This window comes from Anguilla anguilla, chromosome 5 (assembly GCF_013347855.1).
Source record: "Anguilla anguilla isolate fAngAng1 chromosome 5, fAngAng1.pri, whole genome shotgun sequence".
NCBI lineage: Eukaryota > Metazoa > Chordata > Actinopteri > Anguilliformes > Anguillidae > Anguilla > Anguilla anguilla.
Window position 1 is genome coordinate 56823663 of NC_049205.1, and position 71367 is coordinate 56895029.

General features: G+C 43.6%; 3 protein-coding genes, 1 non-coding gene and 1 pseudogene across 8 annotated transcripts in view; 3 read left to right on the forward strand and 2 right to left on the reverse strand.

Annotated features, from left to right (window-relative positions):
- The first annotated feature begins 8269 nt into the window (after nucleotides 1-8269).
- On the forward strand, nucleotides 8270-11784 carry LOC118228073 (annotated as a pseudogene).
- Nucleotides 11785-14598: 2814 nt separating this feature from the next.
- trnam-cau lies at nucleotides 14599-14670 on the reverse strand. Its single transcript has one exon. It is a non-coding gene; the product is annotated as a tRNA-Met (tRNA).
- A 753-nt stretch (nucleotides 14671-15423) lies between these two features.
- ist1 (IST1 factor associated with ESCRT-III) lies at nucleotides 15424-40219 on the forward strand. 3 transcript variants are annotated; one of them, XM_035419401.1, is made up of 10 exons: nucleotides 15424-15502; nucleotides 34901-35001; nucleotides 35354-35534; nucleotides 35961-36048; nucleotides 36596-36679; nucleotides 36790-36900; nucleotides 37357-37524; nucleotides 37915-38025; nucleotides 38355-38397; nucleotides 39165-40219. In XM_035419401.1, the coding sequence occupies exons 2-10, from the start codon at nucleotides 34914-34916 to the stop codon at nucleotides 39323-39325; spliced, it is 1035 nt and encodes a 344-aa protein (XP_035275292.1). In that variant the 5' UTR covers nucleotides 15424-15502; nucleotides 34901-34913; the 3' UTR covers nucleotides 39326-40219. The 3 variants fall into 3 exon arrangements, with proteins under 3 accessions (XP_035275292.1, XP_035275291.1, XP_035275293.1); XM_035419400.1 differs by lacking the exon at nucleotides 15424-15502 and adding an exon at nucleotides 33248-33351; XM_035419402.1 differs by lacking the exon at nucleotides 15424-15502 and adding an exon at nucleotides 33248-33351 and having other exon boundaries at nucleotides 38391-38397.
- Nucleotides 31075-34478, reverse strand: LOC118228184 (vicilin-like seed storage protein At2g18540). Its single transcript, XM_035419521.1, has 3 exons — nucleotides 34392-34478; nucleotides 32352-32508; nucleotides 31075-31794 (listed from the first exon to the last, which is right to left on the reverse strand). The coding sequence occupies exons 2-3, from the start codon at nucleotides 32493-32495 to the stop codon at nucleotides 31075-31077; spliced, it is 864 nt and encodes a 287-aa protein (XP_035275412.1). The 5' UTR covers nucleotides 32496-32508; nucleotides 34392-34478.
- A 25223-nt stretch (nucleotides 40220-65442) lies between the features above and the next one.
- The window catches only part of dhodh (dihydroorotate dehydrogenase), a 10339-nt gene continuing 4414 nt past the window's right edge, over nucleotides 65443-71367 (forward strand). The window contains exons 1-4 of one of the 3 annotated variants that reach the window (XM_035419858.1): nucleotides 65443-65498; nucleotides 66224-66436; nucleotides 67296-67495; nucleotides 70623-70705. In XM_035419858.1, coding sequence (XP_035275749.1) covers nucleotides 65481-65498; nucleotides 66224-66436; nucleotides 67296-67495; nucleotides 70623-70705 — 514 coding nt within the window. In that variant the 5' untranslated portion in view covers nucleotides 65443-65480. Of the gene's footprint in view, nucleotides 65499-65802; nucleotides 66121-66223; nucleotides 66437-67295; nucleotides 67496-70622; nucleotides 70706-71367 lie in introns of those variants that run through there. The other 2 variants (XM_035419859.1, XM_035419857.1) reach the window with 2 other exon arrangements.

Sequence of the window (71367 nt, forward strand, 5' to 3'; positions counted from 1 at the left end):
TTTTGTGTCTATTGTCAGGCGCCATGTTTGAAAATATGCAGGCGCAAACCAATTTATTTTCATAATAACTTCAAATCAAACTTGTATGTTATGCGGCGCAGTAGCCTACTTTTGGTTATAGCCTGCCAACGTCTTGGAATTATAACGTGTGCTCTTCTGTTCTTTTCTTGCTTTAGTATTCGTTTTATAAAATGCTAAGCATTCGTGCTGGGACAGCATATTACGTACCAAAACATTCAAACGGATTAATTTGGTTGCTGAATATTTTCTTCCGGATTTTCTTTGTTAGCCCGTTGTAATTGACTCAAAACGTTTGATACAGTTATGTGAGGTATGCGGTAGTTCTGCGTAATTCACATTGGTGATAGCCTACAGTAAAAGCAAATTGGAAATCACCTTCCGCACTTTTTGTCAGGGTAAAATAACAGGTTAATTCTAGTAATCGTCCCTTTAGCTTTTTCAGACTGCCGTAATTTTACCATTCTTCAATTCCACAAAAAGACCAGGAAGACTATGGACTAATTTATGGTGCATGGTTCGCATCTGGAGGGCACACTTTGCTGCTCGGCTAGCAGTAACTTCGAAGGAAAGCAAACGGTGGCTGTACCACCGGGAAGTGAGGTCCAAAAACACACCTGCAGTTACTGCTTCTCGCCATTGGTACCGCCAAAGAGAACGAAACGGAAATCTTTGAGATTGTAACTTTAAAACACCCTCTTATCCAACAACATCCAATATAAAATACATTTATTTCATTTGGTAATTATTATCAAAGATATCAATTAAATCACCTTTTATCCAAAGCGCTTTACAATTGATGCCTCTCATTCGCCAGAGCAGTTAGGAGTTAGGTGTCTTGCTCAAGGACACTTCGACATGCCCAGGGCGGGGTTTGAACCAGCAACCCTCCGACTGCCAGACAATCGGTCTTACCTCCTGAGCTATGTCGCCCGATGAGAATTAAAATGAGAATTAAAACGAATATTCATGCCTACTCGCAGTGTAGTATAGTGGGTAAGGAACTGGCCTTGTAACCGAAAGGTCATCAGTTCGATTGATGTTGTACCTTTGAGCAAGATACTTAACCTGCATTGCTTCAGAATATATTCAGCTGTATAAAATGGATGTAATATAAATGTAAAAGAGGTGAGTAAGTCACTCTGGATAAGAGCATCTGCTAAATGCTTGTAATATAATATAATACTCTAAAGATGAGGTTAAACAATCTTAAAACAATTAACAAAGGTTACAGACATGGGCAGTCACACAAGAAATGAATTAAAGTAGACACCAACCCACAGCTTTTGTCCCAAAGTAATCCAAGGATGTGCAATAGACCAAAATTCAAAAACCAAAAGACTGCAGAATACTCCAAGAGAATAAGGAGGAAATGTAAAATGGCAGACCTGGATTCAGGACTCAGATGGCCACTTGCAACTAACTGTTACAAACTTCTTCAAGGTTGCCCAAAACTGACTGACAAACTAAAAGGAAGTTGCATATTTTATGTAGACACACACACACATACACACATGCAGACCTACACTCACATTCAGACACACATTCACATCCCCTGCTCTGTCTTATCTCCAGGCTATGCTGGCCGAGCACTTTTTGAAGCTCCCTGTGCCTCAGAATGGCCAAATAGTGAATTGAGTGTCTGACATTCCCTCTCTGCGAAGGATTGATTGCCACCCCTGTAGGTGATAAACCCTTCACAGCAATATGCATCTAAAAGGAAGCTTCCATTTTCAGAAAACTAAGAAAGACAAGGGAAGGGGCGGGGGCTACCTGACATGACACAGACAAGGCATTGGCATTTACAAAGTGCATGCTTCAATTATACCAATCAAAGTTCACCTTTGATTACTGTCCTGAAACTATAGTCCATCTTTTTGGAAGAGAGTCCAGCGGTCTGTACTGGATTTCTCCTTTTCACAGGGTGGCGGGGCAAGTCCATTGTTCTGCCCCAGGTTTTCTCCATGCTGTGTGGCAACAGTAAGAGGGCTTTCACGACTTGGGGAACTGTTTGTGGTATCGGGTCCTTTGTCCTCGATGTGTTGGTAATGGCCCTCAGGACTTGTCCCCGTCTCCAGGGGTGAGCAGGTCTCCTGTCCTGCCAAGGGGGGAAGGGGTGGGGGGGGTTTGGGGGGTAGTCAAACGAAAATAAAGTTTGCCCAACTAAAAAAAAAAAAAAATGTACATATTATCTAGTGAATGAGAGGAGGGGGGATGGACACCCCTCTGACATACAAACACAAACGTAGACCCACATTCACACTCAGACACACAGATTCACACCTTCCGTGGCCATTCCCGCAGTTCCTGATCTGTCTTATCTCCATGGCTATGCTGGGCGTGCGCTTTGAAGCTTCCTATGGCTGAGAATGGCCGAACAGTGAATTACAGGTCTGCCACAGAAAAGGCCTTATCTCAGTCTCAGTCTTATCTAATGGGTGGGGTGCAATGTGCGGCAATCTTGATAAAGGGAAAAACAGCTGGGCTCTATGCCTCTTGCTGCCGAGAAAGTCTTTTCTTCTGTCAAATTCATAAAATGTTGTTTATTTTCAGTATATCATGACTGAATATACTTTTATGTGGGACAATGACACCTTTACAGTGCAAACAGGTTTTATCATATGAATTTAACATAATTGCATGTAACTAATTAATTGATTGCTTATTTATATGTAACAGATAATCATTGTTCTCTGTCTCCCATCCCCACTCCCAAGCACTCCTGTCTTATGTATGAATTTGAGTTATTAAGCTCTTAACAGCTGCTTATGGAAGTAATCAGCAAGTATTCAGGATTTGTACTTTGGTTCTTGGTCAGCATGATTAACCTTTAATTAATGCTTTAGTGATGCTACATTAGCAATCACTACTTTGGGAATGTTATTGAACAGGTCTGACACTCTTGCTTGTATTGATCAGCTGAATGCACTTCTGTTCTCTTATGGATTACTCTGGGTAGGAGTATCTGCAAAACGACTGCAATGGAAAATGGCCTCCAGGTCTCTGATTGGCTGAGCAGTTGTTGCCCAACCAAGCTTCAGCACGTACAATTGGGGTTGTCGGGCATTGACCAAATGGTTTCAAAGGCAGAATAGGCTTTTTGTGCCAAGCGTGTGGTCACAATAACCACAATAACCAAAACATTTGGATTTATATCTTAACCTGAATGAGCAGGCAACATAATATCTAAAAACACAATTCCATAATGACTATACTGCCCTACAAAGCCTAACTGCAGTAACTACGCAAAGGGTAAAACTGAGAAAAATGGCTTTAACTTAGTGTAGCTCAATGTGGTTGATAACAGAAATGTGGTATTTCGGGAGGGCACCGTTCAGCTTACCCTTGAAAACTCAAAGCAAAGCGGACCTTTTCCGTCGCAGAGACCTTTCCTATTTCAAAAACTGACACATTATGCTCACGTGCTTATCCAAATGCATCTGTGAGAACATGTGTTTATACACAATGCTATGAGCTAGAGGAAAGCGTCTCCAACCATTTCCTGAGATAGTGAAACAAACAAACCAAAAAGAAAAATGCAAAATAACGTTTTCTGGTAGAGTTGACCTGTAAACTTTTTTTGTAATTTCTGTCTGTTTGCTCTAGTCACACCGACAAACATTATGCCCCACTTCTGCCTTCATCACATTGTGTGGAATTACCCCTGCAGTAAGCGATAGATCTATAGTACCTGTGGGTTGTGTGATCAGTGTGTGTGTGTGTGTGTGTGTGTGTCTATCACACTGTACTCACATCAACATTATCTGCAGTGAGGTGCATCACACACACATTCACTCTCTCGCTCACTCGTTCAACATTACAGTGCTCGTGATCACACACGATCGTCCAGCTTTTCATGACCGGCTGTTGAGCTCCAAAATGGGTGGAGACTTATTCACCTCTCATCTGAGCACAGACAGAGAGGTACTGTAGACACAAATATAAGCTGCCTATTCTTGTTTCAAGTTGCTGATGTGGCGTCTCACACCTATTAAATACACTGGCATTTAATCTATGGCGTCAGAGATAAAGCAGATGAGAAGATAACCGGGAAATTGAAGGGTGTCGAATGACATTCTTGTGAATTCATGCTCTGTCCACAATTTGACTTCCCGTCTAGCTCAAGGTCTGGCCTGTGGGTTGATTGATAGTGGTTTTTATTTCAGACAGGCGCTTGAGATAATTTTAAGTTCAGATAGGTTCTCAAACAGAAAAGTAATAATAAATGATTCCTTTTTATATATTGTTATATATGTGCATTTCACGGTGGTGCAGTGGGTAGCACTGTCACCTCACAGCAAGGAGGTTCTGGGTTAAAATCTCGGCGTGGGTTTCCTCCCACTGTCCAAAGACATGCAGACAGGCTATTTGGAGACTCTAAATTGCCCATAGGTGTGAATGGTGTGTGTGCCCTGTGACAGGTGACCTGTCCAGAGTGTATTCCTGCCTCTCCCCCAATGCACGCTGGGATAGGCTCCAGCACCCCCCATGACCCTGCTCAGGATAAGCGGATATAGATAATAGATGGATGGATGGATGAATAACATATAACAATGACTTGCATACGTATATGAAAATGTTCCAATATTTCATACATTTCATATACAGGGACTCTATATGGATTTAATATGTGGCATTTTCTCTTTTGTCCATATATGTCATTTAAGGAAATTCCCTACATTTCCACGTCTTGGATTTCCATTTGGGTTTGGAGACGCTCCGCTCTCCCTCCTGTATCAGAGTGCACACTTCAGCTGCGTGAGCACTGGGTTTTACGTTCTCTTTGGCTAAATCTAGAATCCTGGAAATGAACTTCACAGCCGCAACATCTGACTGCCACCCGGCAACAGCAGCTGACGTTATTCTCCTGAGTGCTGCATTCACTGGCCAAACGTGTTCTCCTGATGAGGTCTTGATAAGTTCGTGATGAAGCTGTACTTCAAGAGGCACAGGCTTGATTTATTTATGATGTTGGAGGGCCTCACCAGCTCTCTGGCCAGGATCTTGTACAGGCGCTTTTTGTGTGCGACAAAAATACTTTCTATGTGGCATTATTTGGACTGAAGCAAAAAGTGTCTTTTGTCAACACAGGTTTGAATCCAGAGTGGGAGAAGAAACCTTTTGTCATGGACCTTGACATGACTCACCCTGCTGAGCGAGCATCTTATGTGGAAACGTAAATTGTAGCTGTCTAAGTCAGAAACCAGCCAGGACAGGAACTCAAAACATGTTGACATCATGTCAAACAAATAATTAGGGTAAACGTCCCTATTAAGCCCACGTACCATATAAGCCCGCTTGCAACTTCTGAGTCAAATTTAAAAAAACTACATCATAATTTTTTGCTGTGTGATGTTTTTTCAAATGAAGCTGCTTGTTACATAAATGACACTTTTTATTGTAAGTCAATCACATTTGTCGATATTGAGTTATCGAAGCACATGTGCGGCATGTGCCTGCTGATCCCAGAAGAAGTTGCAAAAAAACTTAGGTGATTTTGGTACCCTCAGAAAATAACATTTGTATATTTCTACTCCTGTTTTTGGAAAGTACTCACTTGTTATCAAAATTTAAGTGATTAGTGTTTTGAATGAGACATATGTTAGAATATTACCTGAATTAGAAATATTGTGTCTTTTGAAATCAAAATATGAGTTTTAGCACGTTAGCAAACAGACCACATGCTGCATCAATACAGTAGCTACATAGTATTGTTCATTGCAATGACATAAAGCATGATAAGCATGTATAGTTTATATTTTTGTATGCAGTTTATATTATTATACTGTTAAATAGACAATAAATGTGTATGTTTATCTTTATTTATTTTTTAATTAACATTTTTACCTGGTGGGCTTAAAGGGGACTCTAGCAAAAAAATCACACTGTCTGAGGTGGATGTAAATGAGTATAGCTAATTACTTCTCTACATGATCAATTTATACTTTTCATATTATGTTAGTGCACCATATATAGATTTATTTCATATAGTTGTATTTTTAATGTCATGTGAGTAGAATAAAATATTCTGTCTTTAACCATAAATTCACTGATGTTCCCTTTAAGCCCACCTGTTCCCATTAAGCCCACTTTACTGTGTTTCAATGGGGATTTTCTCCCTTTTGACCTTTGAACCATTTTCCTCCCTAATTTTGACCTCACCTGATGAATCAGCTCCATAATTCAGATAATTAATACCCATATTTAAATATCAGTGATATTGCATACGTCAATTCATTCTGGATAGGCCTGTGTTCTATCTTAACATTAGCAATAATTTTTATCTTTACTTTTCAGATGAGTTTTAGTTTAAGATGACTATAACACAAAAGAACTACAGTTTATGCCCACGCATGATAGAAGCGCAAGTTCATCCTCTGCAAAGCAGGGCTGTAGGGACCTGGACCATTCTATTTGCGCAATCATGAGGTCATTGAAAATCTACAAAAACAAGATGAAAGCCATGAAAGACTTGTTAGCGTAAAACAAAGACAACCACAACGTGGGCTAAAGATTGAAACAAACAAATAAAATAAAGCTTAGACCACCCTATAACCTATGTTATGTTACACTACTAAGATGGAGCATGGAGCAAATGATAGCCTTACTAAAACGATACAATCACCTCAAAGAGCATAGGCCTACGTTTAGTCTAGGAGAAAGTAGAAATAGCAGAAATGTTCACATCTTTCTTGTTTATTTTGTTTAAGTTATAGGCTACATTCCAAAGAAGACTTGTTGTAAGTTTAGCTTTTTCTGTGTTGACAACACAGCAAAAAGTCTGGTCATGCCTATTTCAAATGCCATTTACAGGCCATAGGATAGGAGTGGAGACAAAATGAAAATAGCTATTGAGAGCTAAGAGATTACAGATTTGAATAGTTTGTATTGTTAAGATTTTTTAAATATATATTTATTTATCAACAAATCATGAAGTGGGCTTATTTGGAACACCCATGGGCTTAAAGGGTACATTAGGTACACATATTTTGACAAATTAAACAATAAAAACATTAGAAATTGGTATAAATGAATTATTGACACTTCAAATGAGAGATTAGACTTTCATTTTAACTAAAATGTTCTCACTTAAATTGGGGCAGTATACATTAAAAATGTCTGAAAAGCGGATTTGGTGGGCTTAATAGGGACGTTTACCCTAAGTCCTGGGTGTGTACATGGAAGATGTAAAATCTCTGCTGATGGGTAGGCACAGCCTTAGGATGATAGCATGCTTTTTAATGGTGTTATGACTGCGAGGGGTAGCCACAACATAAGTGGGAGACACAGAAAGCAGTTGCAATGAAGAATATTTATTAACAAAAGAACACAAAAATACTTACAAAAATACCTGAGGTGTGTAGGGTGTGTGACGTAGGTCAGTAGTGTGGGTGGTGATGGTTCAATGAGTAGGAGTCAGTAAAGGATGTTGTATTTAGCAGGAAAAACCATATTGAGTCGTCCTTCGTAGAGGAAGGAAGGAGAGTGCAGACAGCAGAGGGTCGCCACAATGGCCATATTTTTAACTTTTATACTTCCTATAAATCGACACGTAGCCATTGTAAAATTAGCCATGAACTCATCCCTTTCTAAATGTCCCGCGATTTCAATCCCTTCAGACAGACTGAACTCCAGTTTTATTGTCATTGGAATAATAATTATGCAGAGACCCTATGCAAGCATACATATAGAAATGATAAAAGTGTCAAATAAAAATGAAGCGTTGTATAGCATCCTCTGTAGGGATAAAATGCACAAAAGAAACCTGATCTTTCATCACAATACAATGGTTCACAATTTCTATGCCGACATTTTTTATATTTCATGGGACTATTGATAATGCTAACAGACTGTTGGAAACTATTGTAAAGTATGCTATTTGTTAAACTGAAGTATGCTAAAGGCTTTCCGTTGTTGGGGAGACAAATAACTTTGTAAGAATGGCTTAGTGATGACTGGGTGGATAATGTCACTCCAAGGTCAAAAATATGTTTATTTGTGTAAAATGAGCCGTGTTGTGCCCTTACTGTAAAAGTGAATTCCCACTGAATTCTACTGAAAGGAAACAATGAAAATTATTTTAGGGGAATTACTGTCAGAGACTGAATACTTTATTGTATTTATGAGAAAAATTTGCCTGTGGAGGCGTGCACACACACACGCACACACACACAAACACATACACACACACACACGTGCATCTTACTCTAAAGGGCACGGGGTGGCCCCATGAAAACTCCCACATCCTCTTCATCTTATTTAAACCTTAGGCCATTCCTCTTTTAACCACAGTTTCCTCCCCCTGCGAGCTTGCAGCGCCATGAGCCATGGCCAGACTGGATGTCACCGAGACCTTCCGCCAGATCACCTTTCCTGGGCACCTGCACACCCAAGAGTCCCTGCGCTATGCCACGGACTTCCAGTTCCAGGACACAGACACACTCATCGTCACCTACCCCAAATCCGGTAAGTCACGGGTGGTAAACAAAAAAAAAAAAAGAAAAAAAGAGGGAGCCGGTTGAGACCCTTCTCAAGTCGTCGGGTGCTCTGCCCTTTCCTTTCCAGAATTTTCAAAAGAGTCAGATTATTTTATGTCGGTCAGCACTTGATCTTCCCAGAGACTGTTCAGCAGGGAGCTGGCTGTGTGTGAGTCGTGACCTGCAGGTCCCGTCCTATTTCTCGCGCAGTCAAGATGACAAATAACCAGAGGTTGCCTTTACAGACCAGCTAAATAGAGAATGACCTGGAAGAAACATAAATAATTCTTAAACAGCGCAAAAGGTAATGACATCACATTGGATGCTGATGAGTAAGAGAGGGATCGGCTGCTGAATGTGATAAAAAGTGTCATTTTGGTTGTTTTTCCCATGTGAAAAAGTCATAAATGTGTATAGATTTCACCTGTGCGGTTAAAAAAAAACTGCCTTTTGAAGTGAAGTCAGGTCCTCTCTCTCTTTCATACTCTCTGATGTCTCTCTTCACAGAGTGCCCCGAAATTACATCTTCGTGCTTTCAAGTCTCTTTCTGTGATGAAAAAGCGAATATGAAGATGCGTCTTAAAATGATCTCCCTCTGTGCAAAAAATACGTTTTTTTTTCTTCACACTGTGTTGTGTACACGAATAGGTTGACATGCTGTGTCACAGAAGAGGCAGAGACGGTTGAGGTTAATTGGTACTATTATTTAATATAAGGTTGAATGCGTTCAGTACTGTAGGGCATAATGGACAATTATTGTCACCAGGAAGGATATAAGTGAAACTGTGTCTCTTAAATAAGTCATACAACACAGTTACCATGGCTGCGTACCAAAGTATGCAGAAGGAAAATAAGGACTTGCAATCCACTTCACATAAGAGTTAGACATCCCCAAAAAGGAAAGAATGCTGGTATAAAAACATACACATCCCTTTATTCATCCAGTAGAGGGATGAAATAAATAATATTGTACCACTTGGTGTTGTGCCAACATTGTGCTAATGTGCAAAGATAAAAACGTTTCCATCATATATTACCTTTTTTGGTACTTTTCAAAAATTGAAAATGTGAATGCGTGCTATTTCATAATAAAGGCAGCTAGTTACTTCAAAATCAATAAGAGGTTATTAGATTCTGGTCATCAAACGTTTCTCTCTCGCCCTCTGTGTGTGTGTGTGTGTGTGTGTGTGTGTGTGTGTACAGGGACAACCTGGATGCAGCAGGCCCTTACATTGCTGATGAGCCGGGGGGATGCTACCCTGGCTCAGACTGTACCCAACTGGGCCCGTGCCCCCTGGCTGGAACAGTACTACTGCCCCGAGGTGCTGAAGGGCTCCCAGGGCCCCCGAATCATCACCACCCACCTGCCTTACCACCTGCTGGCCCCCGCCCTCCAGGGCTCCAAGGCCAAGGTAAGACCACGGAAAAGGACAGGAGATGGATGAGGATGAGCACAACTCATCTGAATCATATTCTCCTCCGTGCCCCTGCTAGGCTCAAAGGGTCTGAATATGCTTGCATTTATACATTTCATTCCTTGCATACTTTGGAGATTAAAAAAAGAAGTGGTGACTGGTTTACACATGCTTGGCAATACTGTGATCCCTGCAATTATGTGGTAGTTATACAGTAAATTGCCACATCTTGCGTGGATCAGTCATGCAATGATGGCATGACAATGTAAGTAGAGCAGTACAGCTGTATAGCCTTGCAGTGCTTGGTATATTTTGGGTGAAAGAGTCAGAGTCATAAAAAGACTCGTAAAACCTTAGGAATGCCCTTTTATTTTATTTATTTATGTATTTATTTATTTATTTTGTGTGTTCAACACTATTTCTCCTTTCTTAGATAATCTACGTGGCCAGGAGGAGGTCGCTGTGTCGTTTGACCACTTTCACAAAATGGCCAACTTCCTTCCCCAACCCGGCACCTTTGGCGAGTTTCTCAATAACTTCCTGGATGGAACGCGTAGGTGGACTCATTTCTAAATGTTTTGTGTGACATAGTTTTTGATTCCTGGTGATTCACTCTGTGCTGAGATAAAACCCAAGGAATTTGAGCTTAACACTCACGTCTCTTCTACAGTGCATTATGGGTCTTGGTTTGATCATGTGAGAGGCTGGACCAGTCAAGCAGAAGACAATTTGAACTTTTTTTACATTACCTATGAGGACATGTGGCAGGTGAGACATTTCAGTAGTACACACTTACAGTTTCTATATGGGTCTTCTTTCAGAACAGGTAGCCTTGGGAGACGGATTTTAGCTTTGACTGTGGAACATATCCTTCACTTGAGATGTATTTATATAACACGGGACAGTGTAAAATGCTTTTTGTTTTTTTGTTGTTGTTTTTTCCTGCAAAGGACCTGAGAGGCTCGCTGGAGAGGATCAGTGCTTTCCTACAGTGCCCCCTGCAGGCGGAAGAGTTAAACAGCACCCAGAGGCACTGCAGTTTCAGCAGGATGAAGGAGAATGCCATGGTCAACTACATTCAGATTCCAGATGAGATCATGGACCACAGCAAGGGCCAGTTCATGAGAAAAGGTGAGGCAGCGCTCTGTTTGCCTTGGGGAGAAGTGCTCAGGTAACTGGGTCTGTGACCAGAAGGCTTCAGGTGCAAATTCTGGGTGGTACAGTGTTTCTTGTCTTTAAAGGGTTTTTTTTTAGCTTGTGTAAAGATGAAGATGTTCTTGTTTTTCTTCTAAAAAGAAGCCCCACAGAACCTGTCCAACTCATGAACATCTCTGTGTGTGTGAATGTCAGGTAAAATTGGGGACTGGAAGAACATGTTCACGGAGGAGCAAAGCCAGCGTTTTGACCAAGTCTTTGAGTCCGAGATGCAGAGTTCACAGCTGAGGTTTGTGTGGGAGTGTCTGGGGGACTTTGTGCTCGCTGAGCCCCTGAAAACAAGGACAACCGTGGAGAAATTCGTCCTCTCAGTAGCCTGATCCTCCTGCTGCATCTCACTTTCCACCATTTTGTTTCTGTTTGCACATCATGTGCTTACCTGAGAACTACCAACTGAGAGCCATTCATTCATTTCTCCTTTGAAGTTTTTTTCATTATATTTTTTGTAAAATACCTTCTATAATACTTGTATAATTTTGTATGCCATGGTTTATTCTCTGTTGAAATATGATCCAGTAAATGTTTTAGATAAAACACACCTATTTGTAATTTTAATTTTACATTTTGTCACATATGGACTATTTATGACTGTTTGACTGTAAGTATGTATGGAAATAAGATTAAAAAAAGATAATTAAAAACACGTTGAATTTAATAAATATGAAATTTTTAACTGTGAAATTAATATACAGCTATCAGAGGAGGCGGGGGTTAGGTCACAGGAGTGTAAAACACAGGAAACTCAAAAGGAAAGTTCAAACAAAGACTCCAAAACAGGGAGCAAAAACCAGGAAACCAAAAACGAGGCCACACAGGGCAACTCTCAAAAATACGAAAATACCTGAGAACAGAAAACAGAAGAAAATCCAAAAATCCTAAAACAGGGCAGGGCAGAACTCACAGAACAGAACACGGGCAGAAACACACAGGCAGATATTCACAGGAGGAAACACTCAGGCAGAAACACAGAGGCAGATATTCACGGGGGAAACACACAGGAAGAAACACAAGCAGAAACACACAGGCGGAAACACAAGGAACCAGCACCCGAGTCAGGGAAACAAAGAACTCAAATAGACACGAAGGTAACATGACACTACTCAAACCAGAGAAGGAAGGGAAAACAAGACACAAACAAAAACACTGATTGAATAATTGAAAACAATAATGCAATTAAACACCAAAGAGGGAGAAAGAACTGAAACTAATATCAATTACACCCGTGAAAACACAATACAATGCAGTTTTCCTCCAAACTATCCAAAATCTAACTAACTCCTAATTAAAACCTGATTCAAACTGCTCAGGTGGTTGAAGTCAGTAATGAATGTTCTGTGGTGCCTGTATGTTGCCAGATGAGCGTTAGTGGAAGCAGTGTGCTGTGGAGCAATTCTGCCCTCTGCTGGCCGTTCAGACAAAAGAATGATTTATCTGCATAGAACTGCATTATATTAATGAACTCAATGAAGTGCAATGTCCCTTCCTATATTATGCTGTGTGTATATGAGGACAGTTGAGTAGGTGTATTGGTTACTACAGTCGAAAAGTACCTACGTACAGAATGCATAGTCACACCTAAAGCTATAGCATGAAGCAGTTTGTGATCTTTAACTCCATATGATTTTGCCTCATGCATGTTTCATTTGCAAGTAGTTGCTTTTGATTTGAGAAATTTCACATATGCAACCAGTTCCGTTGTGTTTGTTTTAATTAAAACAGCTTAGCAGAGGATGGTTTCAATCCATCGACCTCTGGGTTATGGGCCCAGCACGCTTCCGCTGCGCCACTCTGCTGAATGAGGGTGGCCTTGGGATGCTGCAGTGTTGACTCTAAGATGGGGGTTTGGGGGATTGAGTAGTTTGCATTACAATAATGAGCTCAACGGCTCCCAGTGGGCCATTTCTTGCGCTGTTAATAGGCCTCTTAAGTCTGCATGCTTGGTGGCTTGAGAATAACCTGGAAGGCAACTTTAACTTCTGCAGAACAAGGAATCAGCCAAATCTGATTCAGACTGCTCAGGCTGCTACAGTAGTGTATGTTTTGTACTTGTGAATTGGCAGCAAGAGGAGTGGAGCAGTTTGCTGCAATACTGCCCTCTGCTGACCATTCAGGAAAAATAATGATTTTTCTGGATAGAACTGCTCAATGAATAGCATTGTCCCTTGTCAGTGGAAATGAGGAGCAAAAATTAGTTTCTGAACTTAGGTGGTGGGTCTACATGACACTGCATTACTGCATTACAGTGTTTTGTGTTTGTGTAAAAAATAGTAGAATTTACATTTGTGTGTGTTTATATCTGTTCATTTAAGTACTTATATGGGCTACATGAGTGCAAGTACAAATACAAATTATTTTGTTAGTTGATCAAATACAGATACGAATACAAATAGTGACAACTTCCAGCACCCCTCGTAAATAATCTTAGGAGGTGTGTCTAAAGGACACGGTGTTACAGCAGTTTCTGTTTCAAGAACATGAGTTTTGCAGGTATAACATTCCCTTGTCTTTGCTAAAACAGGAAAGGGCTTAGCAGAGGATGGTTTCGAGCCATCGACCTCTGGGTTATGGGCCCAGCACGCTTCCGCTGCGCCACTCTGCTCTGTGTGAGTGGCATGCAGATGTGACTCTGTGTGGATGGGGTGGTACGGGCTCCCTGTAGGGGGCGACAGAGAACACTGTTGCCCCTTGCTGTATCACAGCCCTGCTCTCTTGGTCTTTCATTAAGTACGAATGGGCTCATTATTGTGATGCAGACTACTCTATCTCACAAACCCCCAGCCTAGAGACAACACAGCAAAATCCCGAGTCAATCCTCATTCAGCAGAGTGGCGCAGCGGAAGCGTGCTGGGCCCATAACCCAGAGGTCGATGGATCGAAACCATCCTCTGCTAAGCTCTTGTTGGCTTTAATAATGACCAAGGAATGTTGCCCCTGACAAGCTCATGTTCCGGAAGCATGAAACACTGGAACACAATGTCCTGTAGACACACCTCCAAAGTTTAGATACTCTCTCCTCATTAGTACACATTTCTGCTGGTAAGCACAGAACTGGCCAATTCCTTGGTTTCCAGAAGTCAACGTTGCTTTCCCGATTATTCTCAAGCCATTAAGTTTGTTGGTTGACACATTTACTTTGTTTTACTAAATTTACTTTTACTAAATTTACATATTAAAGTGGCCTTATGTTGTTGGACGCAGGGCTAAACACAATGATATTATTCAATCAATGTCACAGTGTGCAAAACCGAAGCCTGCTAGTCTGGAGTGCTGACATTTGGATTCAGCCTTTGACTCAAGTGTAGAACAAGGAATCGGCCACTTCTGAACTTCTCTGTAGAAATGAGGACCATGAGGTTTTAGTATCTTATCTTAAGCGGTGTGTCTAAAGGACACTGTTATAGTAGTCTGTGCTTCAGGAACGTGAGTACTACAGGTGCAACGTACCCTTGTCTTTGCTAAAACAGGAAAGGGCTTAGCAGAGGATGGTTTCGATCCATCGACCTCTGGGTTATGGGCCCAGCACGCTTCCACTGCGCCACTCTGCTCTGTGGGAGTAACATGCAGATATGACTCTGGAGGGGGGTCTTAGAAACACTTTACAATAATGATCTCAGTTACTTCCTGTAGGGGGCGACAGAGAACAGTGTTGTCCATCTTGCCCTGCCTATAATGTGGGTCTGAAAAGCAACTGAAATATCAGTTACACCCTTGCAAACACAGTACAATGCAGTTCTCCTCAAAACTTTCCAAACTCTGACAAACTAGCCTACTATATAAAATCTGATCTAGACTGCTCAGGTGGCTACAGTCAGTAATGAATTTTTTTATGTCAATATCTTGTCAGTATGAGGAGCTTTAATGGGAGCAGTTTGCTGGGGAGCAATATTGCCCTCTGCTGGTCGTTCAGACCATTTCGTATATGTGCAAACAGTTCCATTGTCTTTTTTTGTTGTTGTTGTTGGTGTTAAAACGGCTTAGCAGAGGATGGTTTCGATCCATCGACCTCTGGGTTATGGGCCCAGCACGCTTCCGCTGCGCCACTCTGCTGAATGAAAGTTATCAGGGGGACCCAATGGGTCATTACCTGTGTTTCGAGATGCCTCTTATTATTTGTAAATTAGCACACCCTTATTTTTGGCCTGATATACTCGGCAATCCAGTACCTTCATGTTTATTTTTTCTCTGTTAGTTTCCACATAAGGGCGTTTTCGTATTAGACACCTTATTTTAGTTGTATTAATTGGGCCTTTAATTTGAAATTAACATCCCGGTAATCGAAAAAAAAAGTTGAGACTTGAAACAGGGTGGAAAAACTTCCAAACAAAGCGAAATGTTGGATCTTTTGATTGTTTAGTTCCTGATTGATAAAGGTACAAGGTTCGTAATTTTTGTCGTTTCATATTGTGATTAATATTGCGTGATATTAAAGTTTTAGTGCATAGTTTTGGTAGATTTGTAAGCGATAGTTTGATGTAAATTAGCGAGGTCGCTGTATTAGCTCATTGCATCGTCGATGTATACGAGCTGTTCGCGAGTCATTAAAATTCCTTTGGTTAGTTTCACTTCAGCTCCGGGGGTTTGTTAAATTTACATAACATGTGTTGCATGTATAATTTATATTGACTACTTGTTAGATTGTATGCTAATTGTGGTTTAAATTGAAGGTATTTCATGAAGTGAATAGGCCTACCTACGTCACTCTGATCAGAGATAGTCATTTTGTTAACTAGAAAAAGGTGGTATTCATGAGTGAAATGTTAACAGTGATTCATTATCAGTGTAAGATTTATACATAATTTTGGCTATTGTGGCAAATTTTTTAAAATAAATTTTAATTGTGTTGACTCTTGTGCTGAGGGTTTTGGAGGTGGAGTATTGATATTGGTTTGACTGTAATACATGAATGAGCTCAAGGAATCCAAATTTTGATCTGACAGCTCATCTGGCATTTTGACAAAATACTGTAATCCAGAGTTTGTATACCGAGCTTCAGTTAAGAAACTGACTATTGCTCCTCTTGTCCACTGACCAGCTGAGAGGTGACTGATTCCTTGTTTTTACAAAAGTCAAAGTTGCTTTCCTGGTTATTCTCAGGCTATCAAGTATGCAGACTTAAGAGGTGTGTAAGCAGCACAAGTAATGACCTGTGGGGAGCCATTAAGCTTGTTATTGTGATGCAAACCCCCAGCTTAGAGTCAACACTGTAACATCCCCAGGTAACTCTCATTCAGCAGAGTGGCGCAGCGGAAGCGTGCTGGGCCCATAACCCAGAGGTCGATGGATCGAAACCATCCTCTGCTAAGCTCTTTTCTATTTTAATAAAGATAAGGGTTTGTTGCACCTGTGGAATTCACGTTCTTGAAGCACAAACTAGTTTAACATAGTGTCCTTAAGACACACCTCCTAAGATTAGACACTCATTGGTTTTAGTTTTAAACTAATGAGGAGAGAGTATCTAAACTTTGGAGGCATGTCTACAGGACATTGTGTTGCATTGTCTTTGCTAAAACCAGCAAGAACTTAGCAGAGGATGGTTTCGATCCATCGACCTCTGGGTTATGGGCCCAGCACGCTTCCGCTGCGCCACTCTGCTGTGTGTGAGTGCTATGCAGATGTGACTCTGTGTGGATGGGGCGGTACAGGCTCCCTGTAGGGGGCGACAGAGAACACTGTTGCACCTTGCTGTATCACGGCCCTGCTCTCCTGGTCTTTCATTAAGTATGAATGGGCTCATTATTGTGACGCAAACTACTCTATCTCGCAAATCCCCAACTTAGAGTCAACACTGCAACATCCCGAATCACTCTTTATCCAGCAGAGTGGCGCAGCGGAAGCGTGCTGGGCCCATAACCCAGAGGTCGATGGATCGAAACCATCCTCTGCTAAGCTCTTGTTGGCTTTAGTAATGACCAGGGAATGTTGCCCCTGACAAGCTCATGTTCTGGAAGCATGAAACACTGGAACACAATGTCCTGTAGACACACCTTCAGAGTTTAGATACTCTCTCCTCATTAGTCCAACTTTCTGCTGGAAAGCACAGAACTGGCCGATTCCTTGGTCTACAGAAGTCAAAGTTGCTTTCCAGGTTATTCTCAAGCCATTAAGTTGGTTGATTGACACATTTCCTTTGTTTTACTAAATTTACTTTTACTAAATTTACATATTAAAGTGGCCCTATGTTGTTGGAAGCAGGGCTAAACACAATGATATTATTCAGTCAATGTCACAGTGTGCAAAACCGCAGTCAGCTAGTCTGGAGTGCTGACACTTGGATTCAGCCTTTGACTCAAGTGTAGAACAAGGAATCGGCCACTTCTGAACTTGTCTGTAGAAATGAGGACCAATGAGGTTTTAGTATCTTATCTTAAGCGGTGTGTCCAAAGGACACTGTTATAGTAGTCTGTGCTTCAGGAACGTGAGTACTACAGGTGCAACATACCCTTATCTTTATTAAAATAGGAAAGGGCTTAGCAGAGGATGGTTTCGATCCATCGACCTCTGGGTTATGGGCCCAGCACGCTTCCGCTGCGCCACTCTGCTGGGTGAGGGTTGACTCTGGCTGTTGCAGGCTCTGCTGAGTGAGCTGCATTAGTGGATGTGAGAGTCATTACTCTGAGTTTAGTGGTGGGGGAGGGGTGTGGTTGAGTGACCTCATTATAATAATGATCTTGAAGACTTCCTGGAACTCCTCTACCCCTTGCCGATGCATACGTCATAAATGACCAGGAGAGGATGGTTGTGTTAGTTGGCTGAGGTGTGGAAGGGTGGAGGTGTGTAAGACGGATCAGACATTCAACACTGCCTTGTCATTGTTACATTTTCTTTAGTGGAAAACACTCTCCCATATATATAATTCAGATGTATACCGACAGTTTTTATGCGATAGTTTGTGAACTTTGTAATAGTTCCATACAATTTTTCCCTCATCAATGTGAAATTTACCTGGTTGTTTCATGTGCCACCTGTTTCCTTGTCTTTTTTTTGTTGTAAAATGCAGTTAGCAGAGGATGGTTTCGATCCATCGACCTCTGGGTTATGGGCCCAGCACGCTTCCGCTGCGCCACTCTGCTGAATGAGGGTTGTTAAGGGAACCCAATGGGTCATTACCTGTGTACCAGGTGTGGCTGCGCCACTCTGCTCTGTGTGAGTACTATGCAGATGTGACTCTGTGTTGATGGGGCGGTACGGGCTCCCTGTAGGGGGCGACAGAGAACACTGTTGCCCCTTGCTGTATCACGGCCCTGCTCTCTTGGTCTTTCATTAAGTATGAATGGGCTCATTATTGTGACACAAACTACTCTATCTCACAAACCCCCAGCTTAGAGTCAACACTGCAACATCCCCAGGTAACCCTCACTCAGCAGAGTGGTGCAGCGGAAGCGTGCTGGGCCCATAATCCAGAGGTCGATGGATCGAAACCATCCTCTGCTAAGCTCTTGTTGGCTTTAATAATGACCAGGGAATGTTGCCACTGTGACAAGCTCACGTTCCGGAAGCATGAAACACTGGAACACAATGTCCTCTAGCCACACCTCCAAAGTTTAGATACTCTCTCCTCATTAATACACATTTCTGCTGGTAAGCACAGAACTGGCCGATTCCTTGCTTTACAGAAGTCAATGTTGCTTTCCTGATTATTCTGAAACCATTAAGTTTGTTGCTTGACACATTTGCTTTGTTTTACTAAATTTACTTTTCTAAATTTAGGCTACATATTAAAGTGGCCCTATGTTGTTGGAAGCAGGGCTAAACACAATGATATTATTCAATCAACGTCACAGTGTGCAAGACCGAAGTCAGCTAGTCTGGAGTGCTGACATTTGGATTCAGCCTTTGACTCAAGTGTAGAACAAGGGATCGACCACTTCTGAACTTCTCTGTAGAAATGAGGACCATGAGGTTTTTGTATCTTATCTTAAGCGGTGTGTCCAAAGGAAAGTGTTATAGTAGTCTGTGCTTCAGGAACGTGAGTACTACAGGTGCAACATACCCTTGTCTTTGCTAAAACAGGAAAGGGTTTAGCAGAGGATGGTTTCGATCCATCGACCTCTGGGTTATGGGCCCAGCACGCTTCCGCTGCGCCACTCTGCTCTGTGGGAATAACATGCAGATGTGATTCTGGAGGGGAGGGGGGGCTTAGAAACGCTTTACAATAATGATCTCAGTTACTTCCTGTAGGGGGCGGCAGAGAACAGTGTTGTCCATCTTGCCCTGCCTATAATGTGGGTCTGAAAAGCTCAAACTAATATCAGTTACATCCTTGTAAACACAGTACAATGCAGTTCTCCTCAAAACTTTCCAAACTCTGACAAACTAGCCTACTAAATAAAATCTGATCTAGACTGCTCAGTTGGCTACAGTCAATAATGAATTTTTTATGTCAATATCTTGTCAGTATGAGGAGCTTTAATGGGAGCAGTTTGCTGGGGAGCAATATTGCCCGCTACTGGTCGTTCAGACCATTTCGTATATGTGCAAACAGTTCCGTTGTCTTTTTTTTGGGTTGTTGTTGTTGTTAAAAGGGCTTAGCAGAGGATGGTTTCGATCCATCGACCTCTGGGTTATGGGCCCAGCACGCTTCCGCTGCGCCACTCTGCTCTGTGTGAGTGCTCTGCAGATGTGACTCTGTGTGGATGGGGTGGGACGGGCTACCTGTAAAGGGGCGGTAGAAAACAGTTGCACTCCTTGCTGTTCTATGGCCCTGTACTGTAGTAGTTCCATATCATTTCACTTCATCAATGCAAACTTTACCTGGTTGTTTCACATGTGATACCTGTTTCCTTGTCTTTTGTTTAGTGAAAAGCAGTTAGCAGAGGATGGTTTCGGAAGTCTTCAAGATCATTATAACAATGCACTCACTCAACCATGCCCCTCCCCCACCACCAAACTCAGAGTAATAACTCTCACATCCGCTAATACAGCTCATCCAGCAGAGTGGCGCAGCGGAAGCGTGCTGGGCCCATAACCCAGAGGTCGATGGATCGAAACCATCCTCTGCTAAGTTCTTGTTGGCTTTAATAATGACCAGGGAATTTTGCCACAGTGACAAGCTCATGTTCCGGAAGCATTAAATACTGTAACACAATGTCCTGTAGACACACCTTCAGAGTTTAGATACTCTCTCCTCATTAGTCCAACTTTCTGCTGGCAAGCACAGAACTGGCCGATTCCTTGGTCTACAGAAGTCAAAGTTGCTTTCCAGGTTATTCTCAAGCCATTAAGTTGGTTGGTTGACACATTTCCTTTGTTTTACTAAATTTACTTTTACTAAATTTACATATTAAAGTGGCCTTATGTTGTTGGAAGCAGGGCTAAACACAATGATATTATTCAATCAACGTCACAGTGTGTAAGACCGAAGTCAGCTAGTCTGGAGTGCTGACATTTGGATTCAGCCTTTGACTCAGGTGTAGAACAAGGAATCGGCCACTTCTGAACTTGTCTGTAGAAATGAGGACCAATGAGGTTTTAGTATCTTATCTTAAGCGGTGTGTCCAAAGGACACTGTTATAGTAGTCTGTGCTTCACGAACGTGAGTACTACAGGTGCAACATACCCTTCTCTTTATTAAAATAAAAAAGGGCTTAGCAGAGGATGGTTTCGATCCATCGACCTCTGGGTTATGGGCCCAGCACGCTTCCGCTGCGCCACTCTGCTGAATGAGCTGCATTAGTGGGTGTGAGAGTCATTACTCTGAGCTGGGTGGTGGGGGAGGGGTGGGGTTGAGTGAGCGCATTGTTATAATGATCTTGAAGACTTCCTGTAACTCCTCTACCCCTTGCCGATGCATACTTCATAAATGACCAGGAGAGGATGGTTGTGTTAGTTGGCTGAGGTGTGGAAGGGTGGTGGTGTGTCAGACGGATCAGACATTCAACACTGCCTGGTCATTATTAAATTTTCTTTAGTGGAAATCACTCTCCCATATATATAGTTCAGATGTATACCGACAGTTTTAATGTGATAGTTTGTGAACTTTGTAATAGTTCCATGCAATTTTTCTCTCATCAATGTGAAATATACCTGGTTGTTTCATGTGCCGCCTGTTTCCTTGTCTTTTTTGTTGTTGTTGTAAAACACGGTTAGCAGAGGATGGTTTCGATCCATCAACCTCTGGGTTATGGGCCCAGCACGCTTCCGCTGCGCCACTCTGCTGAATGAAGGTTGTTAAGGGAACCCCGTGGGTCATTACCTGTGTACCAGGTGTGGCTGCGCCACTCTGCTCTGTGTGAGTGCTATGCAGATGTGACTCTGTGTGGATGGGGCGGTACAGGCTCCCTGTAGGGGGCGACAGAGAACACTGTTGCCCCTTGCTGTATCACGGCCCTGCTCTCCTGGTCTTTCATTAAGTATGAATGGGCTCATTATTGTAACACAAACTACTCTATCTCACAAACCCCCAGCTTAGAGTCAGCACTGTAACATCCCCAGGTAACCCTCACTCAGCAGAGTGGCGCAGCGGAAGTGTGCTGGGCCCATAACCCAGAGGTCGATGGATCGAAACCATCCTCTGCTAAGCTCTTTTCTATTTTAATAAAGATAAGGGTTTGTTGCACCTGTAGAATTCACGTTCTTGAAGCACAAACTACTTTAACACAGTGTCCTTAAGACACACCTCCTAAGATTAGACACTCATTGGTTTTAGTTTTAAACTAATGAGGAGAGAGTATCTAAACTTTGGAGGCATGTCTACAGGACATTGTGTTGCAGTTTTGCAGGTATAACATTCCATTGTCTTTGCTAAAACCAGCAAGAACTTAGCAGAGGATGGTTTCGATCCATCGACCTCTGGGTTATGGGCCCAGCACGCTTCCGCTGCGCCACTCTGCTCTGTGTGAGTCCTCTGCAGATGTGACTCTGTGTGGATGGGGCGGGACAGGCTACCTGTTAAGGGGTGGTAGAAGACAGTTGCACTCCTTGCTGTTCTATGGCCCTGTACTGTAGTAGTTCCATACAATTTCACTTCGTCAATGCAAACTTTACCTGGTTGTTTCACATGTGCTGCCTGTTTCCTTGTCTTTTGTTTAGTGAAAAGCAGTTAGTAGAGGATGGTTTCGATCCATCGACCTCTGGGTTATGGGCCCAGCACGCTTCCGCTGCACCACTCTGCTGAATGAGCTGTGTCACTCGATGTGAGAGTTATTACTCTGAATTTGGTGGTGGGGGAGGGCTGGGGTTGAGTGAGCGCATTGTTATAATGATCTTGAAGACTTCCTGTAACTCCTCTTCCCCTTGCCCATGCGTACTTAATGAACGACCAGGAGAGGTTGGTTGTGCTGGTTGGGTGAGGTATGGAAGGCTGGAGGTGTGTGATCGAACAAGGACTGGCTTTTCTAAAAGCTGAGAAATTTAGTTCTTAAAGTTTCCTTATGTTGTTGGACATGCTGTCCAAAAGCTGTGTTTAGTATGTACATGTGCGAAAGGCTATGTGAATAGCTTTATCCATGCATAATATCGTTCATGTTTTTCAAGTTCCCTGGCCTGTAAGTTTCAGTGGATTCCATGGGGAACATTTTTCACTTCCACAGTTCTTGGCTGTGGTTTGGGATAAAAAAGTATTAGCCCAATACTAATAATTGCCTAATAATTACCGCATCCTTGCTTCTTGGGTTCTGCTCTCGGACAGACAGGAGAATGGGATGTGCAGACTTGCATTTCTGGGAGTGGCTGAGATGTACTTGCCATTCTGCAATGTAGCTACTTGTCATTGTCTATTGGTGGGGCAGAAAGTAGCAAAGAAAATGTGTCAACCAACAAACTTGATGGCTTGAGAATAACCTGGAAAGCAACATTGACTTCTGTAGACCATGAAATTGGCCACTTCTGTGCTTACCATCAGAAATTTGGACTAATGAGGAGCAAGGTGTTTGGGTGAGGTGTGTAAGAGGGATCAGACACTCAACATTCCCTTGTCATTATTAAAATTGGCTAGAACTTAGCAGAGGATGGTTTCGATCCATCGACTTCTGGGTTATGGGCCCAGCACGCTTCCGCTGTGCCACTCTGCTCTGTGTGAGTGCCATGCAGATGTGACTCTGTGTGGATGGGGCGGTACAGGCTCCCTGTAGGGGGCGACAGAGAACACTGTTGCCCCTTGCTGTATCACCGCCCTGCTCTCTTGGTCTTGGTCTTGGTCTTTCATTAAGTATGAATGGGCTCATTATTGTGATGCAAACTACTCTATCTCACTAACCCCCAGCTTAGAGTCAACACTGAAACATCCCGAGTCAACCCTCATCCAGCAGAGTGGCGCAGCGGAAGCGTGCTGGGCCCATAACCCAGAGGTTGATTGATCGAAACCATCCTCTGCTAAGCTCTTGTTGGCTTTAATAATGACCTGGGAATGTTGCCACTGTGACAAGCTCACGTTCCGGAAGCATGAAACACTGGAACACAATGTCCTGTAGACACACCTTCAGAGTTTAGATACTTTCTCCTCATTAGTCCAACTTTCTGCTGGAAAGCACAGAACTGGCCGATTCCTTGGTCTACAGAAGTCAAAGTTGCTTTCCAGGTTATTCTCAAGCCATTAAGTTGGTTGGTTGACACATTTCCTTTGTTTTACTAAATTTACTTTTACTAAATTTACATATTAAAGTGGCCTTATGTTGTTGGAAGCAGGGCTAAACACAATGATATTATTCAATCAACGTCACAGTGTGTAAGACCGAAGTCAGCTAGTCTGGAGTGCTGACATTTGGATTCAGCCTTTGACTCAAGTGTAGAACAAGGAATCGGCCACTTCTGAGCTTGTCTGTAGAAATGAGGACCATGAGGTTTTAGTATTTTTATCTTAAGCGGTGTGTCCAAAGGACACTGTTATAGTAGTCTGTGCTTCAGGAACGTGAGTACTACAGATGCAACATACCCTTCTCTTTATTAAAATAGGAAAAGGCTTAGCAGAGGATGGTTTCGATCCATCGACCAGTACTAATGTGATAGTTTGTGAACTTTGTAGTAGTTCCATACAATTTCACCTCATCTCTGTGAAATTTACCTGGTTGTTTCACATGTGACGCCTGTTCCCTTGTATTTCTTTTGTAAAAAGTTGTTAGCAGAGGATGGTTTCGATCCATCGACCTCTGGGTTATGGGCCCAGCACGCTTCCGCTGCGCCACTCTGCTCTGTGGGAATAACATGCAGATGTGACTCTGGGGCGGGGGGCTTAGAAACGCTTTACAATAATGATCTCAGTTACTTCCTGTAGGAGGCGGCAGAGAACAGTGTTGTCCATCTTGCCCTGCCTATAACGTGGGTCTGAAAAGCTCAAACTAATATCAGTTACACCCTTGTAAACACAGTACATTGCAGTTCTCCTCAAAACTTTCCAAACTCTGACAAACAAGCCTACTAAATAAAACCTGATCTAGACTGCTCAGGTGGCTACAGTCAGTAATGAATTTTATATGTCAATATCTTGTCAGTATGAGGAGCTTTAATGGGAGCAGTTTCCTGGGGAGCAATATTGCCCTCTGCTGGTCGTTCAGACCATTTCGTATATGTGCAAACAGTTCCATTGTCTTTTTTTGTTTTTGTTGTTGTTGTTGTTGTTGTTGTTGTTGTTAAAAGGGCTTAGCAGAGGATGGTTTCGATCCATCGACCTCTGGGTTATGGGCCCAGCACGCTTCCGCTGCGCCACTCTGCTGAATGAGCTGTGTTACTGGATGTGAGAGTCATTACTCTGTGCTGGGTGGTGGGGGAGGGGTGGGGTTGAGGGTCCTCATTATAATAATGATCTTGAAGACTTCCTGTAACTCCTCTACCCCTTGCCGATGCATACTTCATAAATGACCAGGAGAGGATGGTTGTGTTAGTTGGCTGAGGTGTGGAAGGGTGGTGGTGTGTAAGACGGATCAGACATTCAACACTGCCTTGTCATTATTACATTTTCTTTAGTGGAAAACACTCTCCCATATAGGCTATATAATTCAGAGGTATACCGACAGTTTTAATGTGATAGTTTGTGAACATTGTAATCGTTCCATACAATTTTTCCCTCATCAATGTGAAATTTACCTGGTTGTTTCATGTGCCACCTGTTTCCTTGTCTTTCTTTTGTAAAATGCAGTTAGCAGATGATGGTTTCGATCCATCGACCTCTGGGTTATGGGCCCAGCACGCTTCCGCTGCGCCACTCTGCTGAATGAGGGTTGTTAAGGTAACCCCATGGGTCATTACCTGTGTACCAGGTGTGGCTGCGCCACTCTGCTCTGTGTGAGTGCTATGCAGATGTGACTCCGTGTGGATGGGGCGGTACAGGCTCCCTGTAGGGGGCGACAGAGAACACTGTTGCTTCTTGCTGTATCACGGCCCTGCTCTCCTGGTCTTTCATTAAGTATGAATGGGCTCATTATTGTGATGCAAACTACTCTATCTCACAAACCCCCAGCTTAGAGTCAACACTGCAACATCCCGAGTCAATTCTCATCCAGCAGAGTGGCGCAGCGGAAGCGTGCTGGGCCCATAACCCAGAGGTCGATGGATGAAAACCATCCTCTGCTAAGCCCTTTTCTGTTTTTATAAAGATAAGGGTATGTTGCACCTGTAGAACCAACATTCTGGAAGCACAAACTACTGTAACACAGTGTCCTTTGGACACACCTCCTAAGAAAAGATACTGAAACCTCATTGGTCCTCATTTCTACAGACAAGCTCAGAACTGGCCGATTCCTTGGTCTACAGAAGTCAAAGTTGCTTTCCAGGTTATTCTCAAGCCATTAAGTTGGTTGGTTGACACATTTCCTTTGTTTTACTAAATTTACTTTTACTAAATTTACATATTAAAGTGGCCTTATGTTGTTGGAAGCAGGGCTAAACACAATGATATTATTCAATCAATGTCCCAGTGTGCAAGACCGAAGTCAGCTTGTCTGGAGTGCTGACATTTGGATTCAGCCTTTGACTCAAGTGCAGAACACAAAACCAGCCACTTCTGAGCTTGTCTGTAGAAATGAGGACCAATGAGGTTTTAGTATCCTATCTTAAGCGGTGTGTCCAAAGGACACTGTTATAGTAGTCTACTTCAGGAACGTGAGTACTACAGGTGCAACATACCCTTCTCTTTATTAAAATAGAAAAGGGTGTAGCAGAGGATGGTTTGCTGCGCCACTCTGCTCTGTGTGAGTGCTATGCAGATGTGACTCTGTGTGGATGGGGCGGTACAGGCTCCCTGTAGGGGGCGACAGAGAACATTGTTGCCCCTTGCTGTATCACGGCCCTGCTCTTCTGGTCTTTCATTAAGTATGAATGGGCTCATTATTGTGATGCAAACTACTCTATCTCACAAACCCCCAGCTTAGAGTCAACACTGCAACATCCCGAGGTGACCCTCATCCAGCAGAGTGGGTTCCGGGTTTCGTCATACTTGTTCCTGGTTATGGTTATACACTTTGTTGTACGTCGCTCTGGACAAGAGCATCTGCCAAATGCCTGTAATGTAATATGTAATGCTTCCAGAACACGAGCTTGTCAGGGGCAACATTCCCTGTTCCTTATTAAAACAAACAAGAGCTTAGCAGAGGATGGTTTCGATCCATCGACCTCTGGGTTATGGGCCCAGCACGCTTCCGCTGCGCCACTCTGCTCTGTGTGAGTACCGCAGATGTGACTCTGTGTGGATGGGGCGGGACAGGCTCCCTGTAGGGGGCGACAGAGAGCAGTGTTGCCCTTTGCTGTATCACGGTCCTGCAATGTGTACTGTGGAGAAAGCACAGTTGTTTGCACCTAAACAAGCAGATTAGAAGCAACAACCAAGAAAGGGTCTAAACTTAGGAGAGTTGGCTCTACAAGATATTGCATTACAGTAGTTTGTAAAAATGCCAGATGAACCGTAAGACCAGGAGTACTGTGCATAACGATCACTGTGCCCACAACAATGACGACAAATACTTATGAAAAGTGTAGTTTTAAAGATATCGAAAGAGGTGAAAGTGCAAAGCAAATGAAACTGAGAAAAAACCTTGTAAGCAACTTTGACCTCAGAACTAAAAAGCAGAAATGATGGGACAATGTGTCAGTATCCAGACTTTGGAAGTGGCAGCTTCGCATCTTGCAGCAGGCTGCAGTAGGTTCATATGTGGATAGATGAGTAGTCATATGGGTTTCTTTAGTGGAAAACACATGCCCATATATGTTATTCTGATGTATACCTACATTCATAATGTGATAGTTTGTGAACTTTGTAGTAGTTCCACACGGTTTCACCTTATCACTGCAAAATTTACCTGGTTGTTTCATATGTGCCACCAGTTCGCTTGTGTGTTTTTTTTGTAAAACGCAGTTAGCAGAGGATGGTTTCGATCCATCGACCTCTGGGTTATGGGCCCAGCACGCTTCCGCTGCGCCACTCTGCTGAATGAGCTGTGTTACTGGATGTGAGAGTCATTACTCTGAGCTGGGTGGTGGGGGAGGGGCATGGTTGAGTGAGCGCATTGTTATAATGATCTTGAAGACTTCCTGTAAGAGTTTCACTCCTTCCTGTACTCTGGCCCTCTACTGTAGTTGCACTAAGGGAAACACATGTACGTATATGCGTGTATATACGTACGTATATATATATATTGCTAAACTATTGAAAGTTATTAGAAAGACAAAGATTACGGAAAATCCTCCACCATCAGATGTCCCCAGCAACCAATGTTAATGGCATGATAATAATCATTTATGATGACTATCTGAAGCTCAGACAAAGAAAGGCCCACATTTCATGTATTTGCCAGAGAGGGAAGAAGTCCTCTTCCCCTTGCCCGTGCATACTTAATGAATGACCAGGAGTGGATGGTTGTGCTGGTTGGGTGAGGTATGGAAGAGGGTGTGTAAGAGGGATCAAACAAGGACTGGCTTTTCTAAACTTTGTAGTAGTTCCATACAATTTCACCTCATCAGTGTGAAATTTACCTGGTTGTTTCTTATTTACTTGATAAGTTTCACATGTGCCACCTGTTCCTCTGTCTATTTTTTCGTTAAAAAAAAATCGATCCATCGATCTCTGGGTTATGGGCCCAGCACGCTTCCGCTGCGCCACTCTGCTGAATGACCAGTGATACTGGATGTGAGAGTCATTACTCTGTGCTGGGTGGTGGGGGAGGGGTGGGGTTGAGTGACCTCATTATAATAATGATCTTGAAGACTTCCTGTAACTCCTCTACCCCTTGCCGATGCATACTTCATAAATGACCAGGAGAGGATGGTTGTATTAGTTGGCTGAGGTGTGGAAGGGTGGAAGTGTGTAAGACGGATCAGACATTCAACACTGCCTTGTCATTGTTAAATTTTCTTTAGTGGAAAACACTCTCCCATATATATAATTCGGATGTATACCGACAGTTTTAATGCGATAGTTTGTGAACTTTGTAATAGTTCCATACAATTTTTCCCTCATCAATGTGAAATTTACCTGGTTGCTTCATGTGCCACCTGTTTCCTTGTCTTTCTTTTGTAAAACGCAGTTAGCAGAGGATGGTTTCGATCCATCGACCTCTGGGTTATGGGCCCAGCACACTTCCGCTGCGCCACTCTGCTGAAGGTGGGTTATTAAGGTAACCCCATGGGTCATTAACCTGTGTACCAGGTGTGGCTACGCCACTCTGCTCTGTGTGAGTGCCCTGCAGATATGACTCTGTTGATAGGGCGGTACGGGCTCCCTGTAGGGGGCGACAGAGAACACTGTTGCCCCTTGCTGTATCACGGCCCTGGTCTTCTGGTCTTTCATTAAGTATGAATGGGCTCATTATTGTGACGCAAACTACTCTATCTCACAAACTCCCAGCTTAGAGTCAACACTGCAACATCCCCAGAAACTCGTGCTCAGCAGAGTGGCGCAGCGGAAGCGTGCTGGGCCCATAACCCAGAGGTCGATGGATCGAAACCATCCTCTGCTAAGCTCTTTCCTATTTTAATAAAGATAAGGGTTTGTTGCACCTGTGGAATTCACGTTCTTGAAGCACAAACTACTTTAACAAAGTGTCCTTAAGACACACCTCCTAAGATTAGACACTCATTGGTTTTAGTTTTAAACTAACGAGGAGAGACTATCTAAACTTTGGAGGCATGTCTACAGGACATTGTGTTGCAGTATTTCATGCTTCCAAAACATGAGTTTTGCAAGTATAACATTCCATTGTCTTTGCTAAAACCAGCAAGAGCTTAGCAGAGGATGGTTTCGATCCATCGACCTCTGGGTTATGGGCCCAGCACGCTTCCGCTGCGCCACTCTGCTGAATGACCGGTGATACTGGATGTGAGAGTCATTACTCTGTGCTGGGTGGTGGGGGAGGGGTGGGGTTGAGGGTCCTCATTATAATAATGATCTTGAAGACTTCCTGTAACTCCTCTACCCCTTGCCGATGCATACGTCATAAATGACCAGGAGAGGATGGTTGTATTAGTTGGCTGAGGTGTGGAAGGGTGGAGGTGTGTAAGACGGATCAGACATTCAACACTGCCTTGTCATTGTTAAATTTTCTTTAGTGGAAAACACTCTCCCATATATATAATTCAGATGTATACCGACAGTTTTAATGCGATAGTTTGTGAACTTTGTAATAGTTCCATACAATTTTTCCCTCATCAATGTGAAATTTACCTGGTTGTTTCATGTGCCACCTGTTTCCTTGTCTTTCTTTTGTAAAATGCAGTTAGCAGAGGATGGTTTCGATCCATCGACCTCTGGGTTATGGGCCCAGCACGCTTCCGCTGCGCCACTCTGCTGAATGACCTGTGTTACTGGATGTGAGAGTCATTACTCTGAGCTGGGTGGTGGGGGAGGGCCATGGTTGAGTGAGCGCATTGTTATAATGATCTTGAAGACTTCCTGTAATTGGAGAAAAGAGTTTCACTCCTTCCTGTACCCTCTACTGTAGTTGCACTAGGGGAAACACATGTACGTATATGCGTGTATATATATATATATATATATATATATATTGCTAAACTATTGAATGTTATTAGAAAGACAAAGAAGATTACAGAAAATCCTCCACCACCAGATGTCCCCAGCAACCAATGTTAATGGCCTGATAATAACCCATTTATGATGACTATCTGAAGCTCAGACAAAGAAAGGCCCACATTTCATGTATTTGCCAGAGGGGGAAGAAGTCCTCTTCCCCTTGCCCATGCATACTTAATGAATGACCTGGAGTGGATGGTTGTGCTGGTTGGGTGAGGTATGGAAGGGGGTGTGTAAGAGGGATCAAACAAGGACTGGCTTTTCTAAACTTTGTAATAGTTCCATACAGTTTCACCTCATCACTGTGAAATTTACCAGGTTGTTTCTTATTTACTTGATAAGTTTCACATGTGCCGCCTGTTCCTCTGTCTATTTTTTTGTAAAAAGTAATTAGCAGAGGATGGTTTCGATCCATCGACCGCTGGGTTATGGGCCCAGCACGCTTCCGCTGCGCCACTCTGCTCTGTGTGAACGAAAGGACGATTGACAGTCAAACATCTTCGATGTGGTAATGAAACAAATTTATTAATTACTGGCCCTTATTTTTGGAACCATGTCCATTTTACGTATAAGGAATGAGGGCTCACTCCCTCTCCGCATTTTGTTAACATGCAAATATATAAATGGCCCTCAACCAGCTTCAGCCATTCGTCTTTTCATTGTTTGTCATCGTATCATTTCCGTGATGTAGAATCTCATGAACTGATGCATTTTGTGATCACCCAAGGTTTCTACAACCGGTCACCGCCAGAAGATTCATTGAAACAAGCTTTTATGTTGCTACACTTTTATTTGAAGGATTGGCTCTCAGCGGCACGCGATTACATTACAAGCATCTTTCCATCGCCCTGCAGAACCCCAGAAACGTGTTCACGGTGTCTGCACCCCAAAATCTGACATGAGTCGTGGTCTTGTCTCTCTGAGCCGAGTCCTCTTTTTCTCCTTTTGTGTATTCCTCTTCTCTTCCCTCTCTTCTTGTCATCCTTCTGCCTGCTTTTCATCAGGCCTGATTTTTTTCTTGTGCTTCTGCTTCTCCCTCAACTCTTCCTCCTTCCGAATTTATGTGACTTTTTTCCCCTTCCTTCTCTTCCTGCCTCTTAATCTCAGCCATGTCAGCCCCCTCCTCCTCTCCTTCCTCCTTTTTCTCCCTCCTTATCTCCCTTCTCAAAGTGTCCTTCACGTCCTTCAAGAGCTCCTTCCTCTTCTTCTCCTGCTCCTCTTCACTGCCTGTCCTCCCTGCCCTTTTCATCCTCTGCTCCTCATCCTCCCGCTTCTTCTCCCTCTCCCAATCCTTCCTCATCCTCTCCTCCCTCCTCATCGCTGCCTTGACCTCCTTCAGGAAGTGCTTTCCGTTTCTCCTCTCGTGCTCTATCTGCTTTTGCGTCTCTCCCTTTCTCCCGTAGTTCTCCTCCCCCTCCAGCTCCTCCCTCTGCCTCCACGCTTTCTCCTTTGCCTTCACCGCTTCCTTGGCGGCCTTCAGGATGTCCTTCCTCTTTTTCCTCTCTTCCTCGATCTTCCTCTTGATCTCTGCCTTCCTGGCGTCTTGCTCCCGGCTCTCCCTCTCCCTCCACTCTTTCTCCTTCCTCTGCACGGCCTCCAGGGCAGTCTTCAGGCTTCTCTCGTCTTTCTCCCTCTCTTCTTTCTCTCGCTCCTCTCCCTGTTTTTTAACCTCTTCCAGCTGCCTCTGCCTCGCTGCAGCCTCATCATCAGGACTCTGAGTCTGGGGAGGAGGGGGGTGGGGGGAAGGGACTGACTCTAAGCTGCCACAATAATTAAATTCAGTTTTATTTGTATAGCGCCTTTTACAGAGAACTGTCACAAAGACGCTTTACAGAGTAGCAAGGCAAGAATACATGACTTCAGAGCTGGAATTTCAGTTGATTAAAAAAAAAAATTGATTGTACTGCGCACACAATGGTAAATGCACTGCATTTATATAGCGCTTTTACCCAAAGTGCTTTACAATTGATGCCTCTCATTCACCACAGCAGTTAGGGGTTAGGTGTCTTGCTCAAGGACACTTCAACACACCCAGGCCGGGGTTTGAACCGGCAACCCTCCGACTGCCAGACAATCGCTCTTACCTCCGAGCCATATCGCCCCACAATCATGTACGCATGAATTCACACACAGCACTCAAAAGCTGACAGGCACTACTGGGCTGGTTTGGTACTAATGTGGCAACACTCACACAGTTCAGTGTTTACCCATGAAAAAAACTCACAAGTTTTCATTCTGTATCTGCAGCTGACAGGCACTTGCATCTGTCCCCATTACCTGCTCCTCCTCAGCAGTTCCAATTGGTGCTGATGCTTTCCCCTCTTGTCCAAGTGCGATTCTAAGCCCTCCACTGTCCATCACCGACAGCTTCTCCTTCAGCTCTGCCACAAACTCGTCTTCCTCACTCCACTGCCTCTCCATGGTTCATTTTTTTCTGTGTGAATTGTGAGGGTCTTTGAAATGGCTGTCCTCTTATGTAAAACTGTATGGGACAATTGGCTACTCAGCTGAATTATGACACTTTGGCATTCAGACACTGTGACATCACAAAGCTCACTGTTCTTTGACTTCATGGTGTAATTGAGAAATATTGTAAACATTGGATGTGAGGGATTTTGTATTTCTGAGTAATTGTGCTTTTTGTATTTATTTTATTTAACAGCTTGCAGCATATTGAATAATTGCAATTGCTGTGTCATCAAAAGCCACAAATATTTAAATACATGTAATTAATCAAGAAAATTTCACATATATTACACAGAATTTATGACTGGTAAAGAGGTTTATGAAAAATATGATTTATAAAAAAATATGTAAAATTTAACATTGCCTCTCATCCATCCCCATAAATGCTCCACATAACCATTGCAACCACAAATCATCAGCATTTCTTCAGTGGACATTCATCTTTGCAGATCTTGATGCAAAATCCCAATGCATTCATCAAAATATGGCAGCAAAGAAACCAACTGATCGTGCTCTTACAAAGCCAAATTGATTTGGTTCCCTAAGCAATGCTTGTTTTGAAGAAAGAAAATCTTTCAATTGGATTGTCAACACACTAGTCTGAATGACATTCTTGAAATAGATAGATAGGTAGATAGATAGGCGTGGAAACCCGTTATGAAGTGGAACGAGTTATAGATCTTGACGTTGACCATCTTTGGCGCAACCTGTGCGTAATTACCTTGCGTCAAACGTAACGTATTTTGCGGAAGAGAAAAAGTAAATACTATTCAGTCAACCAAAGAGCTATTTCTGGAAAGACACCGTGAAGGTATGTTGCTTGTGGTTACGCATTTTATACGTGACGTCTCCATTCAATAACTAATTGGGACTCCTAAATATACTGTTTTCTCGGTTTCCACAAGAAATCACCAAGTTTGAATATCTCTGGCTATATGGATTTTGATTCTTGGTTGTTTCTGTTAGCTAAGTTGGTTAGCTTGTGCTAGCTCGCCTGCTAACAAGCGGGTTACTTCCTGGTTTGGGAGCGCTCTATGACATGCCACTTTTGAATCGTATGCTACTTTTCCCAGATCGAACAAAACTAAGTTTGTTCTTTCTAAAACTGATAATTTCATTTAGCGACTGTGATTAATAATTATTCGATGTTTGGCTAGCGGGCGTCATGGGGAGCCATCTTCACGTTCCCTTAGATCAGACTGAAGTGGCGATACTGCTAACTAACAAGTACTAAACAAAAACAAGCTAACAAGAAACCCAAACTATTCCAATTTAACAGGGTACGTTTATAGCTAACGGTACAACGGCTATAGTTACAGAAGGAAAGCGACTGTTATAACTTAGACTAAGTTAGCCAAGTTTGACTAGACGGTTTCGCAGATTAGCTAGCGAAATAAATAATAGCTTGGCTAGCCTTTCGTGAACAACGTTGAGTAGCAACTAGTAAACTAGTTTAACACCACGCTTAAACCCAAGAAGCCACTTGACGCCGACTTGTAGCTAAAGTTAGTTTAGTATATCGAGCAGTCGAATAGATTGCTAAGTAAAATGGCTCAGATCAACAAGAAACTTGATCATGTACAAACCGCCCTGGCCTAAATAAATATCAAGTACAATAAGATTAGCTATGTATGATAACAGTTAATTTCAATGGCATCGGAACGTAAACTACAAAACACTTCTACTGTGTCAGTTAGATAACATTATCTGTGCTTTTGAACTGGTAAATTTGAGTCAGTGTAGTAAGATCGCGTAGTTTCTGTTTATACACTTCATTAGAATGTTAGCCAATTTACTAACGTTAACTCTGTTACTATGCTTCACTGTAAACAGTGATGTCACCCGTCTCACCTCATGATAAGGCTGACTCATGATGAGGTCTCGTGGGTCAATGGAGGGATTGGATCACAACCTAGAATTGAAGTTGTATCTTGATTAGTCAACATAGGCTTGTCAAACTTGTGAATCCGGTTTTCCAAACAAAAGGTGCAAGCACACAAGCTATATATTCTTCGGGTTTTTTCTTTTGCGTTGCCTCTTTTACGTAATCGTCTGTTGGCCACAGGTATGATCTATTTTTGCAAGTGGGCGGTTTCCCATCTCAGGTTGCCAAGCGAATTTATTTCCACTGTCCACATGTCTTACACGAATTCTTCCTCCGGAATGATATTAGCGTCTTCTATTTTAGTGTGCCACGACCCGGTCTATCTCGGCAATTGCTGAATAATTTATGTTACCTTTTTAGAGTCGATGATTGAGTTCTTAGAAACATCGTGATCCTTTTATGCGAATCTGATGTAGCTGCTTTCTTGCGCCGCAAAGTGAAACCTCTAACGACTTTGGTGTCCTGTGTTCTTCAGAGAAGTGTCCATCATGCTTGGTGGTGGATTCAAAGCAGAGAGACTTCGAGTCAATCTCAGACTGGTAATCAACCGCTTAAAACTCCTGGAGAAGAAGAAGAGTGAGTTTCCATTTTCCCGGTAGTCTCTGCGCACCCTAGTGAGGTGTAGCCTATGATATTGGTGCAGGTGTAGGTGGCGTCATTAATTGTTCTGGAGCCTAAAACAGTAAATTTATCTTTTTATTATTATTATTATTGTTATGGTTGTTATAAAATGAAATTACTTGTAATAAGTTTCTGCCAGATGTTTAATGATAGATTTTGTCTCTTAGTAATTTATTTTTATGTCACTTTAGAAAGAGCAGATAAATGTATGTTATGTCATTACTGTGTTCTGTCCACTGTAGACACTTTGTTAGGAGTGACTCACTTTCTGGTGTTTTGTCTCTTCCCTACACACGCGCACGCGCAGCTGAACTAGCACAGAAGGCTCGTAAGGAGATAGCAGATTACCTGTCCTCAGGTAAGGATGAGCGAGCACGGATCCGGGTGGAGCACATCATCAGAGAGGACTACCTGGTGGAGGCCATGGAGATCCTGGAGCTGTACTGTGACCTGCTGCTCACCCGATTCGGTCTCATCCAGTCCATGAAGTGAGTTTGGGGGCATGAATAATGATCTAGCAGTAACCTATAGTGCTCACACACTGATGTCAGTTTCCCTGAAAGTGATTTGGAGTACAAGTAGGCAGACTGGTCTGAACGACTTTGGTGTCTGAGAGTGTTCTGTAAAAAAAAAAAAAAAAAAACATAGATTAAGGTTAACAGAATGCAGAGATTACCAATGAGCAAATTGTTCTTGTTGTGTAATTGGTGTGGCAATATTCAGATTCGTGAAGGAAGCCTCACACTAAGCTCATTTCATTAATGGTACTGAGCCCTGATTGAACCCTTTTGTATACTCAACCCTGGCTGAACCCTTTTGCATACTCAACCCTGGCTGAACCCTTTTGTATACTCAACCCTGGCTGAACCCTTTTGTTACTCAACCCTGACTGAACACTTGTGACTCCTGTGCAGAGAGCTGGACCCTGGTCTGCAGGAGGCAGTGTCAACGCTCATCTGGGCCGCCCCACGGCTGCAGGCTGAGGTCTCCGAGCTGAAGATCGTGAGTACCAGGCATCACATGCTTTATAAACACTCCTAGTCTCAGCCACTGCACTGCTCAGCCAATAGTGGTGTCTCTAAATCCTGAATCCCTTGAAGGGCTTGATTCTGAACGTTAGAAATCCCGGGGTGTGATGATACTGAGTGCCCCAGGGTCCCTGGTTTTCTGCTACATTTTCTACTTTTATGAAAGGTATTTTTTGAAAGTGTTATGAATTCAGTAATGTCAGTATTCTGTTTTCCAAATAATTGATTCCACACGATTGATTGATTTAATTTATTTGATAATCATCAGAAAAATACAAGACGATCAAGCAGGAACATCAATTTTAGAATCTTAAGCTGAAAAATATTTTGCAGCGGTTTTTAAAATGAAGTCTGAATTCATTCATACACAAAGTCCTTTACCACTTTGGTAAACGTCCTTGAAAAGTCATTCAGTTTTGCCGTGTAGACTATTGGAACCCTGCACAACATGGATGACTTCCAAAATGCAGGGCTGGTGTATGAGTTTCCTACGCTGAGGTGCTCATCTCTTCCATGTGCAGGTGTCTGATCAGCTGTGTGCAAAGTACAGCAAGGAGTACGGCAAGCTGTGTAGGACAAACCAGATTGGAACCGTCAACGACAGGGTAGGCCCATAGGAAACATTTGTCTGCCTGTCTGTGTGTGTGTGTGTGTGCATGTGCGTGCGTGTGTGTCTGTGTCCGTTTTGGTAATGTTTTTTTCCTTTGTCCTGAAGCTGATGCACAAGTTGGGCGTGGAGGCCCCTCCCAAGATCCTGGTGGAGCGCTACCTCATTGAAATTGCTAAGAACTACAACGTTCCGTATGAACCGGACGCCATGGTCAGGGTGAGGGGGTCCGACGGCCAACCGTCTCCATTTTATTTCTTGCTGAAATCACACCTCGGGGCCATTTGTAGTGGCTATTGGAGAAATCCTGGGTTACTTCGAAATGATCTCGATGGATAACCGGCTAACTGCGTGCGACCAAGCCTCATTGAACAGTCCCCTGAATGGTTTGATCTGTGAGAAGATCAAACCCCAGGAGAATGTTTGGTTTGGTGCACCAGTGCGTTTACAAACCTGCTTAGTACGGGACATTAACTTGTTCTGACGTGGTACGGGTGACCAATCCACCCTTCTTAGGGTACGACTTTCAAATTAAAAAAAAAAAAAAAAAGAACTTTCCAGCAAAGCTCAATTGTGTTTTAATTTCAGCCCCAGTTCAGACACTTGAATGCTAATTGCGGGGCGCAGTTGGATGCGGTTCACTGACAATCCCCTCCGCCTGTCTGTTACACACAGCCCGAGGCCTGCGTGGGCGAGGAGGCTGACCTCATAGACGTGAACAACGACAGCAAGAAGCCGGGGGGTGGCGGAGGAGGGGGCGGTGGCGGGGGCTTCACTGCCCCCCCAGGTGCCATGCCTATGCCCATGCCCATCGGCTTCAACTACCCAACTCCAAAAGGAGCAGTAAGAATTCCCCTGCTTTAAGGATTACGCAGTGCCTCATGCTCCCAGAATGCAGTCTTGTTAGTATGTGCTTCTAATGGATGTAACCTTCGTTCAGTTTAATGTTTTTATGTAGCCTCAATTTCAAACTGACTCACACGCACACACACACACACACACACACACACAATCCCATCTCATCTCCACAGTACATCTTATTGCAACCTTGTGTCGAGTTTTCTCGATCTGGTTTCCTTTTTACGTACACATTTACTTTTTTATTTTTTACATTCAAATTTGAAGGCAGTTACGCATCATTTTCAATTACTGTCGGAGGTTAGACCCTGTTCTGAAGCATTACCAGTCGCAGTTACTGGACGACCAGCGTTTAACTTATTTTTGTTGCTTCAGGAACCCTTCAGCGGCCCTATGGGCACCTACGACGGCTTCTCCAACTTTCAGCCTCCTGCCAGGGGAGGCCTGCCCCCCCAGCTGCCCAGCTGCCCCCCCACCTACGAGTCCGTAAGTGCACGCGGCCCCCTGCCTCCTCCAGACAGGCGGACAGCTGCTCGCACCCCAGGGAAGGACAGTTTGTTACGGCTCCTGTTACTGTGTCAGGGTTAGACATACAGACATACAGACAGACAGATGGGCTGCCGCTCAGACCTGGCCAGTCAGCCAGTAGTAATGATGCCAATGTCAGTCATCGCTCTTGATTAGGCACTGTGCATATTTATATGACTTATTTAAGTTCTAAGTGTATTTTTAAAAGATATTTTTTTAGTATTTCAGAGATAATCCTTAGCAGGAAAAGGTGTCGTTGTACCCTGAAGAGCTTTGCTTCTTTTCAGATTGATGACCTGGCTGTCAAACCCTCTGTTCCTCAGGTTTTTGGTGAGTTAATCTCATTTCTTACTCTTTGCATGTAGTCTAGCTGGATTGAAGTTGCATAGTAATATAGATGTAATATAGACATAAAATATGTTCTAAGGAAAGAAAAGGTTTACACTCAAATGACCAGGTAAAACCTTGTTCTCTGTCATTGTGGGATTTTTACCTTTTTGTTTTTGTTTAATTTATTTACATTTTCATTTTCATTTTCATTTAGTTTTGTGGTAGCCTTTGGGCGACTGACAATTTTTTACATAGCATTTACATTGCATCCATTTATACAGCTGGATATATGCTGAAGCAACGCAGGTTAAGTACCTTGCTCAAGGGTACAACGGCAGTGCCCTAGCGGGGGACTCGAACCTGCCACCTTTAGGTTACAAGGCCAACTCCTTACCCAAACCGGGGCGTTTTGATTTGATTGTGCTGTGGCTGTAATGTAAGACGCTAGTGTGAGATGTGTAATGCTCTGGCCTCTCCGCGCAGGTCCGATTGTGCTGTGGCTGTAATGTAAAACGCTAGTGTGAGATGTGTAATGCTCTGGTCTCTCTGCACAGGTCCGATTGTGCTGTAGCTGTAGTGTAAAACGCTAGTGTGAGATGTGTAATGCTCTGGTCTCTCTGCACAGGTCCGATTGTGCTGTAGCTGTAGTGTAAAACGCTAGTGTGAGATGTGTAATGCTCTGGTCTCTCTGCACAGGTCCGATTGTGCTGTGGCTGTAATGTGAAACGCTAGCGTGAGATGTGTAATGCTCTGGCCTCTCCGCGCAGGTCCCGGCGGCCCCTCCCAGCTGAACGACGGACTCCCCGAGCTCCCGTCCGTCCCGGACACGCTCCCCCCCTCCTCCTTCGGCGCAGGCTCCGCCCCCTCCGAAGACATAGACTTCGACGACCTGTCGAAGCGCTTCGAGGAGCTGAAGAAGAAGACTTAATCCTTCTGGCGCCACCTCTCTCTTCTGCTCTCGTCGCTATAGTTACCGGGAAGGGTTGGGATAAACAAAACCCTGGTGAATTTGGTATATATGAACTCTGTTTCTCTGAAGATTTTGTCACTGTGCACTCCTTACAGACCACAATGTTACCTTGCCTTGTGTAAAAACACCATGGGATACTCCTGTCTACTGGGGAGGTTCAGAGCACATTCTGTAAAATTACCTTGCATACAAAGCAAATCACTTCACTGCCCTTAAGCTCTTGAAAGTGAAGGAATTTGTTTTTGTTTTTTTTACACTAAGACTTTTAATTGTCAATACCCAAACCTTTGTAGAAAGCTCCTTTTATGGTAGCATGCAACCAAAATCAGTTTTTCTATTTTATTTTGTTTCTGTTGTTTTTTTAAAAAATACAAGCACTTTGGATTTATGTTGACCTTTTTGATGGCATCTACTGCACCGGGCGGTGCTGTCTACCATAGGCATGAGGCTAAAGTTAGCATGCCTGGGTACTTAAAGACTGCAGAAGTCAGGATGCACATTAGCACGGTTTGCAGAAAATAATCTTATAATACTAACATAGAATATCGGCCCTGTGGAGCACACTTGACCAGCTTAGGGAGCCTCGCCCCCTGAGAATGTCTTGAAGTGCCAGTGTTTGTCCAGAAGGGGTCACTGTATTTACTCCAGCTCTAGCTGAAGTTTTTTTTCTTTTCCTTTTTTTTTTGTCCGTTACCATGACTCATTAGATTTTCTTCCTTCCATTCTACCCTCATTTTATTAATAGGGGGGTCACATCATTATATTTGTCTTATGAAGGGCTGTCACAGGAAAGGGCTTGAAATTTGGGAAAGACATGCATATTTAAACTTATTAATAAACGGAAGAAAACAACTTTTTGTTGTACTTTATTTAACCTTTTTTTTTTTTTTTGCTCACCTTTAATGGTCATGTACTAGGAAACGTGTCCTCTATCATTTGAGACACCTACTCAGGTGGACCAGGACTTATCCAGAACTGAGTGCCCTGTCAGTCATCTCATGGCTTTTCTTGAATGAGGTTTTGACCTAGATGGCCGATTTACTGTAAACTATAATATTATGGGCTGGTGGGCTGTGATTGCATTAGATATTGAAGGATGAACAATAACTTGTTTGAAGAGCAAACGGCGTGAGATTGTAGTTAAATATGTCTCTGGGTTGTTTGGACATTCCACCCAAAAGATGCAAAAGGTTGAAGTCAGCAAATGTGCTGTGTGATGATGTCAGCAAATCTTTTTTTCTGTGTGTTTTTCAGTATCTTATTTTCCCTGATTCTGGGGTGGTGGGGGGGCGGTGGGGATTTTTTCTATTTGAATGTTTAAAACTCAACTTTTTAAATTAAATTTTTTGCTTTTTAATTAAAATTAGGGTGCAGTGTATCAGTAGAGCTGTAGTTGACCTTTTGGGGGGGTGGGGGGGGGGGGTATGAAAAGAATGAAATTTGTACAGTATACACACATCATAAATTTAACACAAAATTAATAAAATCTGAAATGGTTTTGGAACCTCTCTATATACCTACTTGATAATACCTTTGAGTTTGCCTTAGCAGTCACCCCTGATTGGTCAGTCTGCCGTTTCGCCGATGTAGAATACTGTCCATTTTGTTAATATTTCACTTAGGCCTAGAGTCAATCAGTTCACCTAAATTCTTTCTTATGTTTGCATAACCTTTTTGAAGTGTTTGATGCCAAATACAATATTTTTGGTAAGGGATTTGTAACAATGATAAAATGGTTTGCAGTCACTTTTTTAGCAAGTGTGAAACAGTAAGATTCACTTACTGAATAGCCATTGTATAGCTTTACTCATATCAATATCAGCTGCCTACTCCTGTTATGAATCTAGGCGCTGTCATCTGGTCACAGATGAAATATTTTCATATTTTGATCACTTCATAAAATTACATCTATCTTTCCTTGTGTAATGCTTTGGATGTTTGTTGTTTGATAATAAGGAAATTACACTGCAGCTGATATTTCTACTCAAGGAAAACCTCTAGAATGTAATAGCATTCTGCCTGAAAGGAAATAATATTATCGCAATAAAGGACATTTTTTTGAAGTTCTGATGCGCTGTGCTTTATTTTTACACATTAGAAAAGGATCCGTCTGATGCATTGCGATGATTGATCCCTCTTGCTGGAAACAGGCAAAATGTCTGCGTAATGCTGCTTTAGCTGATTCATGATGAATCCAAAAGATCTGGAATCCCCTACGCTGTTCCTAGTCCTAGTCACTAACATTGTTGCCAGGCGTATTTTTTCTGCATTTAAAATGTTACGTCTAACAAAGTACTTTGTATTGACTTTGGCAATGAGACTGTTTTGCTCTGTGTTCAGTAGCACGTTGGGAAGCTGCCAGAGACCATTTCCTTTTGTTGTGTCTTTTGCTGCAAAACCAGCTCCAGGCAAAGTCCGAGTTACGCAAGGGCAAGGAAGGGACTTGTGCAGAGCCAGTTGTTCATTTCCACTTCTGCCACTAGAGGTCAGGCTGCCAAAGGGATTCAAAGCAGAGCTGCGCTCGCTGGCACCGACGGGCAAGTAAGGTCCTGGGGGTTCACCTTACCGTGGCCCAGTCATATGAGTGTGTGTGTGTGTGTGTGTGTGCTGGCAGTGTGCAGCTTGCAGCCTTCTGCATTTAACACTATTTTCACTGAGCACAGCTGTGCGGTCGGCATTGAGTAATTACCCAACTGCAGGCATTTTTTGTAGCCCTGTTGTCTCGACTTGCCTCGGGCTGCCCTCCCCAGCTTTATCCAGCAGAGGCTGACCCCGCCCACCCCGACACACGTCTCCCACAGACTGCCCCCACCCACCCCGACACACGTCTCCCACAGACTGCCCCCACCCACCCCGACACGCGTCTCCCACAGGCTGCCCCCACCCACCCCGACACGTGTCTCCCACAGGCTGCCCTGCGGTGAGTGGTAGCTGCCGGATCTTGCCTCGCCTCTCAGTTCATCTCTGGAGCAGCAGGTTGGCTTTTTTGCTTTCGCGACCCGTAGCAGCTGCGAAGGATCTGCTGAGGCCAGGACATCAGCAGACCCCTCTGCCTGCTGCAGCAGCAGCAGCTGTGGGAGCCAATAAGGAGTGCAAAAGGACTGGATTTTTAAAGGATAAAAAAAACCCAGAACTAAAATTATAATTTAATTAATAGAAATAATACAATCAAGTTAATATTTAATTCATTTTTATTGTTGATATTAAATTCAGGGGTTTGAGAACAGGGCTGGAGTTTGGTGAGTCACTGGGTCCGTAAGAAGCACCAGCAACGTTTGCAGGTCCTCACGCAAACAATGGGCATCGCAGTGATGTACATTTCAACAGCGCATCCTCGTCTCTGTCCTTCAGTTTCCAAAAATGGTTCCACATTGCTTATTCATCGCCATTTAAGAACATCTCTCAAGTGTTCATGAATTTTAATTCTCCGTGGCCTGCCAGCGTGTGCGTATTTTATGAGGCCTCATGAGGTTTACAAGGCCAATACTACCACTCACACTGGTAAAAACTGTGACTTGAGTGAGTACCTGCCCTAAAAAAAAAAAAAAATCCCATCCAGCAGACATTCAAGGATAGTATGAAACGTTTGAGAAAAATGATTGCGTTGAACAAGTAGAGATATTGGCAAAGAGAATAAGCTGATTGGCAGCACCAGTGGCCTGTATCACAAAGCAGGATTGCTGAGTTGGCTGAGTAACCACCATAAATAAAACCCAGGACAGCTCTTTTTTTTAAACTTTTGTCATCGTTTCAGATTTTGGAGGCTTCTGGATTTTACTCGGCGCAGTTATCCAGCTAACTCAGTAGTCCTGCTTTGTGAAACAGAGCCCAGGAACCCAGGGCTGAGCAGGCCTTCAGAAGTTCAACAGATGAGCTGGGGGAGGGACAAAGAGTCAGATCTCACGGCCTCCCAGAGACAGAAGGGAGAGAGCGCGTGAGAGATATTACATTTCAGAGGAAGAGAATCAGAAAAAGAGAGCACTGAGAGAGCAAGGGAGAATCAGAGGGAGCATCTAAGAGTGAGGCATAGAGAGACAGCAAGAGCAATTTGAATGTCAACAATGCTACCGGAAAAATTCAAATAAGAGTCAAAAAAGGAGTTAGGAGTGAGAAGAGTAGAACGTCCCACCAATGATAGACTTAATTCCTTATTCTTATTCTTATTCGTATTCTTATGGGTTGCGCACAGATGGTTATAGGATGTGGTAACCAAGCATGTGAGAGAGAGAGTAGAACCATCATTGCCCCTCTTGCCCCTATAATCAATCAATCAAAATGGCAAGGGCAACTGGGGGAATGTCATGGAGGAGAAAGGAGAAAGAATCACTTTTTACCAGCAAACACCACCTCTGGTCTCTGAAACTTCTGATTCCACAACCTATTAAGCTCTTGGGACAGTATGTTAGTTACAATTTGGAAAGCGATTCTTTCTGCACAGTACTGAACTCATCTCTGGTGATAAAGCCAAGCAACTGTGGAATAAGAGCATAAATACAAATTGTACACGATGTTCACTACAAAAAAAAAAAAAACAGTAAAAAAAAAAAAAAAAAAGTATTTTAGCCTTAAATATTTCTTTTTTATAAGAAAAAAGTGAGTTTCTTAGTTTCTTACTAAATAAATACCTTGCTAAATTAGACAAAAAAGGTTAGACAGTTTGGTTCATTTCAAAATTTGAAAACGGGGAAAGACAATTTCACTTATCAGGCAAAAAGTAATTTAACACAAGCTAGTTTTTTATACTTGAGCAAAAAAAAAAAAAAAAGATGTCAAATCTCATTACAGGACTGAAACGCGTGTTAGGACAGACCTTTCCTAGCGTGTTTTTTATATGGAGACATAAGCCATTGAGGTGCACAGGAAGTCAGAATAAGTAGTTAAACAGGTTGCTGAAGTGCAATGCGTGGCTCACACTGGCAGATGCCAAAGATATGCACCAGTGCCGCAAAAACCCAGTGCATTCTGGGACAGCGCACACTCTGAATCAAGCACCGTCAAGGAGACAGGAAAGAGCTACGGTGCAGTGAGAGACACGGGGGTATCAGGCAATGCCACAGCCACTGTCAATATCCAGGGGAGTGCACTTTAACCTGCATATCCACGATAATGTGCTTCACGACACACAACACGACAGTTCAATTTACCAATGAACACATGGCAGATTGGCGAGCATTGCATTACCGTCATACTATTATTTCTGTGTATATAAATTGTATATAAACTGTGCATATAAATTTAACATAACATAAAGAGTTGTATGCTCATGATTGCCGTCCTGCTGTTTTTTAAATTAATTTTACACTCTCAGAAGTAAAGGTACAGAGGGGGGTTAATTTGTGTTTGTTAAGAGGAACAGATAAATTATGGTACAAATGAAAATAAAGGAATGCATGATTTATGTATTGCTGGCCCAGAGTACAATTTTATGCACCTATAGGGAACCACAAAAGTCACAAGCGTCGGTACCTTTTTAGGTACTTTTTGTACTTTATTTTCTGCGGTCACTGGTAAAAGCAACGGTCACAGAGGAGAGTGCTTACGGGGATGTGAGTGAATAAATTAAACAGTGTTCTGTGGGTACGATGAGTAAGCACGTCACAGGGCTGTCCTGGAGATCACAACCCTTGGCTCACTTTGCCAACCCAAACAGTCGCCCCAGGGTGTTCCTGACGTTTACAAGTGGGACGAGGAGGAAGATGACGAAGGCCAGGTAGCTCTGGGCGCGCTGGTCAGACAGTGGCGCAGACGGTGGGATGAGGGTGACTACTCGCCTTTCTATTTTCGAACCCGCGTTTCCCAAAAAGGATGACAATACACCTCAGGGGAAAGCTCAGTGACCCCATTTAACATTGCAGCTCTTAAATATTGCAGTCAATGTTTAGTACAAGGTCATCCTGGTCCATTCCTACAGAAACACTCATGAATTTCCTCCTCTGGCAAGGCAAATGAGTGTGGGAAGGGCTGTGGAACATTGGAAGAGCTTCTGACTGCATGAGAGTAAGGATGTACTGCTGCACATTGTTTTGTCATGGCAACGGCATTTGTTTGGTGCGACCAAACGCTGTAACCAAATGCTGAAGAGACGTTTTACTGCGATATGGCCATCGGGAAACTGAGAATGAGCCCGGAACTGACCATCACTGACCATGCACCAATTTTAATCCACTCTTTGTGGAAGTTCAAGCAGAGTTCATGTTGACTGGTTTCAATAATCCAATTACTAGAGTGGGTTTTTGGGAACAAGGAAATGGCAAGAAAATGATTATTTTGGGGTAAAACAGACTTCTGTTTTGATAACTACAGCAAGTCTTTTTTTCACAAAAACTTGCACACTCAACGAGGGTTCAAGCATAAATTCATTTAAAGCCATCTAAGGAAGTCACTGAGAAACGTTTAGTATGTATGGTGCACATATTTTACCCCCATAGCCAAACAATGAATGAAAAAAATCAACCAATAACCTGTCAATCAATGAAATTTTATTTAATCTAGTCCCCTTTAACAATAGTGATCTGAAAGGTCTTCCATAAATCGCTGTGGTACATTAAGGAAAGAGCAGGTCTTTACTCCACATTCCGTTTTAAAAAGGGTGTGATGGACTCTTAAAAAAACACTGCAAATATTTGGTATATGGTGCCAATACTCATACTATTTGTTAAGCAAAGGGTTAAATCACAGAAATGGTTATATTATTTTTCTCACATGGCTCATGACTTTATTATCCCCTTATCCACCACAAGAATGACAGCAGGTTTATTTCTGTTGCTTTTCTAGTGCTCCGATCATGATTAAATAAAATAAATAAAATCATTTTATCTGGATAGTTACGCATTCATATCATAACATTAATGATAAAAAATTATAACAAATGACAACTTAAAACTTTAAATAAAAAGGATCAGCCGCACCACCTAATTTTTACAATAACAGTAGCAAGCAGTTTCATTCTAAGACATGAGAATGAATTAATGGGCAAACATTCATTGATGAGACCAGTTTGAACCAGACGAGGTAGCACAGTGAAAGGAAGGGGAAATTAATGAATCTAATGCCATTCAGCTACGGTAGTGATCTAATCACTCTCACGACCAGTCGCCACAATTTATTAGGGTTTGCAAGCAGTGTCTCTCTCTCTCTCTCTCTCTCACAACCTCAGTGGCAGCTTGCACCTGCTACTGTCAAATGTCCGTGAGAAGACCTGCAGTCACAGCTCAAGCAGTGAGTGCACCTCATTAGGCCTCATTGCATTACGATCGCATTAATCCACTTCCTTATTTTGTGCTCTCTCTCTCTCTCTCTCTCTCTATCTCTATCTCTCTCTCTCTATCTCTCTATCTCTCTCTCTCTCTCTCTCTCTCTATCTCTCTCTCTCTCTGTCTCTCTATCTCTCTCTCGCTCTCTCTCTCTCTCTATCTCTCTCTCTCTCTCTATCTCTCTATCTCTCTCTCTCTCTCTCTCTCTGAATGCATCCACAATTGTACGTGCATTAGGGCTGAGGCACATTCGGAACGCACTTTGTTTAATATATGCAAATATCTTCGCTGGCGCTCAGTAAATATCACGGTAAAATGCATACTCCGTGGAATCTCTGAGGGTGCGAAGGATCCCCGCAAACATTTAATTAATTTGGCCTTCAGGGCATCCCCAGGGAATGGTGAGGCTCTTGCGGCCTACGGACTGCGTTAGTCATTAATTTTTAAAAGTCCAGAGAATGTCATGGCACACGGAATGTGGGGAAGTAATCCTGCCTAAGCAAATTTTTTCTCCGATGTTCAAACCAAGCGATGAACCACCACACCCTTATGAAACATCAAATCCAACCCATCTAGTAATTTCGTACAGTACGTTTTTAGCTTTGCTAAAATCTGCTCACTAAAATGTGACACACTTAATTCTAAATATTGTGCAACTGCCATTTTTAAATGGCAGGCTGTTTAATGTTTAAGTTGAATACCATAGATATGGAAAATCTGGTAGAGCTGGAGGACTAAACCTCCCACATTCGTGACATCAGTAGACATAAGTAGATATCAAAAGTGTTTTCCATTTCAGCATTTACACGTATTGCATTATGTACACTATTCAAAAAGCTCGTGATCTGAATATCAGAGTGGAAAATCTCTATGATAAAAAAGAAATTCTAATATTTTACATTATCTACTTTAAAAGAACTTATAACAGGTTTGTTTAGTTTATTTCTCATTCACCAGAATATTATGAGGAAAAGTAGTGACCATTTACTATCCTGGTGTCAGTGAATCACAGACAGAGTAGTTCTATTCTCTGCTGATTAAGGCATTATAAATCACAAAATGATTGGGGGGGTGGGGTGGGGGGGCATAAATTCCATAAACTCCCATGAAGTCCTACAAATTCCTCTTAGTAGGCAGTAGGTGGGTCTTCATCATCATCATTCTTCCATAAAGTCTCTCAGGGCCTTGACCTCTGGGAAAACAATCTACACCTCTCCTGTTGTTCTACAAAAAAACAAGGAACAAGACAGTGTTACAGGATTATCTCAGTCGTCCGGACTGAATGAATCAGACGATGATTCAGCTCTCTGAATCATCCACAGTCGGTAGAACGCTTCCCACCTTTCAGCAGGCCCTCGACCTCGTCGCTCTCCTCCACCGTCACCGTCTTCAGGAACAGGGCGAAGAAGATTGCCACGCCCACCACCTGCCACGCAAAGCAGAATTATGCCATTGTTACCATGCCCACACGGTAAGCCAAATCAACCAACCTTTGGGACTATTTTCATCTATTTTATTTTTTTGCATTTGCATGTTTGAACAGTGGATCCTAAGTGCACTGAGCAAACAACCCACTCAAGGAGCAAATCAAACACTTACTAAATGAGTAAACAGGCCCATTCCTTAATTACGCTTACTTGTGTTATGTGGAAATTGATTGTAAGTGCTTTTCCGTGTCTTGCCACGACCCACAACCCATAGTTATTTTTAACTACTATTCTACAGCACATAGAGATTTTTTTTTTTTTGTTTTTTTTTTGGCGGCACCCCCACCCACCTTTAGCGGCTGCAGGATGAAGATGCTCTGGAAGAGGGACAGGGCCAGAGAGATTGCCCACTGGGTGGAGGCCTCCTTGCCGTAGACGAAGCCGTAGAGCAGGGTGAAGAAGGTGGAGATGCCACTGATGGAGAACAGCAGAAGCCAGCCCACGAACACAAACCACCAGGGGAGCCAGCAGCCGGACTTCTTCTCTTCCTTTGGGGCTGTTGTGAGGCTGGGGAAGGGGCAGTAGAGACAGAGAGATCACTCCTCTGATTTGAAAATGTGTGTCTGTCTAAGAGGCCTCTGTTCCAGCACCCAAACACTACTGTGTGCAAATGTTGTCTTCTAGTGGCTAAAAGGCTAACTAGTATGCCCAAAGGCTAGTATATATAAGTGTATATACTGTATTTCTTATGTCGTCTGAGCAATTGTTTTGTCACCGACGGACAGTTTGAGGTTTGCTGTTCACGTAAGTTGCATGTATATTATTTTGAGGCACAAGAGCCTCAACCACACTCCTCCGTAGCCAGAGAGAGAGAGAGAGTGAGACAGAGAAAGAGAGAAAGAGAGAGAGAAAGGGGGGGCAGGACACATCTCCAGCGACAACAGCGAACAGTTGACACAGTGTTTTGGCGTGGCCTTGCTTTGACGAGGCTCTGGGAAGCGGGTGATTGGTCCTTACCCCCGCGGCGCGAGGGTGGTGTACATGGTCTCCGCCTTCTTCTGCAGCAGGGCCAGGGTGTTCTGCAGCCACTGGTAGTCCTCTCGGCTGGAGAAGACCCCGGCCCCGATCTCGTTTAGGAGGTTCTGCAGGTAGTAGAGGTAGTGCAGGACGAAGTGGCTGCAGTGGCACCAGTGGTCGTCCTCGTTGTCCTGCCCCAGGTCTTGGAGGACAGAGGAAGGTCAGAACAGACTCAGATCTTACACTGTGCAAAAAGTGCAAAACTTTCACTAACAATGTGGCAATGTCACAGGAATGCTAGAGAGTCACAGCTAGATGTGGTCAGGGCTTAATGCTTTAAATTTCTGAAGTCGTAGCTGTGTTCATAGCCATAACCAATCCCAGCCCATCCTGCAGTACTAGCCAAATAGGTAAATTATATGCTGCTTATGACTTATTTTCTAAGTGCCACTTAACACAAAACCAACTAAATTATAAAACTTTATTTTTATGTGTGTAGAACTAAGTTGAAAAACAATTTAATATTACGTCTGAATAGTCAAATTATTTTTAATGGGTATGGTCAGAAAACAGAACAACGGCGTGGCATTTTGTTGCTTATTTATCGATTTTTTGCAGCCAGCACCTTGCATGATTTGGAGGACCCCCTGGACCGAGGACAGGGCGACGTAGAGGTCATTGAACGTCTCCACGTTTTTCTCCAGAGGCGGCACTCTGTTCTTGCTGTTCGCGCTCAGGATGGTCACCAGAGCCTCGGTGTCCTGGAGGAGGAGACACAAAGACGCATCCTTTGCACACAGAGCGGCGGCATGCGGGGAGAGTAGGGCGGCGAAGCCCCTGGGAAGCGCACACAGTGACCTGGCTGAAAGGGGTCAAGGTGACTGAGAGGGGTCAGGAGACCGCACGCACGGCGGTTTGGGGAGTCCTAAGGGAGTTGCCCGGCCAGACGGAGAGCCGGAGCGAAAAACGGCGGTGACCTTGAGGAAGGTTTCTACGGTGGGGACGCGCTGCCGGTCCTGGGCGTCGTCGCGTCTCTCTGACGGGAGGGGGCGGGGCCTGATGCTGCGGAAGATGCTGATGATGAGGATGTTGATGGGGAACATGAGCAGGCCGCTCTCCACCCCAATCATGATGTCCTCCCAGCTCACGTTCATGGTGCCTGCGCCAAGGAAAAAGGAACGTTACCGCACGCGGTAAGAAGACCCCGGGGGGGGGGGGGGGGGGGGGGGGGGGGGGGGGTCTACTGGGGTAATGCAGCCTACACCAATTCCTTGGTACCCATATATTCTGATAAACCTGCTCATGTGCTAGATCGCCGTAATGTGTAGCAGAATCGATATCCATCCGCCGAAACCGCATTTGAACTGCGTGAGTGATAAGCAAAGACCAAAGGCATCGAAGGCCGAAGACCACAGAGCAACAGTGTAATAAAAATCACAATTTCCCATTTTTTTTCATTGGTTATCATCAGTATGGAGAAAGACCTGCCTGATTTACTATACCGACGCAAACGCTCTCAGGAGTGGGGGAGAGCTAAATTAGTCAAACGGATACAGGTATGTAGCCGGCTCAGGTAGACAAAAACGTGCAGCTGGAGCGAAATCCTCAAGACCCAGCTTGCGGTCACCCGGAAAAAGGAACAGAGTGACCCGAGGTTGCACATGTGTACTTTGAACCATTTTCCAAGCCCAAAAGGCCCCGGGTTACTGTAAAATGGCTTCCCAGCTTTGAGACGCGGCCCGAGAGCAGAAGCGCTCACCGATGCTGAAGATGACGGGAGACTCCTGGTCCTGCGGCTTGTTCCAGAACATGATGTTGATGGCCATGGTGCAGAGGAGGAGGCACATGCAGCAGGACACGCGCTGGGCCCGGGAGAAGGGGCTTCGGCGAGGGGGGTCCACCACAGACACCCAGATGTGCTCGTCCCGGAAGCCCGAGGACGTCCTGGTCTGAAACAGGTTCCTGTGTGCGAAAAGAGAGAGACCGGCGCTGGCGAGGAGTAGCCCAAACTGTGATTGAAGTATTAAGCACCCATACAAAATATAAGCCACCTGAGCTGCTAACTGCCGTACAGAGCTGAAGCCATCTAAGCAATTCAGTCCCATACAGAACCTTCAAGGTTAATTGCATTACATTATACTTATACATTGCACATTATATTTGGCCATTTAGCAGATACTCTTAGCAGATACGGGGGCGACATAGCTCAGGAGGGTTGCTGGTTCAAACCCCGCTCTGGGCGTGTCGAAGTGTCTTTGAGCAAGACACTTAACCCCGAACTGCTCTGGCGAATGAGAGGCATCAATTGTAAAGCACTTTGGATAAAAGCGCTATATAAATGCAGTCCATTTATCCAGAGCAAGTTACAAAGACTGCATCCTTTTCATGCACTGTGTTTATACAGCTGGATATTTACTGAAGCAATTCAGGTTAAGCACCTCACGGATACGAGGACAACACCTTAGCTGGTGTTGTAGAACTCGCAGCTTTTGAGTTACAAGCCCACAGCGCTAACAATTATAGGCTAGTACACTGGCAACCCACTGAAAGAGGAGCGTTGTATAGATACAGAAAATGCCAAGTGAAAATAAAATGAACTGTAAGCTGTATTGCCATAGTAACATAATAAACACAGGGGAAGACTAAAACAGGTCAATAGAAAAAATGAACTGAATAGGAACTCTCAGAGAAAAAGAAGTCTGAAAAAACACCAGTACGGTAATTAAAACTGGCTAACGTTCAAAGAATCATAAACAGCGGCAGGAGGGCTGAGAGCCCAGAATGTGGCGGGTTCGGCCAAATGGAGATGGAGCTGTGAGGCTGGGGTCACCTGAAGCTGGTGATCTCTTCCCTCTTGGCCGAGTCGAAGGTCTTCTTTATAAAGCCGTCCCCCTTGCTGGAGCTCAGCCAGGCGGAGCACAGGAAGTGCCAGGGTTTCCTCAGCTGCATGTCCAGCACCGTCACCTTGTTCAGGTACCTGGATGAAGGTCACGCAACGTCACCACATCAGGGCGGCCAGGCTGTTTGTGTGCTTAGCAGAAGATCTAATCCACGGTCACACAGGTCTACATATCATCCAATGTGTAACCCAAAACAAACAAAAAAAAAACCTCATACTGCATGCTAAGTATGATACATCAGAGTAGCAGAAAGCATCTAAAAAGTCACAGACCTTGTATGCTTCCCAGCTAGGTGCTTCATTAAGCTGTTTTCAGAGTGCCTTCAGAGTAAGAAAACCTAGCGAGCAATGGGTCCCCTCCCGGACCCTTTCAGAGTGCCCCTGCCCTGCTCTAAAGTTCACGTGGGGAGAACCGGGGCACCTCAGAACACCCCCTTCAGGAGGTGAACCCAAATCCCACAACCCCGCTGTTTCGGAAGCTGATCGCCCCCAGCCTGGCACACAAACCCCCACAATGCACCACTGCTCACTTAATAGCATTTTTAAACACGCCAACTCCAGGAGCTTAACAGGGGCAGACATTTCCGTAATTACTATTCCGTTGTTTTCACCATGATAATTAAAGTGGTAGTCACTGCTGCAGAGGTTCTGGGCTGGGGTCAATTCGAAACTGAGTTGTGAATTACTGGTAAAGTTAAGTTCAGTTGAAGATATTTAAACAAATACAGAAAAACAACTGATAACGGATAATGTGTCCATAGCTGGAATTGAACTCAAGTATGAGCATTTTTGGAGTCATAAGTGGCAGTTGATTTTGAAAGCTGAGAGTGGCCTATTTATTGAAATGAACTGAGTATACACGTGTTTCATATTCTGTTAAACTCTACTTCCTGTAATTTCAGTTTAAATGCAAACCCAGAATTCTGGAGGTGTTTTAAAACAAAAATCACAATTCCAAATCATCGAATCAATTCCAAAATCTCAACTGACTCAAAACCCTTCGGCCTGCGCAGCCCCCCACCCTCCCACTCCCGGCTCTCACCAGTCGGGGCTCTTCCCCGTGTTATCATGCCGAACTTTGATGCTGTCCAGGTCCCCCAAGGGGAAGGGCGTGGCCAGGAGGAAAATGTCCACTCCTCCCCTCTCAAATACGGGCTTGTGAGGGTCAGTGAGGTGGCGACGTGTGCTCTGTCCGTCCGAGCCCACCAGGATTAGCTCAACCTGCAGGGAAAACCATATGCTTGCCCAACGCCTGGCTTGAGGATGTCAGAATGCTCTCTACCAGTGCTTCCCAATCGTTTGCTGTTTTGGTCTTTTTGAATTCGAACAGACTTTTTTCCCTTTAAGCCCACCTCACACCAAACCCCACCACATTGTCTCTCTGTGCCCCCCCCCCCCCCCCACTTTGGGAACACCACTGCTCTGTACAAACATTTGCAAATGCTTGAACAAAATAAAATATATTGCATTATATTGCTTGCATTTGCCATATTTTCTAAATAAAGTAAGGAACCAATCTTGTAACCTAAAGGTCACAGGTTCGATACCTGTGTAGGACACTGCCGTTGTATCCTTGGGCAATGTACCTAACCAACCTAATTGTGTCAGTATATGTCCAGCTGTATAAATGGATGCAACGCAAATGGCATGTAAAAGTTGTGTAAGTCGCACTGGACAAGAGGGTCGGCTAAATGCCTGTAATGTAATGTAACAGCATGGCACACATACAGCGCAATTAATTAGAGAAGGTAATCTCTGGTATAATGTGCATCTCAGGTGGGAAAGTGCTTTTACGGGTGGGTGAAGGTGTCACCTCTGCGGTGGTGCCCGCTCCTCTCCGATGCCCAGTCTGCACATTGATCAGGTAGTAGTACTGAGCACAGGGATGGTTATCGGCCAGCAGGGTCATTTTTTTCTACGACCAAAGGAAACAAGATGCGTATTGTGTGTGCACATATGTGTGTGTGTGTGTGTGTGTATGTGTGTGTGTGCGTGTGTGTATGTGTGCACCTGGGTATGCTTATGTTTGTGTGTATGTGTGTGCTTGCTTATGTGTGGCCATGTGTGTCTGAGCATACGTGTATGTGTGTAGGTATATTATGTGTGCATGTGTGTATGCGTTTGTGAGAGTCCTTGTATGTATGTGTGAGTGTGTGTGTGTGTGTGTGTGTGTGTGTGCGTGTGTGTGTAGATACTGCATGTGCGTGGGTGCACGCGTATGCAGGTGATGCAGTCCGAGCTCCGCTGGAATGTGAACCAATAACATTATGCATAACACTGCATAACCCACCAATCAGAAATACTCGTCTGGAGCCCTTCCGCGCAGCCCAAAACAGGTTCCTCATGTCATCACAACAGGATGTGATGTCATCCTGAGCAGGGGCCTGGGGCCTCACCTTTATGAAGGCCTGCTTGTCTGCATAGATGGCCCAGGCGAGCAGGATCAGGTACAGGCCGAAGAAGGCCGACAGCATGACGACCACCACGTAATTCTCCGACACCTTGGCGAAGAGCGCGGCCGTCTGGGACAGGTCCACCTGGTTGGGCATCACGAAGAAGGAGCTCCCGTAGAAGGTCATGTGATTACACAGGCACTGTGTCATGTGAGGTTCTGAGTCCACGCCCACCTGGGAAAAAGATAACACGGAAAAGGGGGCGCGACTTTTAAAATGGAGACAAAAAAAAAAAACAGAAAACCTTGTTTGCCTTATGTGAAGATCTAGCCCACGCGCGTTTTCACAAATTACAGGTTTCACAATAAAAGTTGGAACTGTCATGATCACCAACCAGTAAAAAATTACTTGGACCATTTTGTTTTGGCCCATTTAATTTTTTTCCATTTTTCATGTGGAACTACCACTCATTATCAATTGCACCTGCTCAGTGAAGGTTTGTTTGATGAGCATCTGTATGAGGTGAGGTGTGCTTCAGGTGTGCTCACTGGCTAAATTTAATCTGGATTTCTACTGATTAACTGCAGGTGACAGAACTCACTGGCTATGTCTAATCTGGATATCTGCTGGTTAACTGCAGATGACAGAACTGTGACAGTTTCAAGACACGGGTTACAAAAATAACCTTTCTTGTTGAAATGTCTAGAAATCGGCATTTTTATGCCATTTGTTGAAGGGAATGTAATGTCATGTTAATACAATTTATTCTTGACTACATTATGGCATTGTGACATTTTTTTGTTGCTTTGGGTAAGAAGGTACAGCTAGCTATACACTCTCTAAAACCAGCAAACAAAAAAAAAAAAGGCATCACAGGATGGGCAATGCCCAATTCTGGTATGGGTAACATGGGTGGTGGCGTACCACGCAGCCATTGGTGCTCCATGTTTGATTGTCCTGGTTCCAGAACATGCACTTGGTGACAAAAGACACGAATCTCAGCTCCATGCTCCGGCGCCCGTCGGTGTAGTTGACGAGGAAGAGCTGGGCGGTCCAGTTCCCCGTGCCCAAGCTCAGCATCTCCGGGGTGAGCAGCCAGCGGTACCCCGCTGAAAAAACAACCAACAGCACGGTTTTTTTTTATTTTTTACTTCTTCTTCTTCTGTTGTCGTTTAGTTTTTTTTCCCCTGAACAACTTTTTTTTTTTGCTCATTACATTACAGACATTTAGCAGACGCTCTTATCCAGAGCGACTTACACAACTTTTTTACATAGCATTTTTACATTGTATCCATTTATACAGCTGGACATATACTGAAGCAATTTCGGTTAAGTACCTTGCTCAAGGGTACAACAGCAGTGCCCTACCCGGGAATCGAACCTGCGACCTTTCGGTTACAAGCCCAGTTCCTTACCCACTGTGCTACACTCCTCATATTTGTAAGCCCTGTCCCACAGCCGTAGACTCTTCCGTAAGTTTAGGAGGGTGCGCTCTAGCGCTCGACCACGTCCTCCATAGAGGACACAGACGTGACCCCCCCCCCCCCCCCCCCCCCCCCCCCCCCCCCCCCCACTTCTGTTCGCCGTGCAGCCTTGCCATGCCGGCACCGCCCTGGCTAGAGGACTCGCCATGGTGCAGCTGGTGGAAATCGCACGGGCCAGATCAACCCACACGAGGTGGGAAATGACCTCAGTACACCAACTGAAGCCCTCCCTCCTTGGAGACACTTTAGCCAATCATATGTCACCCTTGGGGACTCTGGGCCACTGGCACAGTTAGGATTCCATCTGGACTGTAGGCACACCATTACTTTAAGAACCTAATGGGATGCTGGGATGGCTGGCATATTGAGATTTGTTTTTTTTTAGCGGTTTCTCAAAACAACAAATACCAAACTAACACTCTAATATTCACAGAAGGAACACAACATAAATGGTTTTTCATTTAAAACTTTTTTGTTGTTGTTTGTAATATACAGTATAAGTACTAGGCTTGTATCCTACTTGTGCTGCTCAAGACTGTGCTGTAGTCAAAATGGGTGGCGTTGGGCGTGTAGTCGTAAGCCAGTTGGAGCTGAATGGACACATTCTTGCTGGGCTCCATTTTGAAAATGACCGCGGCCAATGGGTCCGAGACGTTGAAGGTGGCTGTGACCACTGATCTTTCATCCATCGTCAAGTTCTGGTATTCTACCTCAAGGGCGTCTTCGCGTGGCATAAATATCTGCAGAGACAAAAGGAGTGTGAAAAAGCAGAGTGATTTGTTTTTTTAAAGCCCATAATTCAGTCCAGTACAAAGACGTTTTGCAGACCTGGGTACCAACTGTTATGGACTAAAAACTTTTTTTTCCTTTTCTTTTCTTTTATTGTTTTTTGCCCCTCCGTTTGCCTCTCATCCAGGAGGTTGGCTGCTCTCTTGATGGGTTTCTGCATTCTACTCTGGCCCTGCCCCAACCATGATGTCAGAGTACCTCTCTGGAGGTACTACTAAGCCATATAAATGTCAATCAAGATAACACTGCCGGCACCGAAGCCGTTAGACTTTCTCATATTTTTCATACTCCACCCAAACGGTCCACCAAAAAACACATTTCTGAAAACAACTGAGGCGTGAAATAGGCCATGTAATTTCTGAATCTTGATTCACATTTGGCCTGCATTGCCTAGTTTGGGAGTTTAATCTCAGTTTCATGAGCCAAGAGCAGCTGTGCCTGTCCGAACTCATTTGCATAGAGAAAGCCCCGACGGAAGCATCGTTCAGAACAGCGCAGTGAGCGGAGCCAGGCTGAAGCAGTGAGTGCAGGTGCTCCTTTGGGTCAGGGGAAATTACACCTAACAGTGAGTGTAGGTGCTCCTTTGGGTCAGGGGAAATTATACCTAACAGTGAGTGTAGGTGCTCCTTTGGGTCAGGGGAAATTACACCTAACAGTGAGTGCAGGTTCTCACCTTCGGGTCAGGGGAAATTATACCTAACAGTGAGTTTAGGTGCTCCTTTGGGTCAGGGGAAATTATACCTAACAGTGAGTGTAGGTGCTCCTTTGGGTCAGGGGAAATTATACCTAACAGTGAGTGTAGGTGCTCCTTTGGGTCAGGGGAAATTATACCTAACAGTGAGTGTAGGTGCTCCTTTGGGTCAGGGGAAATTATACCTAACAGTGAGTGTAGGTGCTCTTTCAGGCCAGGGGAAATTATACCTAACAGTGAGTGTAGGTGCTCTTTCAGGCCAGGGGAAATTATACCTAACAGTGAGTTTAGGTGCTCTTTCAGGCCAGGGGAAATCATACCTGAACCATTTCGTTCAGGCCTTGCAGCTTGATCTCCTGACTTTTCTCGCCCCTCAGGGAAAGACTGCAGACCTTGTCGGTGATGGTCTCATTCGATTCTCCCCGCAGTGGGTTCAACGTAAAACTGTACATCTGAGAAAAAAACGCACAAACACCCATACGCGTGCACACAAACACACACACACGCAAGTACTAATGTTATAACAAAAAAGTGTTTTTAACGAACAACCACATTATCCTGATTAACTTGCACCACACTCTACTGTGTTGCCATCGCATACGGTATAAACAGTGCTAAACGTGACATGGACCTGTCGTTCTCCAAAAAAAAATGCACGCAAGGCCATGCAACAATTGGCTAGCTGGAGTATGTCATTTGCAATCCACAACCGACCTGCACGTTGACCTTGGGCAGCTCCTTCACAAAGGGCTCCAGCACAGAGAAAGGAGGCAGCTGGCAGTACGTGTCATTTCCTGGGACACCGATGACAAAATTGTCAAGCTCCTTGGGCTCCAGCCTGGGGTGGGGGCGGGGGTGGGGGAGAGACAGATGCAAGTCACAAGGAGTTGCCTTAGTAACCGCTTCGCCAGTTGAAATGCACAAAATTAAGACAACACCTTCAGATGAAGATGTGGTATTCAAGCTTAATAAAGCATTCGTTACTGCATTATACTTCAGCATACTGACAATACCTTATTGATTTGTAGTTCACCATACCTAAATATGACTAAATATGATTCAGTATGACATTTATAAAGAGGCCCAAGGCTTCCAGATTAATGGCACACTGACGACCAAAAATAAAATGGGGGGAGGTGCAGACATAGCAGATTTGGAAGTTCACACACAAACCTGATTAAGTAGATATTGGCCGTTGGGTGATTTATTACGATAGGTCCTCCTCCAGCCTCCAGGAGCTGCATACTTAAGAGTTCATACAGTTCTAACATCAAAGCTGTCATTATGTTGACCTATTAAAAAAAACAAAAACAAAAAAAAAACAACAAAAGTAAGGACAAAAAAAGATGTATATTTCTACTGTGTGATGGTGTGAGAAATGCCAGCAGCTCTGATCCTAGAACAGCCATCCTTGAACATGCGTCTTCCTGTTGCGACAACATCTGTGTCTGTCCATCAACGGACACAGAGTTGTAAATTGGTATTAAACCAACTGCAATTACAAAACTAAACTGGCTTCCCAGTATATCTATAAGACGGCTTGTTTCTGATGCCTGGCCTCCCAGTGTAGCTATAAGGTGGCTTGTTTCCCGTGCCTGACCTCCCAGTGTATGTATAAGACGGCTTGTTTTCGATGCCTGACCTCCCAGTATATCTACAAGGTGGCTTGTTTCTGGTGCCTGACTTCCCAGTGTATGTATAAGGTGGCTTGTTTCTGATGCCTGGCCTCCCAGTGTAGCTATAAGGTGGCTTGTTTCCCGTGCCTGACCTCCCAGTGTATGTATAAGACGGCTTGTTTTCAATGCCTGGCCTCCCAGTATATCTACAAGGTGGCTTGTTTCCGGTGCCTGACTTCCCAGTGTATCTATAAGGTGGCTTGTTTTCGATGCCTGGCCTCCCAGTGTATCTGCAAGGTGGCTTGTTTCTGTGCGCCTGACCTCCCAGTGCATCAATAAGGTGGCTTGGGTATTTTGGGTGCCGTTTCCCAAAACGCACCTGCTCCGCGTTCTCGCCTTCGCACTGGGACTTGGAGATGAGCGAGACGGCAGCCGCGCACTTGAACACGAGCTCAAACTGGCGAGAGCTGTTCACTGCTTGCGGATCGATATTCACGGTGGCGTTCATAAGAGCCCTGAGATATGCAACCTGTGAAGAAGGAGGGAGATTGGGGGGGGGGGAAGTGAGACTTGATTCTTTTTTTTCTTCTTCTCTTTTTTTTTTAATGCAGTAAATCCCAAAAAAATTCTTGCATGGTTCCCTGGAGAAAGGAAACAATGGTAACTAGTGAAGGGAAAATGTTCACACAATAACACCCAAAGAAGATTGCTTTTCCGCTTGCCATTGCCGATGACTTGGAGCAGTCACCCGCAAAACACTACTGAAATTAGATTCAAGTGCTTTAAAAGGAGAATAGACTTTGCTTCCTAATTTCATTTCTAACTAGCTACAACTGGTCAATAATAGCAGAAGTAAAATAACTAAATATAATTTTGACAGTGATAAAAATGATTAAATGTTTTCAGAGAATGCTTCTAGGTGCCAAATTGATCACCGTGTTCTGAAAAATTACACTTTCTCACTGAATGTTGTTTGCATTTATTCAGAGTCACACTGACCCAGAACCAAAAGGGCTATGCCCCAACTGAAGAACACATGGTACATGAAAATAAGAATAAAAATGATTTTGATTCACCTTATTATCAAATGTGAGATGGATTTCTGCCCTTTCCTCCATCTCTAATATATCAACCGCCATCTGCGAAAGAGACATCTGTTAGACTTCATAAGACTGGCTCATGGTACAAGGCCATATGATTACAAATAGCATTCACATATATCAATCAAAATATGCACATTCCATTTATACAAAATTTGACCTTATTGCAACAAAAAAAAATTAAAGATCTTGGAAGACTTGGCGTATAACTTGACAGAATGACACTGAAAGAAGGATAAGATGCTTGGCGCATGCACAATAATTTGTTAAAAAGACAACAGGGAAGTCACGGAAGTGGGGTGTGGGACGGCATTTCTGCGGACCCTCGTATAAGCATACCGAAAGGGTGGCGGTGGCACTTCTCAGCACCGTCAGCAGGTTTCCCATGACTGAATTGGAGTCTGAGAAAGGGGGAGACAGAGAAAGGGACAGGCACAGATTCTCTATCCTAATTCTCTAGCCAGATGGTCAGTCATATATTTCGAAGGGGGCAACAGAGGAACTGCTCATTTGGTTTGTAATCACAACATTTGTGGTATACTCAGGTTCAGGCTGGATTTAGTAGAGAGCACACAGTAAAATATTCTGTGTTATTTCAACTCTAACAGTGTCAACTCCACTCCAGAATGTAGGCCCAAATGTCATCTGTTAAGAGTTGAATTAACACTGATAGAGTTGAATCAACACTGGACACTTTAGTGTGCACTCATGTAATCTGGATACAGGAAAAAACTTACCTTGCACGTATGGGATTATCCATCTTTTTGACATTTTGTGTGAAGGGTCTACTGGTGGCTTCTGGTAAAGTGACCACACAAATCGGATTGGACAAATCACCAAACTCAATGCAGTTCATTTATAATGTTCTTAAAAACCTTTTTGCAATATGGCAATGGGGTCATTGCACTGTGATTGTAATGGCAAAGCCACTACATAGTAAATGGCCCAGTGTTAATGCAACTCTAACAGTGTAAATTAAACAGGTAACATTTGGTCTCACCCTGAGTGGGAACAAATGTTATCTGTTTCAGTTGAATTAACACTGTTAGAGTTGAATTGGCAATGGACATTTTACAGTGTACTATAAAGTTATGCAGCCCTGGTCCTAGAGAGCCACAGGGTCTGCTGGTTTAGTGTGAGTCATATATATATATATATATATGTATGTTCTGAGTAGAAACAAAAATTTGCACACACTATGGAAGTCCAGGACCATGGTTTTGGGACACCTGGCCTAGAGAATTATTAGAGAATATTAGAGAATCTGATGTATTAGCTCTGGCTGTACATGGGGCTGCACTGGGAGAAAAACATGGTTTGAGAGGCAAATTTCTGTTGAGTTGTCGTGGATCACTTACCCCTGATTGTGAGGTCATTGTCCCATCAACTGACTTTTCAAAACCTGCATGTTTTAAACGCTGTGTCAAGCTCAGTTTTGAAGTACAAAGCACGCGCGCACACACACACACACACACACACACACACACACACACATAAACTCCAACAGCAGTGTCCCTATCACAGAACTGGGGCTTTGTTGTTATGGAGAGTTCTAGCCTGGCCAACAAACAACTGATGGCATTCAGGAGAGGACTCACGTGGATAAGTGCAGATTCAAAGAAATTATGGTTATTTATCGGACTGTATTTACATTTCAGAACAGTGTTTCAGCTGATGTAGTCAACTGTGAATATCCAATATTCTCCCAAAATACTAAAATCTCTGCTGGATTTTCATGTCCACCGGCCAGTGCTAAATCAGTGACAATTAATGAAAGCAATGGAAAATAGAAAAACCTGGCACCCCTAGCTGGACTTAACTTGCTACCTAGGGGTATCCAGCAGGGCCTTCATCTTCATTTCCTATAACCTGAGAGAAAGGCATTGTGGGTACTCTACCAAGCGTGCAGATGGTCTTATGTTCGAGCTTGCAGACGGAAGTGGACACCAGCTCAATGACGGGATCCATGGTGACATAGGTGCACAGCAGGATGTGTCCTGGACTCTGATTCTCCATGTCAGTTGAGCTCTTCGATTGGGAGCCTGTATTTAGACAGAATAACTGATTTGCTTGAATGTTGCTCAACCTAGGAGCGCAAAAACCCACCTACAAGATGTCATAGCACTACAAAGGTATCTGCACAATCTATCTTAAAAATACTATGAATGGTTTCAGACTGTCAAACCTCGCAAAGGCTTTTTAACTAGTGGGTGTACAAAATTACACTATTATACTACAGCACAAAGTAACTACATAAGACTAATAATAATAATCCAGGAAAAAATCTTTCTGGGAACCTTTTAGGGTCTTTTTTTTCTGATAGTGTGCCAACAGACATAATCTACAACTATTAAATTCAGGCTTCATGTGTCTGAGGTATGCAAACAAATCCACAAGTTTACAATTTAGCAGCACACAACAGTTTGCTCTGGTGTCCATTTGCAACAGTCACCACCAAACCCACAACCACAAATGTTTCCATTATTCCGAGTGCTTGATGCGCAGACACAAGCTGGGAGAGGCAAACCCTTATTCAAATGATATTTCAATGGCCACTGCAGGAGGGAGACACAGGGTTGAGCATGGAAATCCTATGAAAATTTCTCTATGGAAGGCTCTCCAGCCTCAGTCTGCCCAAACTCCTGTTGACGGTACAAATACACCAGTCCGTCCCAAATGTCTTCCTTGGGAGTGGCTATCAGTAATGGTTAATTCATGTTTTTTTTTTGTAATGACACAAATATGAGACAAAGAGTGTTTCTCCCTTATTGGAACAGTCATTTTGTGGGTAAATGTGTGTACACAACTCACAACAGTACATCATCATCACTTTATCACAACCGTACAAGTTTGCTATAGAGGAATTTCCTGTCCACTAGGCTCGATGATATCAAAGTACCCGGTATTATCGTTGAGTGTGGCATGAACACAGTCCTACTGCTCTAGACCCTTCTCTTCATGGTGTCTTCTTTTTTTTTTTTTTACAATACTATCCATTTGCCGCACAACACATACGTTGAGGTTTAGGTTAGATGAGCTTCCATTTACTGCATGCAATTCAGAATAACAGTAGCATGTAGTCCCCCAATACTACAAAAACTACTCTGTCCTAAATGGAGCTTCTGCATGGGAGAAAATCAAGTGGACAGGAGAAGCCATTTTGGATCTGTTTCGTGCTACACAGAAACAAGAAATCAGTCACTTGAGGCAATGACTGTGCTTTAATTGATTCCACTGCTGTTTAACTGAAGCTTTAAGGAGAAGCCTGATGGCAGTATCTTTTATTAGATGTGGTGTGTTCATACATATGCGCAGTGTGCTCGATAAAGTATGGGCCACTTTTTTTCTCTTGTTTTGGCTCTGCACTCAACAATTTTATATTCCTCATCAAATAAATCACACGTGGTTAAAAAAATCAAGAAACAAACATAACATTTCGAATAACCGCAGCTTGTATGAATAAAATATAGGTAACTCGTATGGTACTGCCAGCAGATCAACCACAGTCTGGCACGTCAAGGACAGCTTTAACCTCATGTTTGACAAAATACGTTTCCCATGACTGGGGCTAATGTTCAGCTAAACAACAACATTTATTTTGCCTAGCAGATCGACTAAATGAAGCTTCCCAATCCACTTCCAGTAAATCAATTCTATTCGCATTCTCTTAAGAAGTGGCGTAACTGAGAAGATTTGGAGGCCACTGTATTTCAATTGAAGGAAAATGTAGACCATAGCGTGGCCCAGGTTAGGCTGCACAGTACTGGCTTAGAGAAGAATGAAAAAAAAGATTTTTGTGATTTCAATATTCATACAGCATAATACATAAAAAAATAAACACAAAGGCAAACACCCTCTTTGTTTCACTGTTTTTTGAAAAATGTAATTGAAGATTTGTTTCATAGGTTAGGGACTGGACTGACACTTATTTTGACTTTTATTTCATAATGGCAGTGAGTTTATTTGAATATACAATGATGCTCGCCCATATTCCGAACATTCTCGGAGACAATGTTGCTTAAGCCTGGACTGAAACCGAACAAGAATCCCAAAGTCATGATCAACAGCATCTCTGAAACTGAACTTTTAAAGTTATACTGTAAAAGTAAAGTCTGCATGTGGATGCCAAACATTCTCTGAAACTGGTCACTAGGCACCAAAAACTGAAATATATTATTTCTCAACCCCCACCTATTTTAGGTTCCCTTTTCAACAGAGCAATAACTCCGTAAAGACAACTGCATGGAGATAACAAAATACTATAACATCCACCACATTATACCCCAGGCAACTGACCATACTCACCATTTTGGACCATATTCGGTGATTCCTCTGATCTTCCTAACAGATACTGTCCAACCCACCATGTTTGCTTATTTTTACCGTCTTCGTTATATGTTTTTTCGAGGAACATTCTGGCGTTGTCGCCGAGGACCTGCAGAAGATCACCGCCGATCTTCCTGCAATACTCATCCGCTTGGGACCAGGTCAGCGGCCCTGGGGAAATCCGGTACCGCACGCCCTGAAACAGGACCCACTCTTCAGTACTGGAGTCCTGGGCCTTGACGTGGGACGAAAGAGTCTTTGGGATCCACAAAAATAGAGAAATCACGATTAGATAGGCCATGGGTGATGTGGTCTTGGTACACGGCATGGTCAGCCACAACGACATTTCAGCCAAGTGACGGACTGTGGAAAAAAAATTCTGTTTCACCCCACTTTATTCAAATGGGTGAGATTTCCCAATAACAACGTCAAATCTGGGCTTACTTCATTAGGGAAATGACTACAAGGAACCCAGCACGGCATGCAAAGAAACAATAAAAAAAACTACTTTGCATACCTCAAGGTCAAAACAGCAGAAAACGTGATTTGCAATTCCAGCAAGTATACAGGCACACAGAATCCAATGTAGTTGGCTCAGTCAGGGTACAGTATAATGTTAGGGCCAGATATGTAGATGGTCTTAGGTGACAACACTAGTTGTGTATATTTTGTTTCAAGTGTGGTTCTATCCCAGTGAGCTGAATTATTCACTGACACTAGAATTTTTTGAGCAAAACCATTCAGAACCAAACAAAGCTATCTTTGCTTATGCCCATGTCACTCTAGTGTGCCACCGTCAGAACTACAGCAACAGCCCAGCCACAAAACCTACTTTAAGGCTTTCGAATCTGACCAGTTTCACATTCCAGAAAACTGTATTCATTCGTTTATTTTGCTTAACTACATTAAATAGCAATAATTGCTGTATCTTTATTACTTTTCTCTGACAATCTACACATTAAGTGACCCAAGCTAGGGCATCTCCTTTGTAGTTCTATTTCACCTCTCAAATTTTTTTTTTTTTTTTTTTTTTTTTTCCCGAGATATCGCGAGTTCATGTCCAGGAAGCGCTCCGTCCACGTGAGTTACTGCCATCGTTATTCAACACTGGGACATCAATGGCGGGACAACTGAAGGTAACTTATGTGCTCATGTTGTCTTGTATGCTTTCGCTTGGGATTTTAGCTACGTATCAAAACAACCGGACCCAAAAATAATTTTGTAAAAATTTTTACATAATTTTTGGTATGCTTGGAACGAACTCGAGTGTACTGTAGTGAACGAGCTTTTAAGTTATCCAACTTACTGACGAACTGGCTTCCAATGCAGATATCTGGCTTGCTATTGTATGTTACCTAGTAATTAGCCGTGGTTGACTCATAGGGTGTAGGATTAATTTAGGACAAATGCGTCTTGTTCTGTAGCTAGGTGGCTAGGTACGATAGATAGTTTAACAGCGCAAACAGATCAGCTTGTTCTAGCCCAACGATCTGTATAAGAACACAGTGTGTTAGCCTAACGTGAAATTGTCATTACTTTCCCGTTGCGTTGGTTGTTCTGTGCGCTGACTAGAGAGGATTCGGGACGTTTGTGCATTCAGCCAACGAAGGTTGCTAAAAAAATCGGATTCATTGCTTTTTGGGCGATGGTGAGCAGTCTAGTGTTTCTATAGAACGTGCTTCTCCTGCCAGCCGCACAAACTGTAAGGTGATGCACAGAATCAACAAACGTGACCGTGACAAAATAAGATGGATATGTGTATGTATCTATATATAGCTAGTTGATACATATATATAGCTAGTTGGTTTAAGATGTGGCTCAGGAACAGCGGTTTACTTTTGTCTATTTCGCTTGTTTACAGTGGCGTCTGAAGGAAGCCATAAAGGTGATAGGCTCCGGGAGTTTCCTGTTCGTGTCCTACCTCACGGCCATCGGCGATGAGCGCTTCTATGCCAACCAGCTGATGCCTGCTCTGCATAGGATTGTTGGACCAGAGACGGCCCATGTGATGGCTGTTCGATTGATCGGTATGGGATTGGTACCGTGGACCCGGTACCAGGATCCAGCCTCACTGGTTAGTATCTGCGCTCATTTGCGTTTTGCTCGTCATGAACGAGAGTGAGGTTATTGGCCTTCTCCCTGGATGATTGGCGACTGGGGTCATTTTTCAGGAGGCAAAGACGTTACTTATCAGACATGGGAACAGATCGGCAGGCTGTCACTCCACTGTGTGGAGGCATTAGTATCCTGCCAAAGGGCTTGGCCTTGCTGTTTGAAACAGTGTCACACTTGCTACGAGGTGTCATTGCTGTACTTCTGTTGCACTGTCTGTATGCTCACTGTGCTGTATTTACATTTAACACATTTAAGCACTCTTATCGTGAGCAACTTGTATATTGAAAATTAAATTTTTAAAAAATTCAGCTGTGCAACATTACTGATTTTTAGTGAAGCAAGTCAGGTTAAACACAGAGCTCACAGGTACAATGGCAGTGCCCCACCAGGGAATCAAACCTGCAACCCCAGTTCTCTATTATATTGCCTATGTGAGAGACTTATGCTTAGCTGGTCTGAAACGTCAAATGCTGATAGTCATATACATTTGGATGTTGCATTGTAGTTACCGGAGCTTCTTGTGTCTTTGTGTGTTTGGACATCTCTGTGTGTGTTTTTGTGCGTATGTTTGTTTGTTTGTTTGCGTGTGTGTGTGTGTTTGTGTGCGTGCGTGTGTGTGTGTGTGTGTTAATACATATTTGTGTGCGTGTGTGTTGTATTTGTGTGGGTGTGTGCTTGTGTATTTTTGTGTTATTTGTGTGTGTGTGTGTGTGTGTGTGTGTATTGTATTTGTGTGGGTGTGTGCTTGTGTATTTTTGTGTCATTTATGTGTGTGTGTGTGTGTGTGTGTGTGTGTGTACACATGTGCTGTCCTTTAGGAAGTGAATGTTCTGGGCTGCAGGTTCCGTAACCCTGTGGGAATCGCGGCTGGCTTTGACAAGCACGGCGAGGCGGTGGACGGGCTGTACAGACTGGGGTTCGGGTTCGTGGAGGTTGGGACGGTTACCCCACTGCCACAGGAGGGGAACCCCAAACCGCGAGTGTTCCGACTGAGCGCTGACCAGGCGGTGGTGAACAGGTACAGGCCAGCCATACAAACACCCACACCTGTAAAACTGTGTATATGACCAGGGTTTTATGGACTCCGCCTTCTAGGCTTCCCCCTGGATTTATTTGTATGTGGGGTAGGTGAGATGGTGAACTTGACCTCTGACCTCGGTTTGGGGAGTTGGGGCTGCACTGGTGAGATCATGGAGCGGGGGGGTAGTCTAGTGGGATGGGTGGGTGCTGTTGTTAGAGCGGACCCGTGAGGTGTGTGTGTGTGTGTGTGGGGGGGGGGGGGTTCATTTTATTAGTTTTATTTTCTTAGTTTGGTGCACCCTCGGACAGCCATGACTGCCCTAATATGTTACTAATCCCATTTCCCTATGCTTAGTTTTTCCGCTTTGTGTGTACCGAGTGGACACCTCAATAATACCCCTGTCTGCCCGGACTGCTTGCGCTGCTTACACAAGGGGCAGCGCATCAGTGGTCAAAATTTTATTATGGAAATTGTAAATTCCATTATGAATGTCGTTTGGCGTCATGGACGTGAGTAGTTCGAAATTATTGTCGACATCAAAGAAAATGAGTTACCAGAGACCGGAAAATAATGAAAAAAGAGGCAAGAAGAGAGTAGCGAACCAGTTTGACGATTAATGTTGTGTTAAGCAAGCTGGCTAAAATAGCGCGGCTTAAACTCTGCTCTGTGGAAAATTTAGGAAGTTTTGAGCAGCACCACCATGCTGTCTTTCAGCCAGTGAATGTTAGCCTGCTGGCTAACTTATGGCATTTCCAGTTAAATTCCAGCTGAATAAGCAATGTACCGTGCTGATATCGGCTAGTTAGCTGGTAGAACTGTTGGTGTAGCCTACACCTTGATGTTACAAGGTATTCCTGGTTACGTGGCATTCTTGTAAAAGTAAATGTTTTGGCATGGTCCTGTATTTGGGTTTATCGCCTTTATCAAGACCCTAGATACTGCGTATCAGCCAATAAATGATCCTAGATACTGCGTATCTGCCAATCAATGCTTTCTAACCTGTGTCGCATTTACAGAAGAGGAACAAAAAACTATTCTCACGTGTAGGCTGTAGTGGCATCATTTTATAACTTTTTTTTTTTAGTTCATGTATCTTTGATTGCAATGTACCATTGATTGCTTCACTCTGAATATATGTGTAGCCACACACTCATCAACAAGCAGATCGATTTGATCTGCAGTATGCATGCACACACTGTATGTATTTCATTACCTCCTCTTTCTCATATCGTCTGGCATGGTCTTGTAACCTATAGGTCACAGGTTCGATTCCCAGGTGGGACACTGCCATTGTACCCTTGAGCAAGTTACTTTACCTGCATTGCTTCAGTATAGCTATATCCAGCTGTATAAATGGATGCAGTGTAAAAGTTGTGTAAGTCGCTCTGGATAAGAGCGTCTGCTAAATGCCTGTAATGTAATGTACGGTGTGCTGCGTGTGTTTATTTGGTGTTGAATGAGTGGCCAGTTGTTTTTCATGGAATTGTGCAGTGAGTTGGAATCGATTATTCCCACATCACTCGTGTCAATATTTCCACTGCCCGTGGGAGAAAAATCGCCCAAAGTTACTTACAGATAATGTCGAATAGGGCAGACAGACTCTGAGCACTTGGTGATTTGGTGGAGGCTTCCGAAAGTATCGCCCATTGTTTGTGTTTTGGAGTTCACGTTAACGACAACAGATCGCCTCTGACACACTATGGAGCAGCTTTGATTCAGTGAAGAATTCGGTGTCTTGCGCAACTTTGTTTCCTTCAGGTTAGGGGAGTAGACATGTTTGGGCCGCATGACTGTTTTGACTGGCAAATTTAGTTAGTGCTGCCGGATTGAAGTGCTTTTCAGTCTTCATCACCAGGGCGGTGGAGAACTGAGAACTGTCAACAGGAGAAATCTACAACAGATGGTGAAAAAGCTTCTTAAAATGTTACTGTAGAATAATAGTGGATTGTGGCGTTCAGATTCAAAGTAGTTGCACATATTAACAAATCCTTTATCCTTCTTATGTAAAGCATTGCACCAAAGCAACGCGCGTCTAAATAAAATCCATATTGATAATTCTGATATTGGTATTGAACCTTTTACACCATTTACAGGCCATCTCGTTCATCCTTGAGGGCTATAGTCCACACCCAGACTGTGCCGTGCCGGGACCTGGAAGTGCATTTCCCTGTGTGCTGTAGCCACCGTGCCCGAAACGGAAAGGGCGATCTGATGTAAATGTGCGGCAGTGTTTAGACAGCGCGACAAATCCTCTCTGTGGCACTGTGTGTCTGGTGTGAAGCGTGTGGGCTGGTTCAGCGGCCTGCTTTAGGCTACCAGTTAACAGAGCAAACGCTTTTGGAGATTCGAAGAAGAGAGAGGCGCCGCCCGTATCGCGCTCCGTTTTCAGAAAACTCGTCGGAATTCTCGTCCGACAACTATCGCGTCCAAATAAATGGTAGCAGTTTTGCATGCAATTTCAAAGTACCGAAGCACGAAAAGTTGGATAGCCCAGCTAAAATGAAAATCAGCAGAGCAGCCGATGCATTTTCAGAATATGGCTATGCAAAATTTAATTAAATCAATAAACCAGTATTGGACCCCACTGGTTACAGTATGAAATTTATGTTTTCAGTATGGAAATTGGCATCGCATGAACAATGGGCAATAAATCAAATAATAAAAAAACGGGCAAACTCATTTAACTGCAGCAATGTTTCAGAATTAGCCTATGTGAAATGCAGTGGATAGGCTACAGACAGTAGGCTGCCACGGTATATTTACAGTACGTAAGGTGTATTAGTGTGTGGTTTGGAAATCGGTTGCATCGGGGTTTTGAAATTGGAAAAATTAGTGAATTCTTATTTTATGGTAGCGATCAGTCAATCGCATATGGCAGGGGAGCTCCTGCAGTCCTTAATGGACTTACCATGTAAGAAAGCGACACTTTAATTGGCGGGCTGTCGGTCTTGATTAGAAATGGGCATTAAGAATTTAAACGAGTGCGTTGGGTAATCTGGCACATTGCTTATGTGGGAGGCAGTTACGTAGGAGTTCACGGTCACCAAATAAAGGAGAGACTGAGAGAGTGTGCTCTTAATTAAACACTTAAGCTAACCGTTGTCTTTGCGCATGTATTCCTAAGGTATGGATTCAACAGCTGTGGCCTCGCGGCGGTCCGGGAGAGGCTGAAGGCCAGGGAGCCCGTCCAATCAGAGCTCACTCGGGGTAACTGATCGCTTTTACACTGGCTGTCCTGTTCCCCACCAGTTTTGAGCTGCAGTATGTGTCAGCTGACATGTACTCTCAGTGTAAAATGTATGAATGAATGTATGTGTGGTCTGTCTAATACCGCATTCACAGCTACTTGAGTGAAGAATCACTTGCACAAAAATAGTATGTGGTCCGTGGAATGTGTGGTGGTGGTTCGGGGTCTGAAATGCTGTAGAGCTTCTCACCGAGGCATCAGCATTTTTGGTTCAAGTAACATATTTATACTCAAGGCAATTGATGTAAGAAATCACATGCAAAGCTGTATGCAAATCAGTAGTTTTGTGAATCGACTTCTGCGCAGAAATTTGAATCCTTACTAAGAAAAAGCACACTGCTGTTGTGCTTCATTAAGAATTAGTATTTTTTTTAAATAATGTTGTCCTTTCCTTGTGGCGTGTTCAGAAGGAATAAAGGAAAAGCCGCAAGATAAGAAAAGGAGGATAGTTGTGAAGCATTTTAACGCAGCCTATATCTGGGTGAAGTGCTGAGCATCACAGAATGTTTCACACAAGATCTTTGGGAGAGAAGTCCAGAGCTTATTGAGCCAGCTGCAGAATGACAAGATTTGGACTTCACTTCCCATCACCCTCTCTTGCTGCCTGTATCGTTGTTAAGAC

Excerpts from the sequence above, each read along its gene's own strand:
- ist1 (XM_035419401.1), top strand. The coding sequence starts at position 34,914 with ATGCTTGGTGGTGGATTCAAAGCAGAGAGACTTCGAGTCAATCTCAGA. Across the intron at positions 35,002-35,353 it reads ACTCCTGGAGAAGAAGAAGA|CTGAACTAGCACAGAAGGCT; the intron begins GTGAGTTTCCAT and ends GCGCACGCGCAG. Across the intron at positions 36,680-36,789 it reads TTGGAACCGTCAACGACAGG|CTGATGCACAAGTTGGGCGT; the intron begins GTAGGCCCATAG and ends TTTGTCCTGAAG.
- LOC118228184 (XM_035419521.1), bottom strand. The coding sequence starts at position 32,495 with ATGGAGAGGCAGTGGAGTGAGGAAGACGAGTTTGTGGCAGAGCTGAAG. Across the intron at positions 31,795-32,351 it reads GAACTGCTGAGGAGGAGCAG|ACTCAGAGTCCTGATGATGA; the intron begins GTAATGGGGACA and ends CCTCCTCCCCAG.